The sequence below is a fragment of the Petromyzon marinus genome, chromosome 68 (genome assembly GCF_048934315.1).
Source record: "Petromyzon marinus isolate PM22_M1 ecotype Great Lakes invasive population chromosome 68, UKy_Petmar_22M1.pri1.0, whole genome shotgun sequence".
In the NCBI taxonomy this organism is placed as follows: Eukaryota; Metazoa; Chordata; class Hyperoartia; order Petromyzontiformes; family Petromyzontidae; genus Petromyzon; species Petromyzon marinus.
The window spans coordinates 650,730-722,818 of NC_133734.1; positions in this window are offsets into that span (position 1 = coordinate 650,730).

Consider the following 72,089-nt stretch of genomic DNA (forward strand, 5'->3'; position numbering starts at 1 on the left):
GAATGGTCTTAAGGTTGTGTGGAATCCCTCTCCGTAGAGGCGGTTAAATTTCGATTTAAAGCTTTCGTGACTGCAGGGATTCATGTTCTTTGGTTCTTTCGGTAAAGTCACGTAGAATGAGAATAAAATAATAAATTGATAAAATAAAATAACACAATAATATTCTCACGACGTTTCGGTCACAACACAAGCGGCCTTCATCAGGTGAAGGGACGACTGTCTGGCGGACAGCGCTGGAGTGAAAAAGCCACGTTCAGATCACGACCTTTATGCATAGAGTCGCGGTTTCACTTTGGAAAGGTGAGAGACACGATTAGTTGAGCCTTCTTATCCCGGAGTCTGTTGAATGATCTTAAGGTTGTGTGGAATCCCTCTCCGTAGAGGCGGTTAAATTTCGATTTAAAGCTTTCGTGACTGCAGGGATTCATGTTCTTTGGTTCTTTCGGTAAAGTCACGTAGAATGAGAATAAAATAATAAATTGATAAAATAAAATAACACAATAATATTCTCACGACGTTTCGGCCACAACACAAGCGGCCTTCATCAGGTGAAGGGACGAGACTATCTGGAGGACAGTGCTGGAGTGAAAAAGCCACGTTCAGATCACGACCTTTAAGCATAGAGTCGCGGCATCTCTTCAGAAAGGTGAGAGACTCGATTAGTTGAGCCTTCTTATCCCGGAGTCTGTTGAATGGTCTTAAGGTTGTGTGGAATCCCTCTCCATAGAGGCGGTTAAATTTCGATTTAAAGCTTTCGTGACTGCAGGGATTCATGTTCTTTGGTTCTTTCGGTAAAGTCACATAGAATGAGAATAAAATAATAAATTGATAAAATAAAATAACACAATAATATTCTCAAGACGTTTCGGCCACAACACAAGCGGCCTTCATCAGGTGAAGGGACGAGACTGTCTGTAGGACAGCGCTGGAGTGAAAAAGCCACGTTCAGATCACGACCTTCAAGCTTCGAGTCGCGGCATCTCTTCAGAAAGGTGAGAGACTCGATTAGTTGAGCCTTCTTATCCCGGAGTCTGTTGAATGGTCTTAAGGTTGTGTGGAATCCCTCTCCGTAGTGACGGTTAAATTTCGATTTAACGCTTTCGTGACTGCAGGGATTCATGTTCTTTGGTTCTTTCGGTAAAGTCACGTAGAATGAGAATAAAATAATAAATTGATAAAATAAAATAACACAATAATATTCTCACGACGTTTCGGCCACAACACAAGCGGCCTTCATCAGGTGAAGGGACGAGACTATCTGGAGGACAGCGCTGGAGTGAAAAAGCCACGTTCAGATGACGACCTTTAAACTTAGAGTCGCGGCATATCTTCAGAAAGGTGAGAGACTCGATTAGTTGAGCCTTCTTATCCTGGAGTCTGTTGAATGATCTTAAGGTTGTGTGGAATCCCTCTCCGTAGAGGCGGTTAAATTTCGATTTAAAGCTTTCGTGACTGCAAGGATTCATCTTCTTTGGTTCTTTCGGTAAAGTCACGTAGAATGAGAATAAAATAATAAATTGATAAAATAAAATAACACATTAATATTCTCACGACGTTTCGGCCACAACAAGAGGCCTTCATCAGGTGAAGGGACGAGACTGTCTGGAGGACAGCGCTGGAGTGAAAAAGCCACGTTCAGATCACGACCTTCAAGCTTCGAGTCGCGGCATCTCTTCAGAAAGGTGAGAGACTCGATTAGTTGAGCCTTCTTATCCCGGAGTCTGTTGAATGATCTTAAGGTTGCGTGGAATCCCTCTCCGTATAGGCGGTTAAATTTCGATTTAAAGCTTTCATGACTGCAAGGATTCATCTTCTTTGGTTCTTTCGGTAAAGTCACGTAGAATGAGAATAAAATAATAAATTGATAAAATAACACAATAATATTCTCACGAAGATTCGGCCACAACACAAGCGGCCTTCATCAGGTGAAGGGACGAGGCTGTCTGGAGGACAGCGCTGGAGTGAAAAAACCACGTTCAGATCACGACCTTCAAGCTTCGAGTCGCGGCATCTCTTCAGAAAGGTGAGAGACTCGATTAGTTGAGCCTTCTTATCCCGGAGTCTGTTGAATGGTCTTAAGGTTGTGTGGAATCCCTCTCCGTAGAGGCGGTTAAATTTCGATTTAAAGCTTTCGTGACTGCAGGGATTCATGTTCTTTGGTTCTTTCGGTAAAGTCACGTAGAATGAGAATAAAATAATAAATTGATAAAATAAAATAACACAATAATATTCTCACGACGTTTCGGTCACAACACAAGCGGCCTTCATCAGGTGAAGGGACGACTGTCTGGCGGACAGCGCTGGAGTGAAAAAGCCACGTTCAGATCACGACCTTTATGCATAGAGTCGCGGTTTCACTTCGGAAAGGTGAGAGACACGATTAGTTGAGCCTTCTTATCCCGGAGTCTGTTGAATGATCTTAAGGTTGTGTGGAATCCCTCTCCGTAGAGGCGGTTAAATTTCGATTTAAAGCTTTCGTGACTGCAGGGATTCATGTTCTTTGGTTCTTTCGGTAAAGTCACGTAGAATGAGAATAAAATAATAAATTGATAAAATAAAATAACACAATAATATTCTCACGACGTTTCGGCCACAACACAAGCGGCCTTCATCAGGTGAAGGGACGAGACTATCTGGAGGACAGTGCTGGAGTGAAAAAGCCACGTTCAGATCACGACCTTTAAGCATAGAGTCGCGGCATCTCTTCAGAAAGGTGAGAGACTCGATTAGTTGAGCCTTCTTATCCCGGAGTCTGTTGAATGGTCTTAAGGTTGTGTGGAATCCCTCTCCATAGAGGCGGTTAAATTTCGATTTAAAGCTTTCGTGACTGCAGGGATTCATGTTCTTTGGTTCTTTCGGTAAAGTCACGTAGAATGAGAATAAAATAATAAATTGATAAAATAAAATAACACAATAATATTCTCACGACGTTTCGGTCACAACACAAGCGGCCTTCATCAGGTGAAGGGACGACTGTGTTGAATATGAGCCTTTTCCAAAATTGATATTAACAATAATATTTGCCGTTATATATATCATATTTTTTTTTTACAAACGAAAACAATAATAATTAATAAAACCCGTAAGCCAGGCACACGCAAAACCAGGTGTCGGTCATAAACAGGCCATTAATAAATAAAGAAATAATAAAACTCTCGAGGCGAGGATGTTAGCAGCTATCTGCGAAGATCTCCAGATGAACAAGAGTTTGATGTGCCCTAAGGGAGGTCAAGCAGAGGGAAGCCCTCCCACAAGCCAGAAATGAGGACGCCCACGGGTTAAACTATTTTTTTTTTAAAACAACAGTTCAAATTTAAAATGCAATAACAAGAATAAGCTAAAGTTAGCGGTCCTCGCGCTCACTCCAATCAAGACCAGGCCACCAGATACATCAGTGAATTATTATCCAATAATTAATTCGCTATCCAATGATTTTCCCCTTTAATACTTTTACTGTTAAAACAAAGCTTGGAAACAAAATACCGAGTCACATCAAAGGTTATCGAGAAGGGCGAACGGGCAAACTTACGAAAGAGTTTAAACAATATCCCAAGCAACCCCGACCACCTTTGTCTCTCTCACAGCGCGGAGAAGCAGGAATTACACCTTATCACAAGGGGCCATCTGGAAAAGCCAGCCGGGTTTGATGAGGAGACACACCCCACCCCACACACGGCAACCAGACAAACAAGTTTAAAGAAATTGCAATATAACATTAATAATGTGTTAACCTTAAACGATATTCCATTATATAACCTTACAGAACCAAGGGATATGGATTCCAACCATCTGGAAACGGACCTCTTAAACTCAGGATGAAAATTATTTTTCTTTTAATAATTCCATCATAACATTTCGAACCTCGGTAAACCGAGAGGTGTCGGGAGGACGTAGTTACAAACACGAGTTGTGGCGAACATGGGACCAAATGGCATTTGAGAAATATAAGTCGAAAGTATAAAGAGATAGGTGCTCCCGACCACCTTTGTCTCTCCCGAAGAGCGTGAGAGAGGAATTTCACGCCAGGGCAAACAGATCGTTATCGCAGGAGCCATCTGTACACACACACACGAACTCACACACATAGACCCCGCCCCCCCCCTTTTCCACTGCGCAGAGAGAATTGTCTTTGAATATAACAGTCAGCCGCATTTTCAAAAAGTCAGTGAAGTTAAGTCAAGAGTCAAGACAGATCAGCGAGTCAAGACGTCCACAGGACGAGCAGTCGCATGGAGCGGCTGGCTCCGAGCCTCGCTGAGTAGCGAGGATCGCTGAGTCGCGATGTATCAACAAAAGTGAGTCATACAGCAGTGGAGAGAAACTGCTATCAGCGAACCAGCACGGGCGCGTTCGCGCACTTCAACAGAGAGAGCACGTGCGACTCAACTCAACTGAAGAAAAAGCTTGGCCAGCCGCCAACAAAGTATCAGCGAATCAGCGCTGAGAGCGCTCGAGCATCTCCACAAAGCAAGCACGTGCAACGTGGCTCAACCAGCAGCGTAAAAGCTTGGGCAGCCGCCAACAACTTCAGCAAACCAGTGACCAAGCGCGTGCGACTTGAGTCATACAGCAGTGGAGGAAACCTGCTGTCAGAGAGCCGCCAACAACCTCAACAAAGAGAGCGCGTGCGACTCGGCTCACTCAGCAGAAGAAAAACTTGACCTGTCGCTCGCGAGCGCAGCGTCAGATACTACAGCAGCGGAAAGAGCGCGCGCCGGCGTAGCTCATCCAGCAGTGGAGGAAACTGCCGTCAGCGAATCAGCACGGGCGCTTTCGCGCATCTTCAAGGAGAAAGAGCGCGGCCAGCAACGCCAAGCAAGAGCGTGCAGCAGCTCAGCCAGCAGTGGAGAGAAACTGCTATCAGCGAACCAGCACGGGCGCGTTCGCGCATCTTCAAGGAGAGGGAGCGCGCGCCACCAGCGTGCAATCAGCACCAGCATCAGCACCAGCGCGTGCCAACAGCGTGCCACCAGCGTGCCACCAGCACCAGCATCAGCGCGTGCCAAGAGCGCGCAACCAGGTGCCATCAGCACCAGCATCAGCACCAGCGCGTGCCAACAGCGTGCCACCAGCGTGCTACAGCGCACAACTTCGCGTCACCAGGGCTGAGAGGGAAGCGGCCCCGCACTCAACACCCATCGGCGCGACGACGGCGAGCGTCGTGCTGACTCATCCAGCCAGCGGTGGACAGAAACTGGCAGCCGGTCGTATGCAACCCCTCCTCCACACTCTCCCCCTCACTCCCCCACCGCGCCGCAACACACAGGAAACACATTTTGGACACAAGAGATGCTAACCTCGGCGTCTGCTTTACGCAAGAAATTGAACCAGTGATAAAGAAGACACGATACGCATATCGGGATAATCAAGAAGGGTGCCATTCCAAGGTGGTGCATTAAAAATAAATTCATAAAGGAAATACTGCTGTCATTGAGTTGCATAATAACCAATCGTCCTACTGTTAACAACGTGATAAGAATTGACTTGAAGGTCTATGCATGGATGTGGTACTGTGTGGGCAATGTTAAATACGAATTTACATTATAAGGTTAAGGTTTTGATAGAATACTATGCATGTTTAATCTCTCTCTCTCAACAACCGATTGATTGCATTACGCATCGGGAATTAACCACAGGTGCCGCTATCGAGGTGAAACAACGCAATCGTGATGGTATCATGTTCACGCTGTGTTGAAATTCCAAAATCCCGAGATTGAGTTTTCATATTATCCAAAAATTAAAGTTAGCTGGAAATAAAATTGATTAAAGCAGAAGGTTTGTGTGTGATTCTTCCTGAAATTCTGCATAATATTGTTCTGCGTATGAGATCTGAATCTTGGGGACCTATCATAAGCACACTATCACCACACATAATCCATAACACACATAATTCGTAATGTTCAATCGAGAGTAATCGTATCCTTATCGATAATACGGAATTAAGAGCAGAGTCGAATCGACTCTCTCTCATTCACGCTCACAACGCCTGCGTCACTGCATACGATTAATTGCGTCATTCAAATTCATAACACAATCCTAGTCACCGAGGCTCCACCTGATAATCCATAACGACCTGCATTATCCTAACCATGCCCACTCGCATAAATTAATACGATTATCTCTGGAATCAGCATAATTTATGCACATAATTACTCTAAATAACATAATTTCGGATAAATTATGCAAATCCCAAATTTCATTTAATTTTCATCAATTTTCATAACACCTATATATACAACAACTGTCTGGAGGACAGCGCTGGAGTGAAAAAGCCACGTTCAGATCACGACCTTTAAGCATAGAGTCGCGGTTTCACTTCGGAAAGGTGAGAGACATGATTAGTTGGGCCTTCTTATCCCGGAGTCTGTTGAATGATCTTAAGGTTGTGTGGAATCCCTCTCCGTAGAGGCAGTTAAATTTCGATTTAAAGCTTGCGTGAGTGCAAGGATTCATCTTCTTTGGTTCTTTCGGTAAAGTCACATAGAATGAGAATAAAATAATAAATTGATAAAATAAAATAACACAATAATATTCTCACGACGTTTCGGCCACAACACAAGCGGCCTTTATCAGGTGAAGGGACGAGACTGTCTGGAGGACAGCGCTGGAGTGAAAAAGCCACGTTCAGATCACGACCTTCAAGCTTCGAGTCGCGGCATCTCTTCAGAAAGGTGAGAGACTCGATTAGTTGAGCCTTCTTATCCCGGAGTCTGTTGAATAGCCTTAAGGTTGTGTGGAATCCATGTTGGTAGATGCAGTTAAATTTCGATTTAAAGCTTGCGTGAGTGCAAGGATTCATCTTCCTTGGTTCTTTCGGTAAAGTCACATAGAATGAGAATAAAATAATAAATTCATAAAATAAAATAACACAATAATATTCTCACGACGTTTCGGCCACAACACAAGCGGCCTTCAACAGGTGAAGGGACGAGACTGTCTGGAGGACAGCGCTGGAGTGAAAAAGCCACGTTCAGATCACGACCTTTAAGATTAGAGTCGCGGCATCTCTTCAGAAAGGTGAGAGACACGATTATTTGAGCCTTCTTATCCCGGAGTCTGTTGAATGATCTTAAGGTTGTGTGGAATCCCTCTCCGTAGAGGCGGTTAAAGTTCGATTTAAAGCTTTCGTGACTGCGGGGATTCATGTTCTTTGGTTCTTTCGGTAAAGTCACGTAGAAAGAGAATAAAATAATAAATTGATAAAATAAAATAACACAATAATATTCTTACGACTTTTCGGCCACAACACAAGCGGCCTTCATCAGGTGATGGGACGAGACTGTCTGGAGGACAGCGCTGGAGTGAAAAAGCCACGTTCAGATCACGACCTTCAAGCTTCGAGTCGCGGCATCTCTTCAGAAAGGTGAGAGACTCGATTAGTTGAGCCTTCTTATCCCGGAGTCTGTTGAATGGCCTTAAGGTTGTGTGGAATCCCTCTCCGTAGAAGCAGTTAAAATTCAATTTAAAGCTTTCGAAACTGCAAGGATTCATCTTCTTTGGTTCTTTCGGTAACGTCACATAGAATTCGAATAAAATAATAAATTGATAAAATAAAACAAGACAATAATATTCTCACGACGTTTCTTCCACAACACAAGCGGCCTTCATCAGGTGAAGGGACGAGACTGTCTGGAGGACAGCGCTGGAGTGAAAAATCCACGTTCAGATCACGACCTTTAAGCTTAGAGTCGCGGCATCTCTTCAGAAAGGTGAGAGACACGATTAGTTGAGCGTTCTTATCCCGGAGTCTGTTGAAGGATCTTAGGGTTGTTTGGAATCCCTCTCCGTAGAGGCAGTTATATTTCGATTTAAAGCTTGCGTGACTGCAGGGATTCATGTTCTTTGGTTCTTTCGGTAAAGTCACGTAGAATGAGAATAAAATAATAAATTGATAAAATAAAATAACACAATAATATTCTCACGACGTTTCAGCCACTACACAAGCAGCCTTCATCAGGTGAAGGGACGAGACTATCTGGAGGACAGCGCTGGAGTGAAAAAGCCACGTTCAGATCACGACCTTTAAGCATAGAGTCGCGGCATCTCTTCAGAAAGGTGAGAGACTCGATTAGTTGAGCCTTCTTATCCCGGAGTCTGTTGAATGATCTTAAGGTTGCGTGGAATCCCTCTCCGTATATGCGGTTAAATTTCGATTTAAAGCTTTCATGACTGCAAGGATTCATCTTCTTTGGTTCTTTCGGTAAAGTCACGTAGAATGAGAATAAAATAATAAATTGATAAAATAACACAATAATATTCTCACGAAGATTCGGCCACAACACAAGCGGCCTTCATCAGGTGAAGGGACGAGGCTGTCTGGAGGACAGCGCTGGAGTGAAAAAACCACGTTCAGATCACGACCTTCAAGCTTCGAGTCGCGGCATCTCTTCAGAAAGATGAGAGACTCGATTAGTTGAGCCTTCTTATCCCGGAGTCTGTTGAATGGTTTTAAGGTTGTGTGGGATCCCTCTCCGTTGAGGCGGTTAAATTTCGATTTAAAGCTTTCATGACTGCAGGGATTCATGTTCTTTGGTTCTTTCGGTAAAGTCACGTAGAATGGGAATAAAATAATAAATTGATAAAATAAAATAACACAATAATATTCTCACGACGTTTCGGTCACAACACAAGCGGCCTTCATCAGGTGAAGGGACGACTGTCTGGAGGACAGCGCTGGAGTGAAAAAGCCACGTTCAGATCACGACCTTTAAGCATAGAGTCGCGGTTTCACTTCGGAAAGGTGAGAGACACGATTAGTTGAGCCTTCTTATCCCGGAGTCTGTTGAATGATCTTAAGGTTGTGTGGAATCATACTCTCCATAGAGGCAGTTAAATTTCGATTTAAAGCTTGCGTGACTGCAAGGATTCATCTTCTTTGGTTCTTTAAGTAAAGTCACATAGAATGAGAATAAAATAATAAATTGATAAAATAATATAACACAATAATATTCTCACGACGTTTCGGCCACAACACAAGCGGCCTTCATCAGGTGAAGGGACGAGACTGTCTGGAGGACAGCGCTGGAGTGAAAATGCCACGTTCAGATCACGACCTTCAAGCTTCGAGTCGCGGCATCTCTTCAGAAAGGTGAGAGACTCGATTAGTTGAGCCTTCTTATCCCGGAGTCTGTTGAATGGCCTTAAGGTTGTGTGGAATCCCTCTCCGTAGAGGCGGTTAAATTTCGATTTAAAGCTTTCGTTACTGCAGGGATTCATGTTCTTTGGTTCTTTCGGTAAAGTCACGTAGAATGAGAATTAAATAATAAATTGATAAAATAAAATAACACAATAATATTCTCACGACGTTTCGGCCACAACACAAGCGGCCTTCATCAGGTGATGGGACGAGACTATCTGGAGGACAGTGCTGGAGTGAAAAAGCCACGTTCAGATCACGACCTTTAAGCATAGAGTCGCGGCATCTCTTCAGAAAGGTGAGAGACACGATTATTTGAGCCTTCTTATCCCGGAGTCTGTTGAATGATCTTAAGGTTGTGTGGAATCCCTCTCCGTAGAAGCAGTTAAAATTCAATTTAAAGCTTTCGTGACTGCAAGGATTCATCTTCTTTGGTTCTTTCGGTAACGTCACGTAGAATTCGAATAAAATATTAAATTGATAAAATAAAACAAGACAATAATATTCTAACGACGTTTCGGCAACAACACAAGCGGCCTTCATCAGGTGAAGGGACGAGACTGTCTGGAGGACAGCGATGGAGTGAAAAAGCCACGTTCAGATCAAGACCTTTAAGCTTAGAGTCGCGGCATCTCTTCAGAAAGGTGAGAGACACGATTAGTTGAGCGTTCTTATCCCGGAGTCTGTTGAAGGATCTTAGGGTTGTTTTGAATCCCTCTCCGTAGAGGCGGTTAAATTTCGATTTAAAGCTTGCGTGACTGCAGGGATTCATGTTCTTTGGTTCTTTCGGTAAAGTCACGTAGAATGAGAATAAAATAATAAATTGATAAAATAAAATAACACAATAATATTCTCACGACGTTTCGGCCACTACACAAGCGGCCTTCATCAGGTGAAGGGACGAGACTATCTGGAGGACAGCGCTGGAGTGAAAAAGCCACGTTCAGATCACGACCTTTAAGCAAAGAGTTGTGGCATCTCTTCAGAAAGGTGAGAGACACGATTAGTTGAGCCTTCTTATCCCGGAGTCTGTTGAATGATCTTAAGGTTGTGTGGAATCCCTCTCCGTAGAGGCAGTTAAAATTCGATTTTAAGCTTTCGTGACTGCAAGGATTCATCTTCTTTGGTTCTTTCGGTAAAGTAATGTAGAATTAGAATAAAATATTAAATTGATAAAATAAAACAAGACAATAATATTCTCACGACGCTTCGGCCACAACACAAGCGGCCTTCATCAGGTGAAGGGACGAGATTGTCTGGAGGACAGCGCTGGAGTGAAAAAGCCACGTTCAGATCACGACTTTTAAGCTTAGAGTCGCGGCATCTCTTCAGAAAGGTGAGAGACACGATTAGTTGAGCGTTCTTATCCCGGAGTCTGTTGAATGATCTTAAGGTTGTTTGGAATCCCTCTCCGTAGAGGCGGTTAAATTTCGATTTAAAGCTTGCGTGACTGCAAGGATTCATCTTGTTTGGTTCTTTCGGTAAAGTCACGTAGAATGAGAATAAAATAATAAATTGATAAAATGAAATAACACAATAATATTCTCACGACGTTTCGGCCACAACACAAGCGGCTTTCATCAGGTGAAGCGACGAGACTGTCTGGAGGACAGCGCTGGAGTCAAAAAGCGACGTTCAGATCACGTCCTTTAAGCTTAGAGTTGCGGCATCTCTTCAGAAAGGTGAGAGACTCAATTAGTTGAGCCTTCTTATCCCGGAGTCTGTTGAATGATCTTAAGGTTGTGTGGAATTCCTCTCCGTAGAGGCGGTTAAATTTCGATTTAAAGCTTTCGTGACTGCAGGGATTAATGTTTATTTGGTTCTTTCGGTAAAGTCACGTAGAATGAGAATAAAATAATAAATTGATAAAATAAAATAACACAATAATATTCTCACGACGTTTCGGCCACAACACAAGTGGCCTTCATCAGGTGAAGGGACGAGACTGTCTGGAGGACAGCGCTGGAGTGAAAAAGCCACGTTCAGATCACGACCTTTAAGCATAGAGTCGCGGTTACACATCAGAAAGGTGAGAGACACGATTAGTTGAGCCTTCTTATCCCGGAGTTTGTTGAATGATCTTAAGGTTGTGTGGAATCCCTCTCCGTAGAGGCAGTTTAATTTCGATTTAAAGCTTGCGTGAGTGCAAGGATTCATCTTTTTTGCTTCTTTCGGTAAAGTCACATAGAATGAAAATAAAATAATAAATTGATAAAATAAAATAACACAATAATATTCTCACGACGTTTCGGCCACAACACAAGCGGCCTTCATAAGGTGAAGGGACGAGACTGTCTGGAGGACAGCGCTGGAGTGAAAAAGCCACGTTCAGATCACGACCTTCAAGCTTCGAGTCGCGGCATCTCTTCAGAAAGGTGAGAGACTCGATTAGTTGAGCCTTCTTATCCCGGAGTCTGTTGAATGGTTTTAAGGTTCTGTGGAATCCCTCTCCGTATAGGCGGTTAAATTTCGATTTAAAGCTTACGTGACTGCAGGGATTCGTGTTCTTTGGTTCTTTCGGTAAAGTCACGTAGAATGAGAATAAAATAATAAATTGATAAAATAAAATAACACAATAATATTCTCACGACGTTTTGGTCACAACACAAGCGGCCTTCATCAGGTGAAGGGACGACTGTCTGGAGGACAGCGCTGGAGTGAAAAAGCCACGTTCAGATCACGACCTTTAAGCATAGAGTCGCGGTTTCACTTCGGAAAGGTGAGAGCACACGATTAGTTGAGCCTTCTTATCCCGGAGTCTGTTGAATGATCTTAAGGTTGTGTGGAATCCCTCTCTGTAGAGGCAGTGAAATTTCGATTTAAAGCTTGCGTGAGTGCAAGGATTCATCTTCTTTGGTTCTTTCGGTAAAGTCACATAGAATGAGAATAAAATAATAAATTGATAAAATAAAATAACACAATAATATTCTCATGACGTTTCGGCCACAACACAAGCGGCCTTCATCAAGTGAAGGGACGAGACTGTTTGGAGGACATCGCTGGAGTGAAAAAGCCACGTTCAGATCACGACCTTCAAGCTTCGAGTCGCGACATCTCTTCAGAAAGGTGAGAGACTCGATTAGTTGAGCCTTCTCATCCCGGAGTCTGTTGAATGATCTTAAGGTTGTGTGGAATCCCTGTCCGTAGAGGCGGTTAAATTTCGATTTAAAGCTTTCGTGACTGCAGGGATTCATGTTCTTTGGTTCTTTCGGTAAAGTCACGTAGAATGAGAATAAAATAATGATTTGATAAAATAAAACAACACAATAATATTCTCACGACGTTTCGGCCACAACACAAGCGGCCTTCATCAGGTGAAGGGACGAGACTGTCTGGAGGACAGCGCTGGAGTGAAAAGCCACGTTCAGATCACGACCTTCAAGCTTCGAGTCGCGGCATCTCTTCAGAAAGGTGAGAGACTCGATTAGTTGAGCTTTCTTATCCCGGAGTCTGTTGAATGATGATAAGGTTGCGTGGAATCCCTCTCCGTATATTCGGTTAAATTTCGATTTAAAGCTTTCGTGACTGCAGGTATTCATGTTCTATGGTTCTTTCGGTAAAGTCACGTAGAATGAGAATAAAATAATAAATTGATAAAATAAAATAACGCAATAATATTCTCACGACGTTTAGGCCACAACACAGCGGCCTTCATCAGGTGAAGGGACGAGACTGTCTGGAGGACAGCGCTGGAGTGAAAAAGCCACGTTCACATCACGACCTTTAAGCTTAGAGTCGCGGCATCTCATCAGAAAGGTGAGAGACACGATTAGTTGAGCCTTCTTATCCCGGAGTTTGTTGAATGGTCTTAAGGTTGTGTGGAATCCCTCTCCGTAGCGGCGGTTAAATTTAGATTTAAAGCTTTCGTGACTGCAGGGATTCATGTTCTTTGGTTCTTTCGGTAAAGTCACGTAGAATGAGAATAAAATAATAAATTGATGAAATAAAATAAGACAATAATATTCTCACGACGTTTAGGCCACAACACAAGCGGCCTTCATCAGGTGAAGGGACGAGGCTGTCTGGAGGACAGCGCTGGAGTGAAAAAGCCACGTTCAGATGACGACCTTTAAGCTTAGAGTCGCGTCATCTCTTCAGAAAGGTGAGAGACTCGATTAGTTGAGCCTTCTTATCCCGGAGTCTGTTGAATGATCTTAAGGTTGTGTGGAATCCCTCTCCGTAGAGGCGGTTAAATTTCGCTTTAAAGCTTTCGTGACTGCAAGGATTCATCTTCTTGGGTTCTTTCGGTAAAGTCACGTAGAATTTGAATAAAATAATACATTGATAAAATAAAATAACACAATAATATTCTCATGACGTTTCGGCCACAACACAAGCGGCCTTCACCAAGTGAAGGGACGAGACTGTTTGGAGGACATCGCTGGAGTGAAAAAGCCACGTTCAGATCACGACCTTCAAGCTTCGAGTCGCGGCATCTCTTCAGAAAGGTGAGAGACTCGATTAGTTGAGCCTTCTCATCCCGGAGTCTGTTGAATGGCCTTAAGGTTGTGTGGAATCCCTCTCCGTAGAGGCGGTTAAATTTCGATTTAAAGCTTTCGTGACTGCAGGGATTCATGTTCTTTGGTTCTTTCGGTAAAGTCACGTAGAATGAGAATAAAATAATAAATTGATAAAATAAAACAACACAATAATATTCTCACGACGTTTCGGCCACAACACAAGCGGCCTTCAACAGGTGAAGGGACGAGACTGTCTGGAGGACAGCGCTCGAGTGAAAAAGCCACGTTCAGATCACGACCTTTAAGATTAGAGTCGCGGCATCTCTTCAGAAAGGTGAGAAACACGATTAGTTGAGCCGTCTTATCCCGGAGTCTGTTGAATGATCTTAAGGTTGTGTGGAATCCCTCTCCGTATATGCAGTTAAATTTCGATTTAAAGCTTTCGTGAGTGCAAGGATTCATCTTCTTTGGTTCTTTCGGTAAAGTCACATAGAATGAGAATAAAATAATAAATTGATAAAATAAAATAACACAATAATATTCTCATGACGTTTCGGCCACAACACAAGCGGCCTTCATCAAGTGAAGGGACGAGACTGTTTGGAGGACATCGCTGGAGTGAAAAAGCCACGTTCAGATCACGACCTTCAAGCTTCGAGTCGCGGCATCTCTTCAGAAAGGTGAGAGACTCGATTAGTTGAGCCTTCTCATCCCGGAGTCTGTTGAATGGCCTTAAGGTTGTGTGGAATCCCTCTCCGTAGAGGCGGTTAAATTTCGATTTTAAGCTTTCGTGACTGCAGGGATTCATGTTCTTTGGTTCTTTCGGTAAAGTCACGTAGAATGAGAATAAAATAATAAATTGATAAAATAAAACAACACAATAATATTCTCACGACGTTTCGGCCACAACACAAGCGGCCTTCAACAGGTGAAGGGACGAGACTTTCTGGAGGACAGCGCTCGAGTGAAAAAGCCACGTTCAGATCACGACCTTTAAGATTAGAGTCGCGGCATCTCTTCAGAAAGGTGAGAGACACGATTAGTTGAGCCGTCTTATCCCGGAGTCTGTTGAATGATCTTAAGGTTGTGTGGAATCCCTCTCCGTATATGCAGTTAAATTTCGATTTAAAGCTTTCGTGAGTGCAAGGATTCATCTTCTTTGGTTCTTTCGGTAAAGTCACATAGAATGAGAATAAAATAATAAATTGATAAAATAAAATAACACAATAATATTCTCATGACGTTTCGGCCACAACACAAGCGGCCTTCATCAAGTGAAGGGACGAGACTGTTTGGAGGACATCGCTGGAGTGAAAAAGCCACGTTCAGATCACGACCTTCAAGCTTCGAGTCGCGGCATCTCTTCAGAAAGGTGAGAGACTCGATTAGTTGAGCCTTCTCATCCCGGAGTCTGTTGAATGGCCTTAAGGTTGTGTGGAATCCCTCTCCGTAGAGGCGGTTAAATTTCGATTTAAAGCTTTCGTGACTGCAGGGATTCATGTTCTTTGGTTCTTTCGGTAAAGTCACGTAGAATGAGAATAAAATAATAAATTGATAAAATAAAACAACACAATAATATTCTCACGACGTTTCGGCCACAACACAAGCGGCCTTCAACAGGTGAAGGGACGAGACTGTCTGGAGGACAGCGCTCGAGTGAAAAAGCCACGTTCAGATCACGACCTTTAAGATTAGAGTCGCGGCATCTCTTCAGAAAGGTGAGAAACACGATTAGTTGAGCCGTCTTATCCCGGAGTCTGTTGAATGATCTTAAGGTTGTGTGGAATCCCTCTCCGTATATGCAGTTAAATTTCGATTTAAAGCTTTCGTGAGTGCAAGGATTCATCTTCTTTGGTTCTTTCGGTAAAGTCACATAGAATGAGAATAAAATAATAAATTGATAAAATAAAATAACACAATAATATTCTCATGACGTTTCGGCCACAACACAAGCGGCCTTCATCAAGTGAAGGGACGAGACTGTTTGGAGGACATCGCTGGAGTGAAAAAGCCACGTTCAGATCACGACCTTCAAACTTCGAGTCGCGGCATCTCTTCAGAAAGGTGAGAGACTCGATTAGTTGAGCCTTCTCATCCCGGAGTCTGTTGAATGGCCTTAAGGTTGTGTGGAATCCCTCTCCGTAGAGGCGGTTAAATTTCGATTTTAAGCTTTCGTGACTGCAGGGATTCATGTTCTTTGGTTCTTTCGGTAAAGTCACGTAGAATGAGAATAAAATAATAAATTGATAAAATAAAACAACACAATAATATTCTCACGACGTTTCGGCCACAACACAAGCGGCCTTCAACAGGTGAAGGGACGAGACTTTCTGGAGGACAGCGCTCGAGTGAAAAAGCCACGTTCAGATCACGACCTTTAAGATTAGAGTCGCGGCATCTCTTCAGAAAGGTGAGAGACACGATTAGTTGAGCCGTCTTATCCCGGAGTCTGTTGAATGATCTTAAGGTTGTGTGGAATCCCTCTCCGTATATGCAGTTAAATTTCGATTTAAAGCTTTCGTGAGTGCAAGGATTCATCTTCTTTGGTTCTTTCGGTAAAGTCACATAGAATGAGAATAAAATAATAAATTGATAAAATAAAATAACACAATAATATTCTCATGACGTTTCGGCCACAACACAAGCGGCCTTCATCAAGTGAAGGGACGAGACTGTTTGGAGGACATCGCTGGAGTGAAAAAGCCACGTTCAGATCACGACCTTCAAGCTTCGAGTCGCGGCATCTCTTCAGAAAGGTGAGAGACTCGATTAGTTGAGCCTTCTCATCCCGGAGTCTGTTGAATGGCCTTAAGGTTGTGTGGAATCCCTCTCCGTAGAGGCGGTTAAATTTCGATTAAAAGCTTTCGTGACTGCAGGGATTCATGTTCTTTGGTTCTTTCGGTAAAGTCACATAGAATGAGAATAAAATAATAAATTTATAAAATAAAATAACACAATAATATTCTCACGACGTTTCGGCCACAACACAAGCGGCCTTCATCAGGTGAAGGGACGAGACTGTCTGGAGGACAGCGCTGGAGTGAAAAAGCCACGTTCAGATCACGACCTTCAAGCTTCGAGTCGTGGCATCTCTTCAGAAAGGTGAGAGACTCGATTAGTTGAGCTTTCTTATCCCGGATTCTGTTGAATGATGATAAGGTTGCGTGGAATCCCTCTCCGTATATGCGGTTAAATTTCGATTTAAAGCTTTCGTGACTGCAGGTATTCATGTTCTTTGGTTCTTTCGGTAAAGTCACGTAGAATGAGAATAAAATAATAAATTGATAAAATAAAATAACGCAATAATCTTCTCACGACGTTTAGGCCACAATACAGCGGCCTTCATCAGGTGAAGGGACGAGACTGTCTGGAGGACAGCGCTGGAGTCAAAAAGCCACGTTCACATCACGACCTTTAAGCTTAGAGTCGCGGCATCTCATCAGAAAGGTGAGATACACGATTAGTTGAGCCTTCTTATCCCGGAGTTTGTTGAATGGTCTTAAGGTTGTGTGGAATCCCTCTCCGTAGCGGCGGTTAAATTTCGATTTAAAGCTTTCGTGACTGCAGGGATTCATGTTCTTTGGTTCTTTCGGTAAAGTCACGTAGAATGAGAATAAAATAATAAATTGATGAAATAAAATAACACAATAATATTCTCACGACGTTTCGGCCACAACACAAGCGGCCTTCATCAGGTGAAGGGACGAGACTGTCTGGAGGACAGCGCTGGAGTGAAAAAGCCACGTTCAGATCACGACCTTCAAGCTTCGAGTCGTGGCATCTCTTCAGAAAGGTGAGAGACTCGATTAGTTGAGCTTTCTTATCCCGGAGTCTGTTGAATGATGATAAGGTTGCGTGGAATCCCTCTCCGTATATGCGGTTAAATTTCGATTTAAAGCTTTCGTGACTGCAGGTATTCATGTTCTTTGGTTCTTTCGGTAAAGTCACGTAGAATGAGAATAAAATAATAAATTGATAAAATAAAATAACGCAATAATCTTCTCACGACGTTTAGGCCACAATACAGCGGCCTTCATCAGGTGAAGGGACGAGACTGTCTGGAGGACAGCGCTGGAGTCAAAAAGCCACGTTCACATCACGACCTTTAAGCTTAGAGTCGCGGCATCTCATCAGAAAGGTGAGATACACGATTAGTTGAGCCTTCTTATCCCGGAGTTTGTTGAATGGTCTTAAGGTTGTGTGGAATCCCTCTCCGTAGCGGCGGTTAAATTTCGATTTAAAGCTTTCGTGACTGCAGGGATTCATGTTCTTTGGTTCTTTCGGTAAAGTCACGTAGAATGAGAATAAAATAATAAATTGATGAAATAAAATAAGACAATAATATTCTCACGACGTTTAGGCCACAACACAAGCGGCCTTCATCAGGTGAAGGGACGAGGCTATCTGGAGGACAGCGCTGGAGTGAAAAAGCCACGTTCAGATGACGACCTTTAAGCTTAGAGTCGCGACATCTCTTCAGAAAGGTGAGAGACTCGATTAGTTGAGCCTTCTTATCCCGGAGTCTGTTGAATGATCTTAAGGTTGTGTGGAATCCCTCTCCGTTTAGGCGGTTAAATTTCGCTTTAAAGCTTTCGTGACTGCAAGGATTCATCTTCTTTGGTTCTTTCGGTAAAGTCACGTAGAATTAGAATAAAATAATACATTGATAAAATAAAACAACACAATAATATTCTCACGACGTTTTGGCCACAACACAAGCGGCCTTCAACAGGTGAAGGGACGAGACTGTCTGGAGGACAGCGCTCGAGTGAAAAAGCCACGTTCACATCACGACCTTTAAGATTAGAGTCGCGGCATCTCTTCAGAAAGGTGAGAGACACGATTAGTTGAGCCTTCTTATCCCGGAGTCTGTTGAATGATCTTAAGGTTGTGTGGAATCCCTCTCCGTATATGCAGTTAAATTTCGATTTAAAGCTTTCGTGACTGCAAGGATTCATCTTCTTTGGTTATTTTGGTAAAGTCACGTAGAATGAGAATAAAAAAATAAATTGATAATATAAAATAACACAATAATATTCTCACGAAGATTCGGCCACAACACAAGCGGCCTTCATCAGGTGAAGGGACGAGGCTGTCTGGAGGACAGCGCTGGAGTGAAAAAGCCACGTTCAGATCACGACCTTTAAGCTTAGAGTCGCGGCATCTCTTCAGAAAGGTGAGAGACTCGATTAGTTGTGCCTTCTTATCCCAGAGTCTGTTGAATGATCTTAAGGTTGTGTGGAATCCCTCTCTGTAGAGGCGGTTAAATTTCGATTTAAAGCTTTCGTGACTGCAAGGATTCATCTTCTTTGGTTCTTTCGGTAAAGTCATGCAGAATTAGAATAAAATAATAAATTGATCAAATTAAATAACACATTAATATTCTCACGACGTTTCGGCCACAACACAAGCAGCCTTCATCAGAAGAAGGGACGAGACTGTCTGGAGGACAGCGCTGGAGTGAAAAAGCCACGTTCAGATCACGACCTTTAAGCATAGAGTCGCGGTTTCACTTCAGAAAGGTGAGAGACACGATTAGTTGAGCCTTCTTATCCCGGAGTCTGTTGAATGATCTTAAGGTTGTGTGGAATCTCTCTCCATAGAGGCAGTTAAATTTCGATTTAAAGCTTGTGTGAGTGCAAAGATTCATCTTCTTTGGTTCTTTCGGTAAAGTCACATAGAATGAGAATAAAATAATAAATTGATAAAATAAAATAACACAATAATATTCTCACGACGTTTCGGCCACAACACAAGCGGCCTTCATCAGGTGAAGGGACGAGACTGTCTGGAGGACAGCGCTGGAGTGAAAAAGCCACGTTCAGATCACGACCTTCAAGCTTCGAGTCGCGGCATCTCTTCAGAAAGGTGAGAGACTCGATTAGTTGAGCCTTCTTATCCCGGAGTCTGTTGAATGATCTTAAGGTGGTGTGGAATCCCTCTCCGTAGAGGCGGTTAAATTTCGATTTAAAGCTTTCGTGACTGCAAGGATTCATCTTCTTTGGTTCTTTCGGTAAAGTCATGTAGAATTAGAATAAAATAATAAATTGATAAAATTAAATAACACATTAATATTCTCACGACGTTTCGGCCACAACACAAGCGGCCTTCATCAGGTGAAGGGACGAGACTGTCTGGAGGACAGCGCTGGAGTGAAAAAGCCACGTTCAGATCACGACCTTTAAGCATAGAGTCGCGGTTTCACTTCATAAAGGTGAGAGACACGATTAGTTGAGCCTTCTTATCCCGGAGTCTGTTGAATGATCTTAAGGTTGTGTGGAATCCCTCTCCGTAGCGGCAGTTAAATTTCGATTTAAAGCTTGCGTGAGTGCAAAGATTCATCTTCTTTGGTTCTTTCGGTAAAGTCACATAGAATGAGAATAAAATAATAAATTTATAAAATAAAATAAGACAATAATATCCTCACGACGTTTCGGCCACAACACAAGCGGCCTTCATCAGGTGAAGGGACGAGACTGTCTGGAGGACAGCGCTGGAGTGAAAAAGCCACGTTCAGATCACGACCTTCAAGCTTCGAGTCGCGTCATCTCTTCAGAATGGTGAGAGACTCGATTAGTTGAGCCTTCTTATCCCGGAGTCTGTTGAATGGTCTTAAGGTTGTGTGGAATTCCTCTCCGTAGAGACGGTTAAATTTCGATTTAAAGCTTTCGTGACTGCAGGGATTCATGTTCTTTGGTTCTTTCGGTAAAGTCACGTAGAATGAAAATAAAATAATGAATTGATAAAATAAAATAACACAATAATATTCGCACGACGTTTCGGCCACAACACAAGCGGCCTTCATCAGGTGAAGGGGCGACTGTCTGGTGGACAGCGCTGGAGTGAAAAAGCGACGTTCACATCACGACCTTTAAGCATAGAGTCGCGGTTTCACTTCAGAAAGGTGAGAGACACGATTCATTGAGCCTTCTTATCCCGGAGTCTGTTGAATGATCTTAAGGTTGTGTGGAATCCCTCTCCGTAGAGGCAGTTAAATTTCGATTTAAAGCTTTCATGACTGCAGGGATTCATGTTCTTTGGTTCTTTCGGTAAAGTCACGTAGAATGAGAATAAAATAATAAATTGATAAAATAAAATAACACAATAATATTCTCACGACGTTTCGGCCACAACACAAGTGGCCTTCATCAGGTGAAGGGACGAGACTGTCTGGAGGACAGCGCTGGAGTGAAAAAGCCACGTTCAGATCACGACCTTCAAGCTTCGAGTCGCGGCATCTCTTCAGAAAGGTGAGAGACTCGATTAGTTGAGCTTTCTTATCCCGGAGTCTGTTGAATGATGATAAGGTTGCGTGGAATCCCTCTCCGTATATGCGGTTAAATTTCGATTTAAAGCTTTCGTGACTGCAGGTATTCATGTTCTTTGGTTCTTTCGGTAAAGTCACGTAGAATGAGAATAAAATAATAAATTGATAAAATAAAATAACGCAATAATATTCTCACGACGTTTAGGCCACAACACAGCGGCCTTCATCAGGTGAAGGGACGAGGCTGTCTGGAGGACAGCGCTGGAGTCAAAAAGCCACGTTCACATCACGACCTTTAAGCTTAGAGTCGTGGCATCTCATCAGAAAGGTGAGATACACGATTAGTTGAGCCTTCTTATCCCGGAGTTTGTTGAATGGTCTTAAGGTTGTGTGGAATCCCTCTCCGTAGCGGCGGTTAAATTTCGATTTAAAGCTTTCGTGACTGCAGGGATTCATGTTCTTTGGTTCTTTCGGTAAAGTCACGTAGAATGAGAATAAAATAATGAATTGATAAAATAAAATAACACAATAATATTCGCACGACGTTTCGGCCACAACACAAGCGGCCTTCATCAGGTGAAGGGGCGACTGTCTGGTGGACAGCGCTGGAGTGAAAAAGCGACGTTCACATCACGACCTTTAAGCATAGAGTCGCGGTTTCACTTCAGAAAGGTGAGAGACACGATTCATTGAGCCTTCTTATCCCGGAGTCTGTTGAATGATCTTAAGGTTGTGTGGAATCCCTCTCCGTAGAGGCAGTTAAATTTCGATTTAAAGCTTTCATGACTGCAGGGATTCATGTTCTTTGGTTCTTTCGGTAAAGTCACGTAGAATGAGAATAAAATAATAAATTGATAAAATAAAATAACACAATAATATTCTCACGACGTTTCGGCCACAACACAAGTGGCCTTCATCAGGTGAAGGGACGAGACTGTCTGGAGGACAGCGCTGGAGTGAAAAAGCCACGTTCAGATCACGACCTTCAAGCTTCGAGTCGCGGCATCTCTTCAGAAAGGTGAGAGACTCGATTAGTTGAGCTTTCTTATCCCTGAGTCTGTTGAATGATGATAAGGTTGCGTGGAATCCCTCTCCGTATATGCGGTTAAATTTCGATTTAAAGCTTTCGTGACTGCAGGTATTCATGTTCTTTGGTTCTTTCGGTAAAGTCACGTAGAATGAGAATAAAATAATAAATTGATAAAATAAAATAACGCAATAATATTCTCACGACGTTTAGGCCACAACACAGCGGCCTTCATCAGGTGAAGGGACGAGGCTGTCTGGAGGACAGCGCTGGAGTCAAAAAGCCACGTTCACATCACGACCTTTAAGCTTAGAGTCGCGGCATCTCATCAGAAAGGTGAGATACACGATTAGTTGAGCCTTCTTATCCCAGAGTTTGTTGAATGGTCTTAAGGTTGTGTGGAATCCCTCTCCGTAGCGGCGGTTAAATTTCGATTTAAAGCTTTTGTGACTGCAGGGATTCATGTTCTTTGGTTCTTTCGGTAAAGTCACGTAGAATGAGAATAAAATAATAAATTGATGAAATAAAATAAGACAATAATATTCTCACGACGTTTAGGCCACAACACAAGCGGCCTTCATCAGGTGAAGGGACGAGGCTATCTGGAGGACAGCGCTGGTTTGAAAAAGCCACGTTCAGATGACGACCTTTAAGCTTAGAGTCGCGGCATCTCTTCAGAAAGGTGAGAGACACGATTAGTTGAGCGTTCTTATCCCGGAGTCTGTTGAATGATCTTAAGGTTGTTTGGAATCCCTCTCCGTAGAGGCAGTTAAATTTTGATTTAAAGCTTGCGTGACTGCAAGGATTCATCTTATTTGGTTCTTTCGGTAAAGTCACGTAGAATGAGAATAAAATAATAAATTGATAAAATAAAATAACACAATAATATTCTCACGACGTTTCGGCCACAACACAAGTGGCCTTCATCAGGTGAAGGGACGAGACTGTCTGGAGGACAGCGCTGGAGTGAAAAAGCCACGTTCAGATCACGACCTTCAAGCTTCGAGTCGCGGCATCTCTTCAGAAAGGTGAGAGACTCGATTAGTTGAGCTTTCTTATCCCGGAGTCTGTTGAATGATGATAAGGTTGCGTGGAATCCCTCTCCGTATATGCGGTTAAATTTCGATTTAAAGCTTTCGTGACTGCAGGTATTCATGTTCTTTGGTTCTTTCGGTAAAGTCACGTAGAATGAGAATAAAATAATAAATTGATAAAATAAAATAACGCAATAATATTCTCACGACGTTTAGGCCACAACACAGCGGCCTTCATCAGGTGAAGGGACGAGGCTGTCTGGAGGACAGCGCTGGAGTCAAAAAGCCACGTTCACATCACGACCTTTAAGCTTAGAGTCGTGGCATCTCATCAGAAAGGTGAGATACACGATTAGTTGAGCCTTCTTATCCCGGAGTTTGTTGAATGGTCTTAAGGTTGTGTGGAATCCCTCTCCGTAGCGGCGGTTAAATTTCGATTTAAAGCTTTCGTGACTGCAGGGATTCATGTTCTTTGGTTCTTTCGGTAAAGTCACGTAGAATGAGAATAAAATAATGAATTGATAAAATAAAATAACACAATAATATTCGCACGACGTTTCGGCCACAACACAAGCGGCCTTCATCAGGTGAAGGGGCGACTGTCTGGTGGACAGCGCTGGAGTGAAAAAGCGACGTTCACATCACGACCTTTAAGCATAGAGTCGCGGTTTCAATTCAGAAAGGTGAGAGACACGATTCATTGAGCCTTCTTATCCCGGAGTCTGTTGAATGATCTTAAGGTTGTGTGGAATCCCTCTCCGTAGAGGCAGTTAAATTTCGATTTAAAGCTTTCATGACTGCAGGGATTCATGTTCTTTGGTTCTTTCGGTAAAGTCACGTAGAATGAGAATAAAATAATAAATTGATAAAATAAAATAACACAATAATATTCTCACGACGTTTCGGCCACAACACAAGTGGCCTTCATCAGGTGAAGGGACGAGACTGTCTGGAGGACAGCGCTGGAGTGAAAAAGCCACGTTCAGATCACGACCTTCAAGCTTCGAGTCGCGGCATCTCTTCAGAAAGGTGAGAGACTCGATTAGTTGAGCTTTCTTATCCCTGAGTCTGTTGAATGATGATAAGGTTGCGTGGAATCCCTCTCCGTATATGCGGTTAAATTTCGATTTAAAGCTTTCGTGACTGCAGGTATTCATGTTCTTTGGTTCTTTCGGTAAAGTCACGTAGAATGAGAATAAAATAATAAATTGATAAAATAAAATAACGCAATAATATTCTCACGACGTTTAGGCCACAACACAGCGGCCTTCATCAGGTGAAGGGACGAGGCTGTCTGGAGGACAGCGCTGGAGTCAAAAAGCCACGTTCACATCACGACCTTTAAGCTTAGAGTCGCGGCATCTCATCAGAAAGGTGAGATACACGATTAGTTGAGCCTTCTTATCCCAGAGTTTGTTGAATGGTCTTAAGGTTGTGTGGAATCCCTCTCCGTAGCGGCGGTTAAATTTCGATTTAAAGCTTTCGTGACTGCAGGGATTCATGTTCTTTGGTTCTTTCGGTAAAGTCACGTAGAATGAGAATAAAATAATAAATTGATGAAATAAAATAAGACAATAATATTCTCACGACGTTTAGGCCACAACACAAGCGGCCTTCATCAGGTGAAGGGACGAGGCTATCTGGAGGACAGCGCTGGTTTGAAAAAGCCACGTTCAGATGACGACCTTTAAGCTTAGAGTCGCGGCATCTCTTCAGAAAGGTGAGAGACTCGATTAGTTGAGCCTTCTTATCCCGGAGTCTGTTGAATGATCTTAAGGTTGTGTGGAATCCCTCTCCGTTTAGGCGGTTAAATTTCGCTTTAAAGCTTTCGTGACTGCAAGGATTCATCTTCTTTGGTTCTTTCGGTAAAGTCACGTAGAATTAGAATAAAATAATACATTGATAAAATAAAACAACACAATAATATTCTCACGACGTTTTGGCCACAACACAAGCGGCCTTCAACAGGTGAAGGGACGAGACTGTCTGGAGGACAGCGCTCGAGTGAAAAAGCCACGTTCAGATCACGACCTTTAAGATTAGAGTCGCGGCATCTCTTCAGAAAGGTGAGAGACACGATTAGTTGAGCCTTCTTATCCCGGAGTCTGTTGAATGATCTTAAGGTTGTGTGGAATCCCTCTCCGTATATGCAGTTAAATTTCCATTTAAAGCTTTCGTGACTGCAAGGATTCATCTTCTTTGGTTATTTTGGTAAAGTCACGTAGAATGAGAATAAAAAAATAAATTGATAATATAAAATAACACAATAATATTCTCACGAAGATTCGGCCACAACACAAGCGGCCTTCATCAGGTGAAGGGACGAGGCTGTCTGGAGGACAGCGCTGGAGTGAAAAAGCCACGTTCAGATCACGACCTTTAAGCTTAGAGTCGCGGCATCTCTTCAGAAAGGTGAGAGACTCGATTAGTTGTGCCTTCTTATCCCAGAGTCTGTTGAATGATCTTAAGGTTGTGTGGAATACCTCTCTGTAGAGGCGGTTAAATTTCGATTTAAAGCTTTCGTGACTGCAAGGATTCATCTTCTTTGGTTCTTTCGGTAAAGTCATGCAGAATTAGAATAAAATAATAAATTGATAAAATTAAATAACACATTAATATTCTCACGACGTTTCGGCCACAACACAAGCAGCCTTCATCAGAAGAAGGGACGAGACTGTCTGGAGGACAGCGCTGGAGTGAAAAAGCCACGTTCAGATCACGACCTTTAAGCATAGAGTCGCGGTTTCACTTCAGAAAGGTGAGAGACACGATTAGTTGAGCCTTCTTATCCCGGAGTCTGTTGAATGATCTTAAGGTTGTGTGTAATCCCTCTCCATAGAGGCAGTTAAATTTCGATTTAAAGCTTGCGTGAGTGCAAAGATTCATCTTCTTTGGTTCTTTCGGTAAAGTCACATAGAATGAGAATAAAATAATAAATTGATAAAATAAAATAACACAATAATATTCTCACGACGTTTCGGCCACAACACAAGCGGCCTTCATCAGGTGAAGGGACGAGACTGTCTGGAGGACAGCGCTGGAGTGAAAAAGCCACGTTCAGATCACGACCTTCAAGCTTCGAGTCGCGGCATCTCTTCAGAAAGGTGAGAGACTCGATTAGTTGAGCCTTCTTATCCCGGAGTCTGTTGAATGATCTTAAGGTGGTGTGGAATCCCTCTCCGTAGAGGCGGTTAAATTTCGATTTAAAGCTTTCGTGACTGCAAGGATTCATCTTCTTTGGTTCTTTCGGTAATGTCATGTAGAATTAGAATAAAATAATAAATTGATAAAATTAAATAACACATTAATATTCTCACGACGTTTCGGCCACAACACAAGCGGCCTTCATCAGGTGAAGGGACGAGACTGTCTGGAGGACAGCGCTGGAGTGAAAAAGCCACGTTCAGATCACGACCTTTAAGCATAGAGTCGCGGTTTCACTTCAGAAAGGTGAGAGACACGATTAGTTGAGCCTTCTTATCCCGGAGTCTGTTGAATGATCTTAAGGTTGTGTGGAATCCCTCTCCGTAGCGGCAGTTAAATTTCGATTTAAAGCTTGCGTGAGTGCAAAGATTCATCTTCTTTGGTTCTTTCGGTAAAGTCACATAGAATGAGAATAAAATAATAAATTTATAAAATAAAATAAGACAATAATATCCTCACGACGTTTCGGCCACAACACAAGCGGCCTTCATCAGGTGAAGGGACGAGACTGTCTGGAGGACAGCGCTGGAGTGAAAAAGCCACGTTCAGATCACGACCTTCAAGCTTTGAGTCGCGTCATCTCTTCAGAATGGTGAGAGACTCGATTAGTTGAGCCTTCTTATCCCGGAGTCTGTTGAATGGTCTTAAGGTTGTGTGGAATTCCTCTCCGTAGAGACGGTTAAATTTCGATTTAAAGCTTTCGTGACTGCAGGGATTCATGTTCTTTGGTTCTTTCGGTAAAGTCACGTAGAATGAGAATAAAATAATGAATTGATAAAATAAAATAACACAATAATATTCGCACGACGTTTCGGCCACAACACAAGCGGCCTTCATCAGGTGAAGGGGCGACTGTCTGGTGGACAGCGCTGGAGTGAAAAAGCGACGTTCACATCACGACCTTTAAGCATAGAGTCGCGGTTTCACTTCAGAAAGGTGAGAGACACGATTCATTGAGCCTTCTTATCCCGGAGTCTGTTGAATGATCTTAAGGTTGTGTGGAATCCCTCTCCGTAGAGGCAGTTAAATTTCGATTTAAAGCTTTCATGACTGCAGGGATTCATGTTCTTTGGTTCTTTCGGTAAAGTCACGTAGAATGAGAATAAAATAATAAATTGATAAAATAAAATAACACAATAATATTCTCACGACGTTTCGGCCACAACACAAGTGGCCTTCATCAGGTGAAGGGACGAGACTGTCTGGAGGACAGCGCTGGAGTGAAAAAGCCACGTTCAGATCACGACCTTCAAGCTTCGAGTCGCGGCATCTCTTCAGAAAGGTGAGAGACTCGATTAGTTGAGCTTTCTTATCCCGGAGTCTGTTGAATGATGATAAGGTTGTGTGGAATCCCTCTCCGTGGCGGCGGTTAAATTTCGATTTAAAGCTTTCGTGACTGCAGGGATTCATGTTCTTTGGTTCTTTCGGTAAAGTCACGTAGAATGAGAATAAAATAATAAATTGATGAAATAAAATAAGACAATAATATTCTCACGACGTTTAGGCCACAACACAAGCGGCCTTCATCAGGTGAAGGGACGAGGCTGTCTGGAGGACAGCGCTGGAGTGAAAAAGCCACGTTCAGATGACGACCTTTAAGCTTAGAGTCGCGGGATCTCTTCAGAAAGGTGAGAGACTCGATTAGTTGAGCCTTCTTATCCCGGAGTCTGTTGAATGATCTTAAGGTTGTGTGGAATCCCTCTCTGTAGAGGCGGTTAAATTTTGCTTTAAAGCTTTCGTGACTGCAAGGATTCATCTTCTTTGGTTCTTTCGGTAAAGTCACGTAGAATTAGAATAAAATAATACATTGATAAAATAAAACAACACAATAATATTCTCACGACGTTTCGGCTACAACACAAGCGGCCTTCAACAGGTGAAGGGACGAGACTGTCTGGAGGACAGCGCTCGAGTGAAAAAGCCACGTTCAGATCACGACCTTTAAGATTAGAGTCGCGGCATCTCTTCAGAAAGGTGAGAGACACGATTAGTTGAGCCTTCTTATCCCGGAGTCTGTTGAATGATCTTAAGGTTGTGTGGAATCCCTCTCCGTATATGCGGTTAAATTTCGATTTAAAGCTTTCGTGACTGCAAGGATTCATCTTCTTTGGTTATTTTGGTAAAGTCACGTAGAATGAGAATAAAAAAATAAATTGATAATATAAAATAACACAATAATATTCTCACGAAGATTCGGCCACAACACAAGCGGCCTTCATCAGGTGAAGGGACGAGGCTGTCTGGAGGACAGCGCTGGAGTGAAAAAGCCACGTTCAGATCATGACTTTTAAGCTTAGAGTCGCGGCATCTCTTCAGAAAGGTGAGAGACTCGATTAGTTGTGCCTTCTTATCCCGGAGTCTGTTGAATGATCTTAAGGTTGTGTGGAATCCCTCTCTGTAGAGGCGGTTAAATTTCGATTTAAAGCTTTCGTGACTGCAAGGATTCATCTTCTTTGGTTCTTTCAGTAAAGTCATGCAGAATTAGAATAAAATAACAAATTGATAAAATAAAATAACACATTAATATTCTCACGACGTTTCGGCCACAACACAAGCGGCCTTCATCAGGTGAAGGGACGAGACTGTCCGGAGGACAGCGCTGGAGTGAAAAAGCCACGTTCAGATCACGACCTTTAAGCATAGAGTCGCGGTTTCACTTCAGAAAGGTGAGAGACACGATTAGTTGAGCCTTCTTATCCCGGAGTCTGTTGAATGAGCTTAAGGTTGTGTGGAATCCCTCTCCGTAGAGGCAGTTAAATTTCGATTTAAAGCTTGCGTGAGTGCAAAGATTCATCTTCTTTGGTTATTTCGGTAAAGTCACATAGAATGAGAATAAAATAATAAATTGATAAAATAAAATAACACAATAATATTCTCACGACGTTACGGCCACAACACAAGCGGCCTTCATCAGGTGAAGGGACGAGAATGTCTGGAGGACAGCGCTGAAGTGAAAAAGCCACGTTCAGATCACGACCTTTAAGCTTAGAGTCGCGGCATCTCTTCAGAAAGGTGAGAGACACGATTAGTTGAGCGTTCTTATCCCGGAGTCTGTTGAATGATCTTAAGGTTGTTTGCAATCCCTCTCCGTAGAGGCGGTTAAATTTCGATTTAAAGCTTGCGTGACCGCAAGGATTCATCTTGTTTGGTTCTTTCGGTAAAGTCACATAGAATGAGAATAAAATAATAAATTGATAAAATAAAATAACACAATAATATTCTCACGACGTTTCGGCCACAACACAAGCGGCCTTCATCAGGTGAAGGGACGAGACTGTCTGGAGGACAGCGCTGGAGTGAAAAAGCCACGTTCAGATCACGACCTTCAAGCTTTGAGTCGCGGCATCTCTTCAGAAAGGTGAGAGACTCGATTAGTTGAGCCTTCTTATCCCGGAGTCTGTTGAATGATCTTAAGGTGGTGTGGAATCCCTCTCCGTAGAGGCGGTTAAATTTCGATTTAAAGCTTTCGTGACTGCAAGGATTCATGTTCTTTCGTTCTTTCGGTAAAGTCATGTAGAATTAGAATAAAATAATAAATTGATAAAATTAAATAACACATTAATATTCTCACAACGTTTCGGCCACAACACAAGCGGCCTTCATCAGGTGAAGGGACGAGACTGTCTGGAGGACAGCGCTGGAGTGAAAAAGCCACGTTCAGATCACGACCTTTAAGCATAGAGTCGCGGTTTCACTTCAGAAAGGTGAGAGACACGATTAGTTGAGCCTTCTTATCCCGGAGTCTGTTGAATGATCTTAAGGTTGTATGGAATCCCTCTCCGTAGAGGCAGTTAAATTTCGATTTAAAGCTTGCGTGAGTGCAAAGATTCATCTTCTTTGGTTCTTTCGGTAAAGTCACATAGAATGAGAATAAAATAATAAATTGATAAAATAAAATAACACAATAATATCCTCACGACGTTTTGGCCACAACACAAGCGGCCTTCATCAGGTGAAGGGACAAGACTGTCTGGAGGACAGCGCTGGAGTGAAAAAGCCACGTTCAGATCACGACCTTCAAGCTTCGAGTCGCGGCATCTCTTCAGAAAGGTGAGAGACTCGATTAGTTGAGCCTTCTTATCCCGGAGTCTGTTGAATGGTCTTAAGGTTGTGTGGAATCCCTCTCCGTAGAGACGGTTAAATTTCGATTTAAAGCTTTCGTGACTGCAGGGATTCATGTTCTTTGGTTCTTTCGGTAAAGTCACGTAGAATGAGAATAAAATAATAAATTGATAAAATAAAATAACACAATAATATTCGCACGACGTTTCGGCCACAACACAAGCGGCCTTCATCAGGTGAAGGGACGACTGTCTGGAGGACAGCGCTGGAGTGAAAAAGCGACGTTCACATCACGACCTTTAAGCATAGAGTCGCGGTTTCACTTCAGAAACGTGAGAGACACGATTCGTTGAGCCTTCTTATCCCGGAGTCTGTTGAATGATCTTTAGGTTGTGTGGAATCCCTCTCCGTAGAGGCAGTTAAATTTCGATTTAAAGCTTGCGTGAGTGCAAGGATTCATCTTCTTTGGTTCTTTCGGTAAAGTCACATAGAATGAGAATAAAATAATAAATTGATAAAATAAGATAACACAATAATATTCTCACGACGTTTCGGCCACAACACAAGCGGCCTTCATCAGGGGAAGGGACGAGACTGTGTGGAGGACAGCGCTGGAGTGAAAAAGCCACGTTCAGATCACGACCTTCAAGCTTCGATTCGCGGCATCTCTTCAGAAAGGTGAGAGACTCGATTAGTTGAGCCTTCTTATCCCGGAGTCTGTTGAATGATCATAAGGTTGCGTGGAATCCCTCTCCGTATATGCGGTTAAATTTCGATTTAAAGCTTTCGTGACTGCAGGGATTCATGTTCTTTGGTTCTTTCGGTAAAGTCACGTAGAATGAGAATAAAATAATAAATTGATAAAATAAAATAACACAATAATATTCTCACGACGTTTAGGCCACAACACAAGCGGCCTTCATCAGGTGAAGGGACGAGGCTGTCTGGAGGACAGCGCTGGAGTGAAAAAGCCACGTTCAGATGACGAACTTTAAGCTTAGAGTCGCGGCATCTCTTCAGAAAGGTGAGAGACTCGATTAGTTGAGCCTTCTTATCCCGGAGTCTGTTGAATGATCTTAAGGTTGTGTGGAATCCCTCTCCGTAGAGGCGGTGAAATTTCGATTAAAAGCTTTCGTGACTGCAAGGATTCATCTTATTTGGTTCTTTCGGTAAAGTCACGTAGAATTAGAATCAAATAATACATTGATAAAATAAAACAACACAATAATATTCTCACGACGTTTCGGCCACAACACAAGCGGCCTTCATCAGGTGAAGGGACTAGACTGTCTGGAGGACAGCGCTGGAGTGAAAAAGCAACGTTCAGATCACGACCTTTAAGCATAGAGTCGCGGCATCTCTTCAGAAAGGTGAAAGACGCGATTAGTTGAGCCTTCTTATCCCGGAGTCTGTTGAATGATCTTAAGGTTGTGTGGAATCCCTCTCCGTAGAGGCAGTTAAATTTCGATTTAAAGCTTGCGTGAGTGCAAGGATTCATCTTCCTTGGTTCTTTCGGTAAAGTCACATAGAATGAGAATAAAATAATAAATTCATAAAATAAAATAACACAATAATATTCTCACGACGTTTCGGCCACAACACAAGCGGCCTTCAACAGGTGAAGGGACGAGACTGTCTGGAGGACAGCGCTGGAGTGAAAAAGCCACGTTCAGATCACGACCTTTAAGATTAGAGTCGCGGCATCTCTTCAGAAAGGTGAGAGACACGATTAGTTGAGCCTTCTTATCCCGGAGTCTGTTGAATGATCTTAAGGTTGTGTGGAATCCCTCTCCGTATATGCGGATAAATTTCGATTTAAAGCTTTCGTGACTGCAAGGATTCATCTTCTTTGGTTATTTCGGTAAAGTCACGTAGAATGAGAATAAAAACATAAATTGATAATATAAAATAACACAATCATATTCTCACGAATATTCGGCCACAACACAAGCGGCCTTCATCAGGTGAAGGGACGAGGCTGTCTGAAGGACAGTGCTGGAGTGAAAAAGCCACGTTCAGATCACGACCTTTAAGCTTAGAGTCGCGGCATCTCATCAGAAAGGTGAGAGACACGATTAGTTGAGCCTTCTTATCCCGGAGTTTGTTGAATGGTCTTAAGGTTGTGTGGAATCCCTCTCCGTAGAGGCGGTTAAATTTCGATTTAAAGCTTTCGTGACTGCAGGGATTCATGTTCTTCGGTTCTTTCGGTAAAGTCACGTAGAATGAGAATAAAATAATAAATTGATAAAATAAAATAACACAATAATATTCTCACGACGTTTAGGCCACAACACAAGCGGCCTTCATCAGGTGAAGGGACGAGGCTGTCTGGAGGACAGCGCTGGAGTGAAAAAGCCACGTTCAGATGACGACCTTTAAGCTTAGAGTCGCGGCATCTCTTCAGAAAGGTGAGAGACTCGATTAGTTGAGCCTTCTTATCCCGGAGTCTGTTGAATGATCTTAAGGTTGTGTGGAATCCCTCTCCGTAGAGGCGGTTAAATTTCGATTTAAAGCTTTCGTGACTGCAAGGATTCATCTTCTTTGGTTCTTTCGGTAAAGTCACGTAGAATTAGAATAAAATAATATATTGATAAAATAAACAACACAATAATATTCTCACGACGTTTCGGCCACAACACAAGCGGCCTTCATCAGGTGAAGGGACTAGACTGTCTGGAGGACAGCGCTGGAGTGAAAAAGCAACGTTCAGATCACGACCTTTAAGCATAGAGTCGCGGCATCTCTTCAGAAAGGTGAGAGACACGATTAGTTGAGCCTTCTTATCCCGGAGTCTGTTGAATGATCTTAAGGTTGTGTGGAATCCCTCTCCGTAGAGGCAGTTAAATATCGATTTAAAGCTTGCGTGAGTGAAAGGATTCATCTTCCTTGGTTCTTTCGGTAAAGTCACATAGAATGAGAATAAAATAATAAATTCATAAAATAAAATAACACAATAATATTCTCACGACGTTTTGGCCACAACACAAGCGGCCTTCAACAGGTGAAGGGACGAGGCTGTCTGGAGGACAGCGCTGGAGTGAAAAAGCCACGTTCAGATGACGACCTTTAAGCTTAGAGTCGCGGCATCTCTTCAGAAAGGTGAGAGACTCGATTAGTTGAGCCTTCTTATCCCGGAGTCTGTTGAATGATCTTAAGGTTGTGTGGAATCCCTCTAGGTAGAGGCGGTTAAATTTCGATTTAAAGCTTTCGTGACTGCAAGGATTCATCTTCTTTGGTTCTTTCGGTAAAGTCACGTAGAATTAGAATAAAATAATACATTGATAAAATAAACAACACAATAATATTCTCACGATGTTTTGGCCACAACACAAGCGGCCTTCATCAGGTGAAGGGACTAGACTGTCTGGAGGACAGCGCTGGAGTGAAAAAGCAACGTTCAGATCACGACCTTTAAGCATAGAGTCGCGGCATCTCTTCAGAAAGGTGAGAGACACGATAAGTTGATCCTTCTTATCCCGGAGTCTGTTGAATGATCTTAAGGTTGTGTGGAATCCCTCTCCGTAGAGGCAGTTAAATTTCGATTTAAAGCTTGCGTGAGTGCAAGGATTCATCTTCCTTGGTTCTTTCGGTAAAGTCACATAGAATGAGAATAAAATAATAAATTCATAAAATAAAATAACACAATAATATTCTCACGACGTTTTGGCCACAACACAAGCGGCCTTCAACAGGTGAAGGGACGAGACTGTCTGGAGTACAGCGCTGGAGTGAAAAAGCCACGTTCAGATCACGACCTTTAAGATTAGAGTCGCGGCATCTCTTCAGAAAGGTGAGAGACACGATTAGTTGAGCCTTCTTATCCCGGAGTCTGTTGAATGATCTTAAGGTTGTGTGGAATCCCTCTCCGTATATGCGGTTAAATTTCGATTTAAAGCTTTCGTGACTGCAAGGATTCATCTCCTTTGGTTATTTCGGTAAAGTCACGTAGAATGAGAATAAAAAAATAAATTGATAATATAAAATAACACAATAATATTCTCACGAAGATTCGGCCACAACACAAGCGGCCTTCATCAGGTGAAGGGACGAGGCTGTCTGGAGGACAGCGCTGGAGTGAAAAAGCCACGTTCAGATCACGACCTTTAAGCTTAGAGTCGCGGCATCTCTTCAGAAAGGTGAGAGACTCGATTAGTTGTGCCTTCTTATCCCAGAGTCTGTTGAATGATCTTAAGGTTGTGTGGAATCCCTCTCTGTAGAGGCGGTTTAATTTCGATTTAAAGCTTTCGTGACTGAAGGATTCATCTTCTTTGGTTCTTTCGGTAAAGTCACGTAGAATTAGAATAAAAAAATAAATTGATAAAATAAAACAAGACAATAATATTCTCACGACGTTTCGGCCACAACACAAGCGGCCTTCATCAGGTGAAGGGACGAGAATGTCTGGAGGACAGCGCTGGAGTGAAAAAGCCACGTTCAGATCACGACCTTTAAGCATAGAGTCGCGGCATCTCTTCAGAAAGGTGAGAGACACGATTAGTTGAGCCTTCTTATCCCGGAGTCTGTTGAATGATCTTAAGGTTGTGTGGAATCCCTCTCCGTAGAGGCAGTTAAATTTCGATTTAAAGCTTGCGTGAGTGCAAGGATTCATCTTCCTTGGTTCTCTCGGTAAAGTCACATAGAATGAGAATAAAATAATAAATTCATAAAATAAAATAACACAATAATATTCTCACGACGTTTTGGCCACAACACAAGCGGCCTTCAACAGGTGAAGGGACGAGGCTGTCTGGAGGACAGCGCTGGAGTGAAAAAGCCACGTTCAGATGACGACCTTTAAGCTTAGAGTCGCGGCATCTCTTCAGAAAGGTGAGAGACTCGATTAGTTGAGCCTTCTTATCCCGGAGTCTGTTGAATGATCTTAAGGTTGTGTGGAATCCCTCTCCGTAGAGGCGGTTAAATTTCGATTTAAAGCTTTCGTGACTGCAAGGATTCATCTTCTTTGGTTCTTTCGGTAAAGTCACGTAGAATTAGAATAACATAATACATTGATAAAATAAACAACACAATAATATTCTCACGACGTTTCGGCCACAACACAAGCGGCCTTCATCAGGTGAAGGGACTAGACTGTCTGGAGGACAGCGCTGGAGTGAAAAAGCAACGTTCAGATCACGACCTTTAAGCATAGAGTCGCGGCATCTCTTCAGAAAGGTGAGAGACACGATTAGTTGAGCCTTCTTATCCCAGAGTCTGTTGAATGATCTTAAGGTTGTGTGGAATCCCTCTCCGTAGAGGCAGTTAAATTTCGATTTAAAGCTTGCGTGAGTGCAAGGATTCATCTTCCTTGGTTCTTTCGGTAAAGTCACATAGAATGAGAATAAAATAATAAATTCATAAAATAAAATAACACAATAATATTCTCACGACGTTTTGGCCACAACACAAGCGGCCTTCAACAGGTGAAGGGACGAGACTGTCTGGAGTACAGCGCTGGAGTGAAAAAGCCACGTTCATATCACGACATTTAAGATTAGAGTCGCGGCATCTCTTCAGAAAGGTGAGAGACACGATTAGTTGAGCCTTCTTATCCCGGAGTCTGTTGAATGATCTTAAGGTTGTGTGGAATCCCTCTCCGTATATGCGGTTAAATTTCGATTTAAAGCTTTCGTGACTGCAAGGATTCATCTTCTTTGGTTATTTCGGTAAAGTCACGTAGAATGAGAATAAAAAAATAAATTGATAATATAAAATAACACAATAATATTCTCACGAAGATTCGGCCACAACACAAGCGGCCTTCATCAGGTGAAGGGACGAGGCTGTCTGGAGGACAGCGCTGGAGTGAAAAAGCCACGTTCAGATCACGACCTTTAAGCTTAGAGTCGCGGCATCTCTTCAGAAAGGTGAGAGACTCGATTAGTTGTGCCTTCTTATCCCAGAGTCTGTTGAATGATCTTAAGGTTGTGTGGAATCCCTCTCTGTAGAGGCGGTTTAATTTCGATTTAAAGCTTTCGTGACTGAAGGATTCATCTTCTTTGGTTCTTTCGGTAAAGTCACGTAGAATTAGAATAAAATAATAAATTGATAAAATAGAACAAGACAATAATATTCTCACGACGTTTCGGCCACAACACAAGCGGCCTTCATCAGGTGAAGGGACGAGAATTTCTGGAGGACAGCGCTGGAGTGAAAAAGCCACGTTCAGATCACGACCTTTAAGCATAGAGTCGTGGCATCTCTTCAGAAAGGTGAGAGACACGATTAGTTGAGCCTTCTTATCCCGGAGTCTGTTGAATGATCTTAAGGTTGTGTGGAATCCCTCTCCGTAGAGGCAGTTAAATTTCGATTTAAAGCTTGCGTGAGTGCAAGGATTCATCTTCCTTGGTTCTTTCGGTAAAGTCACATAGAATGAGAATAAAATAATAAATTCATAAAATAAAATAACACAATAATATTCTCACGACGTTTTGGCCACAACACAAGCGGCCTTCAACAGGTGAAGGGACGAGACTGTCTGGAGTACAGCGCTGGAGTGAAAAAGCCACGTTCAGATCACGACCTTTAAGATTAGAGTCGCGGCATCTCTTCAGAAAGGTGAGAGACACGATTAGTTGAGCCTTCTTATCCCGGAGTCTGTTGAATGATCTTAAGGTTGTGTGGAATCCCTCTCCGTATATGCGGTTAAATTTCGATTTAAAGCTTTCGTGACTGCAAGGATTCATCTTCTTTGGTTATTTCGGTAAAGTCACGTAGAATGAGAATAAAAAAATAAATTGATAATATAAAATAACACAATAATATTCTCACGAAGATTCGGCCACAACACAAGCGGCCTTCATCAGGTGAAGGGACGAGGCTGTCTGGAGGACAGCGCTGGAGTGAAAAAGCCACGTTCAGATCACGACCTTTAAGCTTAGAGTCGCGGCATCTCTTCAGAAAGGTGAGAGACTCGATTAGTTGTGCCTTCTTATCCCATAGTCTGTTGAATGATCTTAAGGTTGTGTGGAATCCCTCTCCATAGAGGCAGTTAAATTTCGATTTAAAGCTTGCGTGAGTGCAAGGATTCATCTTCTTTGGTTCTTTCGGTAAAGTCACGTAGAATTAGAATAACATAATACATTGATAAAATAAACAACACAATAATATTCTCACGACGTTTCGGCCACAACACAAGCGGCCTTCATCAGGTGAAGGAACTAGACTGTCTGGAGGACAGCGCTGGAGTGAAAAAGCAACGTTCAGATCACGACCTTTAAGCATAGAGTCGCGGCATCTCTTCAGAAAGGTGAGAGACACGATTAGTTGAGCCTTCTTATCCCGGAGTCTGTTGAATGATCTTAAGGTTGTGTGGAATCCCTCTCCGTAGAGGCAGTTAAATTTCGATTTAAAGCTTGCGTGAGTGCAAGGATTCATCTTCCTTGGTTATTTCGGTAAAGTCACATAGAAAGAGAATAAAATAATAAATTCATAAAATAAAATAACACAATAATATTCTCATGACGTTTTGGCCACAACACAAGCGGCCTTCAACAGGTGAAGGGACGAGACTGTCTGGAGTACAGCGCTGGAGTGAAAAAGCCACGTTCAGATCACGACCTTTAAGATTAGAGTCGCGGCATCTCTTCAGAAAGGTGAGAGACACGATTAGTTGAGCCTTCTTATCCCGGAGTCTGTTGAATGATCTTAAGGTTGTGTGGAATCCCTCTCCGTATATGCGGTTAAATTTCGATTTAAAGCTTTCGTGACTGCAAGGATTCATCTTCTTTGGTTATTTCGGTAAAGTCACGTAGAATGAGAATAAAAAAATAAATTGATAATATAAAATAACACAATAATATTCTCACGAAGATTCGGCCACAACACAAGCGGCCTTCATCAGGTGAAGGGACGAGGCTGTCTGGAGGACAGCGCTGGAGTGAAAAAGCCACGTTCAGATCACGACCTTTAAGCTTAGAGTCGCGGCATCTCTTCAGAAAGGTGAGAGACTCGATTAGTTGTGCCTTCTTATCCCAGAGTCTGTTGAATGATCTTAAGGTTGTGTGGAATCCCTCTCTGTAGAGGAGGTTTAATTTCGATTTAAAGCTTTCGTGACTGAAGGATTCATCTTCTTTGGTTCTTTCGGTAAAGTCACGTAGAATTAGAATAAAATAATAAATTGATAAAATAAAACAAGACAATAATATTCTCACGACGTTTCGGCCACAACACAAGCGGCCTTCATCAGGTGAAGGGACGAGAATGTCTGGAGGACAGCGCTGGAGTGAAAAAGCCACGTTCAGATCACGACCTTTAAGCTTAGAGTCGCGGCATCTCTTCAGAAGGTGAGAGACACGATTAGTTGAGCGTTCTTATCCCGGAGTCTGTTGAATGATCTTAAGGTTGTTTGCAATCCCTCTCCGTAGAGGCGGTTAAATTTCGATTAAAAGCTTGCGTGACTGCAAGGATTCATCTTCTTTGGTTCTTTCGGTAAAGTCATGTAGAATTAGAATAAAATAATAAATTGATAAAATAAAATAACACAATAATATTCTCACGACGTTTCGGCCACAACACAAGTGGCCTTCATCAGGTGAAGGGACGAGACTGTCTGGAGGACAGCGCTGGAGTGAAAAAGCCACGTTCAGATCACGACTTTCAAGCTTCGAGTCGCGGCATCTCTTCAGAAAGGTGAGAGACTCGATTAGTTGAGCCTTCTTATCCCGGAGTCTGTTGAATGATCTTAAGGTTGTGTGGAATCCCTCTCCGTAGAGGCAGTTAAATTTCGATTTAAAGCTTGCGTGAGTGCAAGGATTCATCTTCCTTGGTTCTTTCGGTAAAGTCACATAGAATGAGAATAAAATAATAAATTCATAAAATAAAATAACACAATAATATTCTCACGACGTTTTGGCCACAACACAAGCGGCCTTCAACAGGTGAAGGGACGAGACTGTCTGGAGTACAGCGCTGGAGTGAAAAAGCCACGTTCAGATCACGACCTTTAAGATTAGAGTCGCGGCATCTCTTCAGAAAGGTGAGAGACACGATTAGTTGAGCCTTCTTATCCCGGAGTCTGTTGAATGATCTTAAGGTTGTGTGGAATCCTTCTCCGTATATGCGGTTAAATTTCGATTTAAAGCTTTCGTGACTGCAAGGATTCATCTTTTTTGGTTATTTCGGTAAAGTCACGTAGAATGAGAATAAAAAAATAAATTGATAATATAAAATAACACAATAATATTCTCACGAAGATTCGGCCACAACACAAGCGGCCTTCATCAGGTGAAGGGACGAGGCTGTCTGGAGGACAGCGCTGGAGTGAAAAAGCCACGTTCAGATCACGACCTTTAAGCTTAGAGTCGCGGCATCTCTTCAGAAAGGTGAGAGACTCGATTAGTTGTGCCTTCTTATCCCATAGTCTGTTGAATGATCTTAAGGTTGTGTGGAATCCCTCTCCGTAGAGGCAGTTAAATTTCGATATAAAGCTTGCGTGAGTGCAAGGATTCATCTTCTTTGGTTCTTTCGGTAAAGTCACGTAGAATTAGAATAACATAATACATTGATAAAATAAACAACACAATAATATTCTCACGACGTTTCGGCCACACCACAAGCGGCCTTCATCAGGTGAAGGGACTAGACTGTCTGGAGGACAGCGCTGGAGTGAAAAAGCAACGTTCAGATCACGACCTTTAAGCATAGATTCGCGGCATCTCTTCAGAAAGGTGAGAGACACGATTAGTTGAGCCTTCTTATCCCGGAGTCTGTTGAATGATCTTAAGGTTGTGTGGAATCCCTCTCCGTAGAGGCAGTTAAATTTCGATTTAAAGCTTGCGTGAGTGCAAGGATTCATCTTCCTTGGTTATTTCGGTAAAGTCACATAGAAAGAGAATAAAATAATAAATTCATAAAATAAAATAACACAATAATATTCTCACGACGTTTTGGCCACAACACAAGCGGCCTTCAACAGGTGAAGGGACGAGACTGTCTGGAGTACAGCGCTGGAGTGAAAAAGCCACGTTCAGATCACGACCTTTAAGATTAGAGTCGCGGCATCTCTTCAGAAAGGTGAGAGACACGATTAGTTGAGCCTTCTTATCCCGGAGTCTGTTGAATGATCTTAAGGTTGTGTGGAATCCCTCTCCGTATATGCGGTTAAATTTCGATTTAAAGCTTTCGTGACTGCAAGGATTCATCTTCTTTGGTTATTTCGGTAAAGTCACGTAGAATGAGAATAAAAAAATAAATTGATAATATAAAATAACACAATAATATTCTCACGAAGATTCGGCCACAACACAAGCGGCCTTCATCAGGTGAAGGGATGAGGCTGTCTGGAGGACAGCGCTGGAGTGAAAAAGCCACGTTCAGATCACGACCTTTAAGCTTAGAGTCGCGGCATCTCTTCAGAAAGGTGAGAGACTCGATTAGTTGTGCCTTCTTATCCCAGAGTCTGTTGAATGATCTTAAGGTTGTGTGGAATCCCTCTCTGTAGAGGAGGTTTAATTTCGATTTAAAGCTTTCGTGACTGAAGGATTCATCTTCTTTGGTTCTTTCGGTAAAGTCACGTAGAATTAGAATAAAATAATAAATTGATAAAATAAAACAAGACAATAATATTCTCACGACGTTTCGGCCACAACACAAGCGGCCTTCATCAGGTGAAGGGACGAGAATGTCTGGAGGACAGCGCTGGAGTGAAAAAGCCACGTTCAGATCACGACCTTTAAGCTTCGAGTCGCGGCATCTCTTCAGAAAGGTGAGAGACTCGATTAGTTGAGCCTTCTTATCCCGGAGTCTGTTGAATGATCTTACGGTGGTGTGGAATCCATCTCCGTAGAGGCGGTTAAATTTCGATTTAAAGCTTTCGTGACTGCAAGATTCATCTTCTTTGGTTCTTTCGGTAAAGTCATGTAGAATTAGAATAAAATAATAAATTGATAAAATAAAATAACACAATAATATTCTCACGACGTTTCGGCCACAACACAAGCGGCCTTCATCAGGTGAAGGGACGAGACTGTCTGGAGGACAGCGCTGGAGTGAAAAAGCCACGTTCAGATCACGACCTTCAAGCTTCGAGTCGCGGCATCTCTTCAGAAAGGTGAGAGACTCGATTAGTTGTGCCTTCTTATCCCAGAGTCTGTTGAATGATCTTAAGGTTGTGTGGAATCCCTCTCTGTAGAGGAGGTTTAATTTCGATTTGAAGCTTTCGTTACTGAAGGAATCATCTTCTTTGGTTCTTTCGGTAAAGTCACGTAGAATTAGAATAAAATAATAAATTGATAAAATAAAACAAAACAATAATATTCTCACGACGTTTCGGCCACAACACAAGCGGCCTTCATCAGGTGAAGGGACGAGAATGTCTGGAGGACAGCGCTGGAGTGAAAAAGCCACGTTCAGATCACGACCTTTAAGCTTAGAGTCGCGGCATCTCTTCAGAAGGTGAGAGACACGATTAGTTGAGCGTTCTTATCCCGGAGTCTGTTGAATGATCTTAAGGTTGTTTGCAATCCCTCTCCGTAGAGGCGGTTAAATTTCGATTAAAAGCTTGCGTGACTGCAAGGATTCATCTTGTTTGGTTCTTTCGGTAAAGTCACATAGAATGAGAATAAAATAATAAATTGATAAAATAAAATAACACAATAATATTCTCACGACGTTTCGGCCACAACACAAGCGGCCTTCATCAGGTGAAGGGACGAGACTGTCTGGAGGACAGCGCTGTAGTGAAAAAGCCACGTTCAGATCACGACCTTCAAGCTTCGAGTCGCGGCATCTCTTCAGAAAGGTGAGAGACTCGATTAGTTGAGCCTTCTTATCCCGGAGTCTGTTGAATGATCTTAAGGTGGTGTGGAATCCCTCTCCGTAGAGGCGGTTAAATTTCGATTTAAAGCTTTCGTGACTGCAAGGATTCATCTTCTTTGGTTCTTTCGGTAAAGTCATGTAGAATTAGAATAAAATAATAAATTGATAAAATAAAATAACACAATAATATTCTCACGACGTTTCGGCCACAACACAAGTGGCCTTCATCAGGTGAAGGGACGAGACTGTCTGGAGGACAGCGCTGGAGTGAAAAAGCCACGTTCAGATCACGACCTTCAAGCTTCGAGTCGCGGCATCTCTTCAGAAAGGTGAGAGACTCGATTAGTTGAGCCTTCTTATCCCGGAGTCTGTTGAATTGTCTTAAGGTGGTGTGGAATCCATCTCCGTATAGGCGGTTAAATTTCGATTTAAAGCTTTCGTGACTGCAAGGATTCATCTTCTTTGGTTCTTTCGGTAAAGTCATGTAGAATTAGAATAAAATAATAAATTGATAAAATAAAATAACACAATAATATTCTCACGACGTTTCGGCCACAACACAAGCGGCCTTCATCAGGTGAAGGGACGAGACTGTCTGGAGGACAGCGCTGGAGTGAAAAAGCCACGTTCAGATCACGACCTTCAAGCTTCGAGTCGCGGCATCTCTTCAGAAAGGTGAGAGACTCGATTAGTTGAGCCTTCTTATCCCGGAGTCTGTTGAATGGTCTTAAGGTTGTGTGGAATCCCTCTCCGTAGAGACGGTTAAATTTCGATTTAAAGCTTTCGTGACTGCAGGGATTCATGTTCTTTGGTTCTTTCGGTAAAGTCACGTAGAATGAGAATAAAATAATAAATTGATAAAATAAAATAACACAATAATATTCGCACGACGTTTCGGCCACAACACAAGCGGCCTTCAACAGGTGAAGGGACGAGACTGTCTGGAGGACAGCGCTGGAGTGAAAAAGCCACGTTCAGATCACGACCTTTAAGATTAGAGTCGCGGTTTCACTTCAGAAAGGTGAGAGACACGAATCGTTGAGCCTTCTTATCCCGGAGTCTGTTGAATGATCTTAAGGTTGTGTGGAATCCCTTTCCGTAGAGGCAGTTAAATTTCGATTTAAAGCTTGCGTGAGTGCAAGGATTCATCTTCTTTGGTTCTTTCGGTAAAGTCACATAGAATGAGAATAAAATAATAAATTGCTAAAATAAAATAACACATTAATATTCTCACGACATTTCGGCCACAACACAAGAGGCCTTCATCAGGTGAAGGGACGAGACTGTCTGGAGGACAGCGCTGGAGTGAAAAAGCCACGTTCAGTTCACGACCTTCAAGCTTCGAGTCGCAGCATCTCTTCAGAAAGGTGAGAGACTCGATTAGTTGAGCCTTCTTATCCCGGATTCTGTTGAATGGCCTTAAGGTTGTGTGGAATCCCTCTCCGTATAGGCGGTTAAATTTCGATTTAAAGCTTTCGCGACTGCAGGGATTCATGTTATTTGGTTCTTTCGGTAAAGTCACGTAGAATGAGAATAAAATAATAAATTGATAAAATAAAATAACACAATAATATTCTCATGACGTTTCGGCCACAACACAAGCGGCCTTCATCAGGTGAAGGGACGAGACTATCTGGAGGACAGCGCTGGAGTGAAAAAGCCACGTTCAGATGACGACCTTTAAGCTTAGAGTCGCGGCATCTCTTCAGAAAGGTGAGAGACTCGATTAGTTGAGCCTTCTTATCCCGGAGTCTGTTGAATGATCATAAGGTTGTGTGGAATCCCTCTCCGTAGAGGCGGTTAGATTTCGATTTAAAGCTTTCGTGACTGCAAGGATTCATCTTCTTTGGTTCTTTCGGTAAAGTCACGTAGAATTAGAATAAAATAATACATTGATAAAATAAAACAACACAATAATATTCTCACGACGTTTCGGCCACAACACAAGCGGCCTTCATCAGGTGAAGGGACGAGACTGTCTGGAGGACAGCGCTGGAGTGAAAAAGCAACGTTCAGATCACGACCTTTAAGCATAGATTCGCGGCATCTCTTCAGAAAGGTGAGAGACACGATTAGTTGAGCCTTCTTATCCCGGAGTCTGTTGAATGATCTTAAGGTTGTGTGGAATCCCTCTCCGTAGAGGCAGTTAAATTTCGATTTAAAGCTTGCGTGAGTGCAAGGATTCATCTTCCTTGGTTATTTCGGTAAAGTCACATAGAAAGAGAATAAAATAATAAATTCATAAAATAAAATAACACAATAATATTCTCACGACGTTTTGGCCACAACACAAGCGGCCTTCAACAGGTGAAGGGACGAGACTGTCTGGAGTACAGCGCTGGAGTGAAAAAGCCACGTTCAGATCACGACCTTTAAGATTAGAGTCGCGGCATCTCTTCAGAAAGGTGAGAGACACGATTAGTTGAGCCTTCTTATCCCGGAGTCTGTTGAATGATCTTAAGGTTGTGTGGAATCCCTCTCCGTATATGCGGTTAAATTTCGATTTAAAGCTTTCGTGACTGCAAGGATTCATCTTCTTTGGTTATTTCGGTAAAGTCACGTAGAATGAGAATAAAAAAATAAATTGATAATATAAAATAACACAATAATATTCTCACGAAGATTCGGCCACAACACAAGCGGCCTTCATCAGGTGAAGGGATGAGGCTGTCTGGAGGACAGCGCTGGAGTGAAAAAGCCACGTTCAGATCACGACCTTTAAGCTTAGAGTCGCGGCATCTCTTCAGAAAGGTGAGAGACTCGATTAGTTGTGCCTTCTTATCCCAGAGTCTGTTGAATGATCTTAAGGTTGTGTGGAATCCCTCTCTGTAGAGGAGGTTTAATTTCGATTTAAAGCTTTCGTGACTGAAGGATTCATCTTCTTTGGTTCTTTCGGTAAAGTCACGTAGAATTAGAATAAAATAATAAATTGATAAAATAAAACAAGACAATAATATTCTCACGACGTTTCGGCCACAACACAAGCGGCCTTCATCAGGTGAAGGGACGAGAATGTCTGGAGGACAGCGCTGGAGTGAAAAAGCCACGTTCAGATCACGACCTTTAAGCTTCGAGTCGCGGCATCTCTTCAGAAAGGTGAGAGACTCGATTAGTTGAGCCTTCTTATCCCGGAGTCTGTTGAATGATCTTAAGGTGGTGTGGAATCCATCTCCGTAGAGGCGGTTAAATTTCGATTTAAAGCTTTCGTGACTGCAAGATTCATCTTCTTTGGTTCTTTCGGTAAAGTCATGTAGAATTAGAATAAAATAATAAATTGATAAAATAAAATAACACAATAATATTCTCACGACGTTTCGGCCACAACACAAGCGGCCTTCATCAGGTGAAGGGACGAGACTGTCTGGAGGACAGCGCTGGAGTGAAAAAGCCACGTTCAGATCACGACCTTCAAGCTTCGAGTCGCGGCATCTCTTCAGAAAGGTGAGAGACTCGATTAGTTGTGCCTTCTTATCCCAGAGTCTGTTGAATGATCTTAAGGTTGTGTGGAATCCCTCTCTGTAGAGGAGGTTTAATTTCGATTTGAAGCTTTCGTGACTGAAGGAATCATCTTCTTTGGTTCTTTCGGTAAAGTCACGTAGAATTAGAAAAAAATAATAAATTGATAAAATAAAACAAAACAATAATATTCTCACGACGTTTCGGCCACAACACAAGCGGCCTTCATCAGGTGAAGGGACGAGAATGTCTGGAGGACAGCGCTGGAGTGAAAAAGCCACGTTCAGATCACGACCTTTAAGCTTAGAGTCGCGGCATCTCTTCAGAAGGTGAGAGACACGATTAGTTGAGCGTTCTTATCCCGGAGTCTGTTGAATGATCTTAAGGTTGTTTGCAATCCCTCTCCGTAGAGGCGGTTAAATTTCGATTAAAAGCTTGCGTGACTGCAAGGATTCATCTTGTTTGGTTCTTTCGGTAAAGTCACATAGAATGAGAATAAAATAATAAATTGATAAAATAAAATAACACAATAATATTCTCACGACGTTTCGGCCACAACACAAGCGGCCTTCATCAGGTGAAGGGACGAGACTGTCTGGAGGACAGCGCTGTAGTGAAAAAGCCACGTTCAGATCACGACCTTCAAGCTTCGAGTCGCGGCATCTCTTCAGAAAGGTGAGAGACTCGATTAGTTGAGCCTTCTTATCCCGGAGTCTGTTGAATGATCTTAAGGTGGTGTGGAATCCCTCTCCGTAGAGGCGGTTAAATTTCGATTTAAAGCTTTCGTGACTGCAAGGATTCATCTTCTTTGGTTCTTTCGGTAAAGTCATGTAGAATTAGAATAAAATAATAAATTGATAAAATAAAATAACACAATAATATTCTCACGACGTTTCGGCCACAACACAAGTGGCCTTCATCAGGTGAAGGGACGAGACTGTCTGGAGGACAGCGCTGGAGTGAAAAAGCCACGTTCAGATCACGACCTTCAAGCTTCGAGTCGCGGCATCTCTTCAGAAAGGTGAGAGACTCGATTAGTTGAGCCTTCTTATCCCGGAGTCTGTTGAATTGTCTTAAGGTGGTGTGGAATCCATCTCCGTATAGGCGGTTAAATTTCGATTTAAAGCTTTCGTGACTGCAAGGATTCATCTTCTTTGGTTCTTTCGGTAAAGTCATGTAGAATTAGAATAAAATAATAAATTGATAAAATAAAATAACACAATAATATTCTCACGACGTTTCGGCCACAACACAAGCGACCTTCATCAGGTGAAGGGACGAGACTGTCTGGAGGACAGCGCTGGAGTGAAAAAGCCACGTTCAGATCACGACCTTCAAGCTTCGAGTCGCGGCATCTCTTCAGAAAGGTGAGAGACTCGATTAGTTGAGCCTTCTTATCCCGGAGTCTGTTGAATGGTCTTAAGGTTGTGTGGAATCCCTCTCCGTAGAGACGGTTAAATTTCGATTTAAAGCTTTCGTGACTGCAGGGATTCATGTTCTTTGGTTCTTTCGGTAAAGTCACGTAGAATGAGAATAAAATAATAAATTGATAAAATAAAATAACACAATAATATTCGCACGACGTTTCGGCCACAACACAAGCGGCCTTCAACAGGTGAAGGGACGAGACTGTCTGGAGGACAGTGCTGGAGTGAAAAAGCCACGTTCAGATCACGACCTTTAAGATTAGAGTCGCGGTTTCACTTCAGAAAGGTGAGAGACACGAATCGTTGAGCCTTCTTATCCCGGAGTCTGTCGAATGATCTTAAGGTTGTGTGGAATCCCTTTCCGTAGAGGCAGTTAAATTTCGATTTAAAGCTTGCGTGAGTGCAAGGATTCATCTTCTTTGGTTCTTTCGGTAAAGTCACATAGAATGAGAATAAAATAATAAATTGCTAAAATAAAATAACACATTAATATTCTCACGACATTTCGGCCACAACACAAGAGGCCTTCATCAGGTGAAGGGACGAGACTGTCTGGAGGACAGCGCTGGAGTGAAAAAGCCACGTTCAGTTCACGACCTTCAAGCTTCGAGTCGCAGCATCTCTTCAGAAAGGTGAGAGACTCGATTAGTTGAGCCTTCTTATCCCGGAGTCTGTTGAATGGCCTTAAGGTTGTGTGGAATCCCTCTCCGTATAGGCGGTTAAATTTCGATTTAAAGCTTTCGCGACTGCAGGGATTCATGTTATTTGGTTCTTTCGGTAAAGTCACGTAGAATGAGAATAAAATAATAAATTGATAAAATAAAATAACACAATAATATTCTCATGACGTTTCGGCCACAACACAAGCGGCCTTCATCAGGTGAAGGGACGAGACTATCTGGAGGACAGCGCTGGAGTGAAAAAGCCACGTTCAGATGACGACCTTTAAGCTTAGAGTCGCGGCATCTCTTCAGAAAGGTGAGAGACTCGATTAGTTGAGCCTTCTTATCCCGGAGTCTGTTGAATGATCATAAGGTTGTGTGGAATCTCTCTCCGTAGAGGCGGTTAGATTTCGATTTAAAGCTTTCGTGACTGCAAGGATTCATCTTCTTTGGTTCTTTCGGTAAAGTCACGTAGAATTAGAATAAAATAATACATTGATAAAATAAAACAACACAATAATATTCTCACGACGTTTCGGCCACAACACAAGCGGCCTTCATCAGGTGAAGGGACGAGACTGTCTGGAGGACAGCGCTGGAGTGAAAAAGCCACGTTCAGATCACGACCTTCAAGCTTCGAGTCGCGGCATCTCTTCAGAAAGGTGAGAGACTCGATTAGTTGAGCCTTCTTATCCCGGAGTCTGTTGAATGGTCTTAAGGTTGTGTGGAATCCCTCTCCGTAGAGACGGTTAAATTTCGATTTAAAGCTTTCGTGACTGCAGGGATTCATGTTCTTTGGTTCTTTCGGTAAAGTCACGTAGAATGAGAATAAAATAATAAATTGATAAAATAAAATAACACAATAATATTCGCACGACGTTTCGGCCACAACACAAGCGGCCTTCAACAGGTGAAGGGAAGAGACTGTCTGGAGGACAGCGCTGGAGTGAAAAAGCCACGTTCAGATCACGACCTTTAAGATTAGAGTCGCGGTTTCACTTCAGAAAGGTGAGAGACACGAATCGTTGAGCCTTCTTATCCCGGAGTCTGTTGAATGATCTTAAGGTTGTGTGGAATCCCTTTCCGTAGAGGCAGTTAAATTTCGATTTAAAGCTTGCGTGAGTGCAAGGATTCATCTTTTTTGGTTCTTTCGGTAAAGTCACATAGAATGAGAATAAAATAATAAATTGATAAAATAAAATAACACATTAATATTCTCACGACATTTCGGCCACAACACAAGAGGCCTTCATCAGGTGAAGGGACGAGACTGTCTGGAGGACAGCGCTGGAGTGAAAAAGCCACGTTCAGTTCACGACCTTCAAGCTTCGAGTCGCAGCATCTCTTCAGAAAGGTGAGAGACTCGATTAGTTGAGCCTTCTTATCCCGGAGTCTGTTGAATGGCCTTAAGGTTGTGTGGAATCCCTCTCCGTATAGGCGGTTAAATTTCGATTTAAAGCTTTCGCGACTGCAGGGATTCATGTTCTTTGGTTCTTTCGGTAAAGTCACGTAGAATGAGAATAAAATAATAAATTGATAAAATAAAATAACACAATAATATTCTCATGACGTTTCGGCCACAACACAAGCGGCCTTCATCAGGTGAAGGGACGAGACTATCTGGAGGACAGCGCTGGAGTGAAAAAGCCACGTTCAGATGACGACCTTTAAGCTTAGAGTCGCGGCATCTCTTCAGAAAGGTGAGAGACTCGATTAGTTGAGCCTTCTTATCCCGGAGTCTGTTGAATGATCATAAGGTTGTGTGGAATCCCTCTCCGTAGAGGCGGTTAGATTTCGATTTAAAGCTTTCGTGACTGCAAGGATTCATCTTCTTTGGTTCTTTCGGTAAAGTCACGTAGAATTAGAATAAAATAATACATTGATAAAATAAAACAACACAATAATATTCTCACGACGTTTCGGCCACAACACAAGCGGCCTTCATCAGGTGAAGGGACGAGACTGTCTGGAGGACAGCGCTGGAGTGAAAAAGCCACGTGCAGATCACGACCTTTAAGATTAGAGTCGCGGCATCTCTTCAGAAAGGTGAGAGACACGATTAGTTGAGCCTTCTTATCCCGGAGTCTGTTGAATGATCTTAAGGTTGTGTGGAATCCCTCTCCGTATATGCGGTTTAAATTTCGATTTAAAGCTTTCGTGACTGCAAGGATTCATCTTCTTTGGTTATTTCGGTAAAGTCACGTAGAATGAGAATAAATGAATAAATTGATAATATAAAATAACACAATAATATTCTCACGAAGATTCGGCCACAACACAAGCGGCCTTCATCAGGTGAAGGGACGAGGCTGTCTGGAGGACAGCGCTGGAGTGAAAAAGCCACGTTCAGATCACGACCTTTAAGCTTAGAGTCGCGGCATCTCTTCAGAAAGGTGAGAGACTCGATTAGTTGTGCCTTCTTATCCCAGAGTCTGTTGAATGATCTTAAGGTTGTGTGGAATCCCTCTCTGTAGAGGCGGTTAAATTTCGATTTAAAGCTTTCGTGACTGCAAGGATTCATCTTCTTTGGTTCTTTCGGTAAAGTCACGTAGAATTAGAATAAAATAATAAATTGATAAAATAAAACAAAACAATAATATTCTCACGACGTTTCGGCCACAACACAAGCGGCCTTCATCAGGTGAAGGGACGAGACTATCTGGAGGACAGCGCTGGAGTGAAAAAGCCACGTTCAGATGACGACCTTTAAGCTTAGAGTCGCGGCATCTCTTCAGAAAGGTGAGAGACTCGATTAGTTGAGCCTTCTTATCCCGGAGTCTGTTGAATGATCATAAGGTTGTGTGGAATCCCTCTCCGTAGAGGCGGTTAGATTTCGATTTAAAGCTTTCGTGACTGCAAGGATTCATCTTCTTTGGTTCTTTCGGTAAAGTCACGTAGAATTAGAATAAAATAATACATTGATAAAATAAAACAACACAATAATATTCTCACGACGTTTCGGCCACAACACAAGCGGCCTTCATCAGGTGAAGGGACGAGACTGTCTGGAGGACAGCGCTGGAGTGAAAAAGCCACGTGCAGATCACGACCTTTAAGATTAGAGTCGCGGCATCTCTTCAGAAAGGTGAGAGACACGATTAGTTGAGCCTTCTTATCCCGGAGTCTGTTGAATGATCTTAAGGTTGTGTGGAATCCCTCTCCGTATATGCGGTTAAATTTCGATTTAAAGCTTTCGTGACTGCAAGGATTCATCTTCTTTGGTTATTTCGGTAAAGTCACGTAGAATGAGAATAAATCAATAAATTGATAATATAAAATAACACAATAATATTCTCACGAAGATTCGGCCACAACACAAGCGGCCTTCATCAGGTGAAGGGACGAGGCTGTCTGGAGGACAGCGCTGGAGTGAAAAAGCCACGTTCAGATCACGACCTTTAAGCTTCGAGTCGCGGCATCTCTTCAGAAAGGTGAGAGACTCGATTAGTTGAGCCTTCTTATCCCGGAGTCTGTTGAATGGTCTTAAGGTTGTGTGGAATCCCTCTCCGTAGAGACGGTTAAATTTCGATTTAAAGCTTTCGTGACTGCAGGGATTCATGTTCTTTGGTTCTTTCGGTAAAGTCACGTAGAATGAGAATAAAATAATAAATTGATAAAATAAAATAACACAATAATATTCGCACGACGTTTCGGCCACAACACAAGCGGCCTTCAACAGGTGAAGGGAAGAGACTGTCTGGAGGACAGCGCTGGAGTGAAAAAGCCACGTTCAGATCACGACCTTTAAGATTAGAGTCGCGGTTTCACTTCAGAAAGGTGAGAGACACGAATCGTTGAGCCTTCTTATCCCGGAGTCTGTTGAATGATCTTAAGGTTGTGTGGAATCCCTTTCCGTAGAGGCAGTTAAATTTCGATTTAAAGCTTGCGTGAGTGCAAGGATTCATCTTCTTTGGTTCTTTCGGTAAAGTCACATAGAATGAGAATAAAATAATAAATTGATAAAATAAAATAACACATTAATATTCTCACGACATTTCGGCCACAACACAAGAGGCCTTCATCAGGTGAAGGGACGAGACTGTCTGGAGGACAGCGCTGGAGTGAAAAAGCCACGTTCAGTTCACGACCTTCAAGCTTCGAGTCGCAGCATCTCTTCAGAAAGGTGAGAGACTCGATTAGTTGAGCCTTCTTATCCCGGAGTCTGTTGAATGGCCTTAAGGTTGTGTGGAATCCCTGTCCGTAGAGGCGGTTAGATTTCGATTTAAAGCTTTCGTGACTGCAAGGATTCATCTTCTTTGGTTCTTTCGGTAAAGTCACGTAGAATTAGAATAAAATAATACATTGATAAAATAAAACAACACAATAATATTCTCACGACGTTTCGGCCACAACACAAGCGGCCTTCATCAGGTGAAGGGACGAGACTGTCTGGAGGACAGCGCTGGAGTGAAAAAGCCACGTTCAGATCACGACCTTCAAGCTTCGAGTCGCGGCATCTCTTCAGAAAGGTGAGAGACTCGATTAGTTGAGCCTTCTTATCCCGGAGTCTGTTGAATGGTCTTAAGGTTGTGTGGAATCCCTCTCCGTAGAGACGGTTAAATTTCGATTTAAAGCTTTCGTGACTGCAGGGATTCATGTTCTTTGGTTCTTTCGGTAAAGTCACGTAGAATGAGAATAAAATAATAAATTGATAAAATAAAATAACACAATAATATTCGCACGACGTTTCGGCCACAACACAAGCGGCCTTCAACAGGTGAAGGGAAGAGACTGTCTGGAGGACAGCGCTGGAGTGAAAAAGCCACGTTCAGATCACGACCTTTAAGCTTAGAGTCGCGGCATCTCTTCAGAAAGGTGAGAGACTCGATTAGTTGTGCCTTCTTATCCCAGAGTCTGTTGAATGATCTTAAGGTTGTGTGGAATCCCTCTCTGTAGAGGCGGTTAAATTTCGATTTAAAGCTTTCGTGACTGCAAGGATTCATCTTCTTTGGTTCTTTCGGTAAAGTCACGTAGAATTAGAATAAAATAATAAATTGATAAAATAAAACAAAACAATAATATTCTCACGACGTTTCGGCCACAACACAAGCGGCCTTCATCAGGTGAAGGGACGAGACTATCTGGAGGACAGCGCTGGAGTGAAAAAGCCACGTTCAGATGACGACCTTTAAGCTTAGAGTCGCGGCATCTCTTCAGAAAGGTGAGAGACTCGATTAGTTGAGCCTTCTTATCCCGGAGTCTGTTGAATGATCATAAGGTTGTGTGGAATCCCTCTCCGTAGAGGCGGTTAGATTTCGATTTAAAGCTTTCGTGACTGCAAGGATTCATCTTCTTTGGTTCTTTCGGTAAAGTCACGTAGAATTAGAATAAAATAATACATTGATAAAATAAAACAACACAATAATATTCTCACGACGTTTCGGCCACAACACAAGCGGCCTTCATCAGGTGAAGGGACGAGACTGTCTGGAGGACAGCGCTGGAGTGAAAAAGCCACGTGCAGATCACGACCTTTAAGATTAGAGTCGCGGCATCTCTTCAGAAAGGTGAGAGACACGATTAGTTGAGCCTTCTTATCCCGGAGTCTGTTGAATGATCTTAACTTTGTGTGGAATCCCTCTCCGTATATGCGGTTAAATTTCGATTTAAAGCTTTCGTGACTGCAAGGATTCATCTTCTTTGGTTATTTCGGTAAAGTCACGTAGAATGAGAATAAATAAATAAATTGATAATATAAAATAACACAATAATATTCTCACGAAGATTCGGCCACAACACAAGCGGCCTTCATCAGGTGAAGGGACGAGGCTGTCTGGAGGACAGCGCTGGAGTGAAAAAGCCACGTTCAGATCACGACCTTTAAGCTTAGAGTCGCGGCATCTCTTCAGAAAGGTGAGAGACTCGATTAGTTGTGCCTTCTTATCCCAGAGTCTGTTGAATGATCTTAAGGTTGTGTGGAATCCCTCTCTGTAGAGGCGGTTAAATTTCGATTTAAAGCTTTCGTGACTGCAAGGATTCATCTTCTTTGGTTCTTTCGGTAAAGTCACGTAGAATTAGAATAAAATAATAAATTGATAAAATAAAACAAAACAATAATATTCTCACGACGTTTCGGCCACAACACAAGCGGCCTTCATCAGGTGAAGGGACGAGAATGTCTGGAGGACAGCGCTGGAGTGAAAAAGCCACGTTCAGATCACGACCTTTAAGCTTAGAGTCGCGGCATTTCTTCAGAAAGGTGAGAGACTCGATTAGTTGAGCCTTCTTATCCCGGAGTCTGTTGAATGGTCTTAAGGTTGTGTGGAATCCCTCTCCGTAGAGACGGTTAAATTTCGATTTAAAGCTTTCGTGACTGCAGGGATTCATGTTCTTTGGTTCTTTCGGTAAAGTCACGTAGAATGAGAATAAAATAATAAATTGATAAAATAAAATAACACAATAATATTCGCACGACGTTTCGGCCACAACACAAGCGGCCTTCAACAGGTGAAGGGACGAGACTGTCTGGAGGACAGCGCTGGAGTGAAAAAGCCACGTTCAGATCACGACCTTTAAGATTAGAGTCGCGGTTTCACTTCAGAAAGGTGAGAGACACGAATCGTTGAGCCTTCTTATCCCGGAGTCTGTTGAATGATCTTAAGGTTGTGTGGAATCCCTTTCCGTAGAGGCAGTTAAATTTCGATTTAAAGCTTGCGTGAGTGCAAGGATTCATCTTCTTTGGTTCTTTCGGTAAAGTCACATAGAATGAGAATAAAATAATAAATTGATAAAATAAAATAACACATTAATATTCTCACGACATTTCGGCCACAACACAAGAGGCCTTCATCAGGTGAAGGGACGAGACTGTCTGGAGGACAGCGCTGGAGTGAAAAAGCCACGTTCAGTTCACGACCTTCAAGCTTCGAGTCGCAGCATCTCTTCAGAAAGGTGAGAGACTCGATTAGTTGAGCCTTCTTATCCCGGAGTCTGTTGAATGGCCTTAAGGTTGTGTGGAATCCCTCTCCGTATAGGCGGTTAAATTTCGATTTAAAGCTTTCGAGACTGCAGGGATTCATGTTCTTTGGTTCTTTCGGTAAAGTCACGTAGAATGAGAATAAAATAATAAATTGATAAAATAAAATAACACAATAATATTCTCATGACGTTTCGGCCACAACACAAGCGGCCTTCATCAGGTGAAGGGACGAGACTATCTGGAGGACAGCGCTGGAGTGAAAAAGCCACGTTCAGATGACGACCTTTAAGCTTAGAGTCGCGGCATCTCTTCAGAAAGGTGAGAGACTCGATTAGTTGAGCCTTCTTATCCCGGAGTCTGTTGAATGATCATAAGGTTGTGTGGAATCCCTCTCCGTAGAGGCGGTTAGATTTCGATTTAAAGCTTTCGTGACTGCAAGGATTCATCTTCTTTAGTTCTTTCGGTAAAGTCACGTAGAATTAGAATAAAATAATACATTGATAAAATAAAACAACACAATAATATTCTCATGACGTTTCGGCCACAACACAAGCGGCCTTCATCAGGTGAAGGGACGAGACTGTCTGGAGGACAGCGCTGGAGTGAAAAACCCACGTGCAGATCACGACCTTTAAGATTAGAGTCGCGGCATCTCTTCAGAAAGGTGAGAGACACGATTAGTTGAGCCTTCTTATCCCGGAGTCTGTTGAATGATCTTAAGGTTGTGTGGAATCCCTCTCCGTATATGCGGTTAAATTTCGATTTAAAGCTTTCGTGACTGCAAGGATTCATCTTCTTTGGTTATTTCGGTAAAGTCACGTAGAATTAGAATAAAAAAATAAATTGATAATATAAAATAACACAATAATATTCTCATGACGTTTCGGCCACAACACAAGCGGCCTTCATCAGGTGAAGGGACGAGACTATCTGGAGGACAGCGCTGGAGTGAAAAAGCCACGTTCAGATGACGACCTTTAAGCTTAGAGTCGCGGCATCTCTTCAGAAAGGTGAGAGAATCGATTAGTTGAGCCTTCTTATCCCGGAGTCTGTTGAATGATCATAAGGTTGTGTGGAATCCCTCTCCGTAGAGGCGGTTAGATTTCGATTTAAAGCTTTCGTGACTGCAAGGATTCATCTTCTTTGGTTCTTTCGGTAAAGTCACGTAGAATTAGAATAAAATAATACATTGATAAAATAAAACAACACAATAATATTCTCACGACGTTTCGGCCACAACACAAGCGGCCTTCATCAGGTGAAGGGACGAGACTGTCTGGAGGACAGCGCTGGAGTGAAAAAGCCACGTGCAGATCACGACCTTTAAGATTAGAGTCGCGGAATCTCTTCAGAAAGGTGAGAGACACGATTAGTTGAGCCTTCTTATCCCGGAGTCTGTTGAATGATCTTAAGGTTGTGTGGAATCCCTCTCCGTATATGCGGTTAAATTTCGATTTAAAGCTTTCGTGACTGCAAGGATTCATCTTCTTTGGTTATTTCGGTAAAGTCACGTAGAATGAGAATAAATAAATAAATTGATAATATAAAATAACACAATAATATTCTCACGAAGATTCGGCCACAACACAAGCGGCCTTCATCAGGTGAAGGGACGAGGCTGTCTGGAGGACAGCGCTGGAGTGAAAAAGCCACGTTCAGATCACGACCTTTAAGCTTAGAGTCGCGGCATCTCTTCAGAAAGGTGAGAGACTCGATTAGTTGTGCCTTCTTATCCCAGAGTCTGTTGAATGATCTTAAGGTTGTGTGGAATCCCTCTCTGTAGAGGCGGTTAAATTTCGATTTAAAGCTTTCGTGACTGCAAGGATTCATCTTCTTTGGTTCTTTCGGTAAAGTCACGTAGAATTAGAATAAAATAATAAATTGATAAAATAAAACAAAACAATAATATTCTCACGACGTTTCGGCCACAACACAAGCGGCCTTCATCAGGTGAAGGGACGAGAATGTCTGGAGGACAGCGCTGGAGTGAAAAAGCCACGTTCAGATCACGACCTTTAAGCTTAGAGTCGCGGCATCTCTTCAGAAAGGTGAGAGACTCGATTAGTTGAGCCTTCTTATCCCGGAGTCTGTTGAATGGTCTTAAGGTTGTGTGGAATCCCTCTTCTTTAGAGACGGTTAAATTTTGATTTAAAGCTTTCGTGACTGCAGAGATTCATGTTCTTTGGTTCTTTCGGTAAAGTCACGTAGAATGAGAATAAAATAATAAATTGATAAAATAAAATAACACAATAATATTCGCACGACGTTTCGGCCACAACACAAGCGGCCTTCAACAGGTGAAGGGACGAGACTGTCTGGAGGACAGCGCTGGAGTGAAAAAGCCACGTTCAGTTCACGACCTTCAAGCTTCGAGTCGCAGCATCTCTTCAGAAAGGTGAGAGACTCGATTAGTTGAGCCTTCTTATCCCGGAGTCTGTTGAATGGCCTTAAGGTTGTGTGGAATCCCTCTCCGTATAGGCGGTTAAATTTCGATTTAAAGCTTTCGCGACTGCAGGGATTCATGTTCTTTGGTTCTTTCGGTAAAGTCACGTAGAATGAGAATAAAATAATAAATTGATAAAATAAAATAACACAATAATATTCTCATGACGTTTCGGCCACAACACAAGCGGCCTTCATCAGGTGAAGGGACGAGACTATCTGGAGGACAGCGCTGGAGTGAAAAAGCCACGTTCAGATGACGACCTTTAAGCTTAGAGTCGCGGCATCTCTTCAGAAAGGTGAGAGAATCGATTAGTTGAGCCTTCTTATCCCGGAGTCTGTTGAATGATCATAAGGTTGTGTGGAATCCCTCTCCGTAGAGGCGGTTAGATTTCGATTTAAAGCTTTCGTGACTGCAAGGATTCATCTTCTTTGGTTCTTTCGGTAAAGTCACGTAGAATTAGAATAAAATAATACATTGATAAAATAAAACAACACAATAATATTCTCACGACGTTTCGGCCACAACACAAGCGGCCTTCATCAGGTGAAGGGACGAGACTGTCTGGAGGACAGCGCTGGAGTGAAAAAGCCACGTGCAGATCACGACCTTTAAGATTAGAGTCGCGGAATCTCTTCAGAAAGGTGAGAGACACGATAAGTTGAGCCTTCTTATCCCGGAGTCTGTTGAATGATCTTAAGGTTGTGTGGAATCCCTCTCCGTATATGCGGTTAAATTTCGATTTAAAGCTTTCGTGACTGCATGGATTCATCTTCTTTGGTTATTTCGGTAAAGTCACGTAGAATGAGAATAAATAAATAAATTGATAATATAAAATAACACAATAATATTCTCACGAAGATTCGGCCACAACACAAGCGGCCTTCATCAGGTGAAGGGACGAGGCTGTCTGGAGGACAGCGCTGGAGTGAAAAAGCCACGTTCAGATCACGACCTTTAAGCTTAGAGTCGCGGCATCTCTTCAGAAAGGTGAGAGACTCGATTAGTTGTGCCTTCTTATCCCAGAGTCTGTTGAATGATCTTAAGGTTGTGTGGAATCCCTCTCTGTAGAGGCGGTTAAATTTCGATTTAAAGCTTTCGTGACTGCAAGGATTCATCTTCTTTGGTTCTTTCGGTAAAGTCACGTAGAATTAGAATAAAATAATAAATTGATAAAATAAAACAAAACAATAATATTCTCACGACGTTTCGGCCACAACACAAGCGGCCTTCATCAGGTGAAGGGACGAGAATGTCTGGAGGACAGCGCTGGAGTGAAAAAGCCACGTTCAGATCACGACCTTTAAGCTTAGAGTCGCGGCATCTCTTCAGAAAGGTGAGAGACTCGATTAGTTGAGCCTTCTTATCCCGGAGTCTGTTGAATGGTCTTAAGGTTGTGTGGAATCCCTCTCCGTAGAGACGGTTAAATTTCGATTTAAAGCTTTCGTGACTGCAGAGATTCATGTTCTTTGGTTCTTTCGGTAAAGTCACGTAGAATGAGAATAAAATAATAAATTGATAAAATAAAATAACACAATAATATTCGCACGACGTTTCGGCCACAACACAAGCGGCCTTCAACAGGTGAAGGGACGAGACTGTCTGGAGGACAGCGCTGGAGTGAAAAAGCCACGTTCAGATCACGACCTTTAAGATTAGAGTCGCGGTTTCACTTCAGAAAGGTGAGAGACACGAATCGTTGAGCCTTCTTATCCCGGAGTCTGTTGAATGATCTTAAGGTTGTGTGGAATCCCTTTCCGTAGAGGCAGTTAAATTTCGATTTAAAGCTTGCGTGAGTGCAAGGATTCATCTTCTTTGGTTCTTTCGGTAAAGTCACATAGAATGAGAATAAAATAATAAATTGATAAAATAAAATAACACATTAATATTCTCACGACATTTCGGCCACAACACAAGAGGTCTTCATCAGGTGAAGGGACGAGACTGTCTGGAGGACAGCGCTGGAGTGAAAAAGCCACGTTCAGTTCACGACCTTCAAGCTTCGAGTCGCAGCATCTCTTCAGAAAGGTGAGAGACTCGATTAGTTGAGCCTTCTTATCCCGGAGTCTGTTGAATGGCCTTAAGGTTGTGTGGAATCCCTCTCCGTATAGGCGGTTAAATTTCGATTTAAAGCTTTCGCGACTGCAGGGATTCATGTTCTTTGGTTCTTTCGGTAAAGTCACGTAGAATGAGAATAAAATAATAAAGTGATAAAATAAAATAACACAATAATATTCTCATGACGTTTCGGCCACAACACAAGCGGCCTTCATCAGGTGAAGGGACGAGACTATCTGGAGGACAGCGCTGGAGTGAAAAAGCCACGTTCAGATGACGACCTTTAAGCTTAGAGTCGCGGCATCTCTTCAGAAAGGTGAGAGACTCGATTAGTTGAGCCTTCTTATCCTGGAGTCTGTTTAATGATCATAAGGTTGTGTGGAATCCCTCTCCGTAGAGGCGGTTAGATTTCGATTTAAAGCTTTCGTGACTGCAAGGATTCATCTTCTTTAGTTCTTTCGGTAAAGTCACGTAGAATTAGAATAAAATAATACATTGATAAAATAAAACAACACAATAATATTCTCACGACGTTTCGGCCACAACACAAGCGGCCTTCATCAGGTGAAGGGACGAGACTGTCTGGAGGACAGCGCTGGAGTGAAAAAGCCACGTGCAGATCACGACCTTTAAGATTAGAGTCGCGGCATCTCTTCAGAAAGGTGAGAGACACGATTAGTTGAGCCTTATTATCCCGGAGTCTGTTGAATGATCTTAAGGTTGTGTGGAATCCCTCTCCGTATATGCGGTTAAATTTCGATTTAAAGCTTTCGTGACTGCAAGGATTCATCTTCTTTGGTTATTTCGGTAAAGTCACGTAGAATGAGAATAAAAAAATAAATTGATAATATAAAATAACACAATAATATTCTCACGAAGATTCGGCCACAACACAAGCGGCCTTCATCAGGTGAAGGGACGAGGCTGTCTGGAGGACAGCGCTGGAGTGAAAAAGCCACGTTCAGATCACGACCTTTAAGCTTAGAGTCGCGGCATCTCTTCAGAAAGGTGAGAGACTCGATTAGTTGTGCCTTCTTATCCCAGAGTCTGTTGAATGATCTTAAGGTTGTGTGGAATCCCTCTCTGTAGAGGCGGTTAAATTTCGATTTAAAGCTTTCGTGACTGCAAGGATTCATCTTCTTTGGTTCTTTCGGTAAAGTCACGTATAATTAGAATAATATAATAAATTGATAAAATAAAACAAGACAATAATATTCTCACGACGTTTCGGCCACAACACAAGCGGCCTTCATCAGGTGAAGGGACGAGAATGTCTGGAGGACAGCGCTGGAGTGAAAAAGCCACGTTCAGATCACGACCTTTAAGCTTAGAGTCGCGGCATCTCTTCAGAAAGGTGAGAGACACGATTAGTTGAGCATTCTTATCCCGGAGTCTGTTGAATTATCTTAAGGTTGTGTGGAATCCCTTTCCGTAGAGGCAGTTAAATTTCGATTTAAAGCTTGCGTGAGTGGAAGGATTCCTCTTCTTTGGTTCTTTCGGTAAAGTCACATAGAATGAGAATAAAATAATAAATTGATAAAATAAAATAACACATTAATATTCTCACGACATTTCGGCCACAACACAAGAGGCCTTCATCAGGTGAAGGGACGAGACTGTCTGGAGGACAGCGCTGGAGTGAAAAAGCCACGTTCAGTTCACGACCTTCAAGCTTCGAGTCGCAGCATCTCTTCAGAAAGGTGAGAGACTCGATTAGTTGAGCCTTCTTATCCCGGAGTCTGTTGAATGGCCTTAAGGTTGTGTGGAATCCCTCTCCGTATAGGCGGTTAAATTTCGATTTAAAGCTTTCGCGACGGCAGGGATTCATGTTCTTTGGTTCTTTCGGTAAAGTCACGTAGAATGAGAATAAAATAATAAATTGATAAAATAAAATAACACAATAATATTCTCATGACGTTTCGGCCACAACACAAGCGGCCTTCATCAGGTGAAGGGACGAGACTATCTGGAGGACAGCGCTGGAGTGAAAAAGCCACGTTCAGATGACGACCTTTAAGCTTAGAGTCGCGGCATCTCTTCAGAAAGGTGAGAGACTCGATTAGTTGAGCCTTCTTATCCCGGAGTCTGTTGAATGATCATAAGGTTGTGTGGAATCCCTCTCCGTAGAGGCGGTTAGATTTCGATTTAAAGCTTTCGTGACTGCAAGGATTCATCTTCTTTGGTTCTTTCGGTAAAGTCACGTAGAATTAGAATAAAATAATACATTGATAAAATAAAACAACACCATAATATTCTCACTACGTTTCGGCCACAACACAAGCGGCCTTCATCAGGTGAAGTGACTAGACTGTCTGGAGGACAGCGCTGGAGTGAAAAAGCAACGTTCAGATCACGACCTTTAAGCATAGAGTCGCGGCATCTCTTCAGAAAGGTGAGAGACACGATTAGTTGAGCCTTCTTATCCCGGAGTCTGTTGAATGATCTTAAGGTTGTGTAGAAACCCTCTCCGTAGAGGCAGTTAAATTTCGATTTAAAGCTTGCGTGAGTGCAAAGATTCATCTTCCTTGGTTCTTTCGGTAAAGTCACATAGAATGAGAATAAAATAATAAATTCATAAAATAAAATAACACAATAATATTCTCACGACGTTTCGGCCACAACACAAGCGGCCTTCAACAGGTGAAGGGACGAGACTGTCTGGAGGACAGCGCTGGAGTGAAAAAGCCACGTTCAGATCACGACCTTTAAGATTAGAGTCGCGGCATCTCTTCAGAAAGGTGAGAGACACGATTAGTTGAGCCTTCTTATCCCGGAGTCTGTTGAATGATCTTAAGGTTGTGTGGAATCCCTCTCCGTATATGCGGTTAAATTTCGATTTAAAGCTTTCGTGACTGCAAGGATTCATCTTCTTTGGTTATTTCGGTAAAGTCACGTAGAATGAGAATAAAAAAATAAATTGATAATATAAAATAACACAATAATATTCTCACGAAGATTCGGCCACAACACAAGCGGCCTTCATCAGGTGAAGGGACGAGGCTGTCTGGAGGACAGCGCTGGAGTGAAAAAGCCACGTTCAGATCACGACCTTTAAGCTTAGAGTCGCGGCATCTCTTCAGAAAGGTGAGAGACTCGATTAGTTGTGCCTTCTTATCCCAGAGTCTGTTGAATGGCCTTAAGGTTGTGTGGAATCCCTCTCCGTATAGGCGGTTAAATTTCGATTTAAAGCTTTCGCGACTGCAGGGATTCATGTTCTTTGGTTCTTTCGGTAAAGTCACGTAGAATGAGAATAAAATAATAAATTGATAAAATAAAATAACACAATAATATTCTCATGACGTTTCGGCCACAACACAAGCGGCCTTCATCAGGTGAAGGGACGAGACTATCTGGAGGACAGCGCTGGAGTGAAAAAGCCACGTTCAGATGACGACCATTAAGCTTAGAGTCGCGGCATCTCTTCAGAAAGGTGAGAGACTCGATTAGTTGAGCCTTCTTATCCCGGAGTCTGTTGAATGATCATAAGGTTGTGTGGAATCCCTCTCCGTAGAGGCGGTTAGATTTCGATTTAAAGCTTTCCTGACTGCAAGGATTCATCTTCTTTGGTTCTTTCGGTAAAGTCACGTAGAATTAGAATAAAATAATACATTGATAAAATAAAACAACACAATAATATTCTCACGACGTTTCGGCCACAACACAAGCGGCCTTCATCAGGTGAAGGGACGAGACTGTCTGGAGGACAGCGCTGGAGTGAAAAAGCCACGTGCAGATCACGACCTTTAAGATTAGAGTCGCGGCATCTCTTCAGAAAGGTGAGAGACACGATTAGTTGAGCCTTCTTATCCCGGAGTCTGTTGAATGATCTTAAGGTTGTGTGGAATCCCTCTCCGTATATGCGGTTAAATTTCGATTTAAAGCTTTCGTGACTGCAAGGATTCACCTTCTTTGGTTATTTCGGTAAAGTCACGTAGAATGAGAATAAAAAAATAAATTGATAATATAAAATAACACAATAATATTCTCACGAAGATTCGGCCACAACACAAGCGGCCTTCATCAGGTGAAGGGACGAGGCTGTCTGGAGGACAGCGCTGGAGTGAAAAAGCCACGTTCAGATCACGACCTTTAAGCTTAGAGTCGCGGCATCTCTTCAGAAAGGTGAGAGACTCGATTAGTTGTGCCTTCTTATCCCAGAGTCTGTTGAATGATCTTAAGGTTGTGTGGAATCCCTCTCTGTAGAGGCGGTTAAATTTCGATTTAAAGCTTTCGTGACTGCAAGGATTCATCTTCTTTGGTTCTTTCGGTAAAGTCACGTATAATTAGAATAATATAATAAATTGATAAAATAAAACAAGACAATAATATTCTCACGACGTTTCGGCCACAACACAAGCGGCCTTCATCAGGTGAAGGGACGAGAATGTCTGGAGGACAGCGCTGGAGTGAAAAAGCCACGTTCAGATCACGACCTTTAAGCTTAGAGTCGCGGCATCTCTTCAGAAAGGTGAGAGACACGATTAGTTGAGCATTCTTATCCCGGAGTCTGTTGAATTATCTTAAGGTTGTGTGGAATCCCTTTCCGTAGAGGCAGTTAAATTTCGATTTAAAGCTTGCGTGAGTGGAAGGATTCCTCTTCTTTGGTTCTTTCGGTAAAGTCACATAGAATGAGAATAAAATAATAAATTGATAAAATAAAATAACACATTAATATTCTCACGACATTTCGGCCACAACACAAGAGGCCTTCATCAGGTGAAGGGACGAGACTGTCTGGAGGACAGCGCTGGAGTGAAAAAGCCACGTTCAGTTCACGACCTTCAAGCTTCGAGTCGCAGCATCTCTTCAGAAAGGTGAGAGACTCGATTAGTTGAGCCTTCTTATCCCGGAGTCTGTTGAATGGCCTTAAGGTTGTGTGGAATCCCTCTCCGTATAGGCGGTTAAATTTCGATTTAAAGCTTTCGCGACGGCAGGGATTCATGTTCTTTGGTTCTTTCGGTAAAGTCACGTAGAATGAGAATAAAATAATAAATTGATAAAATAAAATAACACAATAATATTCTCATGACGTTTCGGCCACAACACAAGCGGCCTTCATCAGGTGAAGGGACGAGACTATCTGGAGGACAGCGCTGGAGTGAAAAAGCCACGTTCAGATGACGACCTTTAAGCTTAGAGTCGCGGCATCTCTTCAGAAAGGTGAGAGACTCGATTAGTTGAGCCTTCTTATCCCGGAGTCTGTTGAATGATCATAAGGTTGTGTGGAATCCCTCTCCGTAGAGGCGGTTAGATTTCGATTTAAAGCTTTCGTGACTGCAAGGATTCATCTTCTTTGGTTCTTTCGGTAAAGTCACGTAGAATTAGAATAAAATAATACATTGATAAAATAAAACAACACCATAATATTCTCACTACGTTTCGGCCACAACACAAGCGGCCTTCATCAGGTGAAGTGACTAGACTGTCTGGAGGACAGCGCTGGAGTGAAAAAGCAACGTTCAGATCACGACCTTTAAGCATAGAGTCGCGGCATCTCTTCAGAAAGGTGAGAGACACGATTAGTTGAGCCTTCTTATCCCGGAGTCTGTTGAATGATCTTAAGGTTGTGTAGAAACCCTCTCCGTAGAGGCAGTTAAATTTCGATTTAAAGCTTGCGTGAGTGCAAAGATTCATCTTCCTTGGTTCTTTCGGTAAAGTCACATAGAATGAGAATAAAATAATAAATTCATAAAATAAAATAACACAATAATATTCTCACGACGTTTCGGCCACAACACAAGCGGCCTTCAACAGGTGAAGGGACGAGACTGTCTGGAGGACAGCGCTGGAGTGAAAAAGCCACGTTCAGATCACGACCTTTAAGATTAGAGTCGCGGCATCTCTTCAGAAAGGTGAGAGACACGATTAGTTGAGCCTTCTTATCCCGGAGTCTGTTGAATGATCTTAAGGTTGTGTGGAATCCCTCTCCGTATATGCGGTTAAATTTCGATTTAAAGCTTTCGTGACTGCAAGGATTCATCTTCTTTGGTTATTTCGGTAAAGTCACGTAGAATGAGAATAAAAAAATAAATTGATAATATAAAATAACACAATAATATTCTCACGAAGATTCGGCCACAACACAAGCGGCCTTCATCAGGTGAAGGGACGAGGCTGTCTGGAGGACAGCGCTGGAGTGAAAAAGCCACGTTCAGATGACGACCATTAAGCTTAGAGTCGCGGCATCTCTTCAGAAAGGTGAGAGACTCGATTAGTTGAGCCTTCTTATCCCGGAGTCTGTTGAATGATCATAAGGTTGTGTGGAATCCCTCTCCGTAGAGGCGGTTAGATTTCGATTTAAAGCTTTCCTGACTGCAAGGATTCATCTTCTTTGGTTCTTTCGGTAAAGTCACGTAGAATTAGAATAAAATAATACATTGATAAAATAAAACAACACAATAATATTCTCACGACGTTTCGGCCACAACACAAGCGGCCTTCATCAGGTGAAGGGACGAGACTGTCTGGAGGACAGCGCTGGAGTGAAAAAGCCACGTGCAGATCACGACCTTTAAGATTAGAGTCGCGGCATCTCTTCAGAAAGGTGAGAGACACGATTAGTTGAGCCTTCTTATCCCGGAGTCTGTTGAATGATCTTAAGGTTGTGTGGAATCCCTCTCCGTATATGCGGTTAAATTTCGATTTAAAGCTTTCGTGACTGCAAGGATTCACCTTCTTTGGTTATTTCGGTAAAGTCACGTAGAATGAGAATAAAAAAATAAATTGATAATATAAAATAACACAATAATATTCTCACGAAGATTCGGCCACAACACAAGCGGCCTTCATCAGGTGAAGGGACGAGGCTGTCTGGAGGACAGCGCTGGAGTGAAAAAGCCACGTTCAGATCACGACCTTTAAGCTTAGAGTCGCGGCATCTCTTCAGAAAGGTGAGAGACTCGATTAGTTGTGCCTTCTTATCCCAGAGTCTGTTGAATGATCTTAAGGTTGTGTGGAATGCCTCTCTGTAGAGGCGGTTAAATTTCGATTTAAAGCTTTCGTGACTGCAAGGATTCATCTTCTTTGGTTCTTTCGGTAAAGTCACGTAGAATTAGAATAAAATAATAAATTGATAAAATAAAACAAGACAATAATATTCTCACGACGTTTCGGCCACAACACAAGCGGCCTTCATCAGGTGAAGGGACGAGAATGTCTGGAGGACAGCGCTGGAGTGAAAAAGCCACGTTCAGATCACGACCTTTAAGCTTAGAGTCGCGGCATCTCTTCAGAAAGGTGAAAGACACGATTAGTTGAGCGTTCTTATCCCGGAGTCTGTTGAATGATCTTAAGGTTGTGTGGAATCCCTTTCCGTAGAGGCAGTTAAATTTCGATTTAAAGCTTGCGTGAGTGCAAGGATTCCTCTTCTTTGGTTCTTTCGGTAAAGTCACATAGAATGAGAATAAAATAATAAATTGATAAAATAAAATAACACATTAATATTCTCACGACATTTCGGCCACAACACAAGAGGCCTTCATCAGGTGAAGGGACGAGACTGTCTGGAGGACAGCGCTGGAGTGAAAAAGCCACGTTCAGTTCACGACCTTCAAGCTTCGAGTCGCAGCATCTCTTCAGAAAGGTGAGAGACTCGATTAGTTGAGCCTTCTTATCCCGGAGTCTGTTGAATGGCCTTAAGGTTGTGTGGAATCCCTCTCCGTATAGGCGGTTAAATTTCGATTTAAAGCTTTCGCGACTGCAGGGATTCATGTTCTTTGGTTCTTTCGGTAAAGTCACGTAGAATGAGAATAAAATAATAAATTGATAAAATAAAATAACACAATAATATTCTCATGACGTTTCGGCCACAACACAAGCGGCCTTCATCAGGTGAAGGGACGAGACTATCTGGAGGACAGCGCTGGAGTGAAAAAGCCACGTTCAGATGACGACCTTTAAGCTTAGAGTCGCGCCATCTCTTCAGAAAGGTGAGAGACTCGATTAGTTGAGCCTTCTTATCCCGGAGTCTGTTGCATGATCATAAGGTTGTGTGGAATCCCTCTCCGTAGAGGCGGTTAGATTTCGATTTAAAGCTTTCGTGACTGCAAGGATTCATCTTCTTTGGTTCTTTCGGTAAAGTCACGTAGAATTAGAATAAAATAATACATTGATAAAATAAAACAACACCATAATATTCTCACTACGTTTCGGCCACAACACAAGCGGCCTTCATCAGGTGAAGTGACTAGACTGTCTGGAGGACAGCGCTGGAGTGAAAAAGCAACGTTCAGATCACGACCTTTAAGCATAGAGTCGCGGCATCTCTTCAGAAAGGTGAGAGACACGATTAGTTGAGCCTTCTTATCCCGGAGTCTGTTGAATGATCTTAAGGTTGTGTAGAAACCCTCTCCGTAGAGGCAGTTAAATTTCGATTTAAAGCTTGCGTGAGTGCAAGGATTCATCTTCCTTGGTTCTTTCGGTAAAGTCACATAGAATGAGAATAAAATAATAAATTCATAAAATAAAATAACACAATAATATTCTCACGACGTTTCGGCCACAACACAAGCGGCCTTCAACAGGTGAAGGGACGAGACTGTCTGGAGGACAGCGCTGGAGTGAAAAAGCCACGTTCAGATCACGACCTTTAAGATTAGAGTCGCGGCATCTCTTCAGAAAGGTGAGAGACACGATTAGTTGAGCCTTCTTATCCCGGAGTCTGTTGAATGATCTTAAGGTTGTGTGGAATCCCTCTCCGTATATGCGGTTAAATTTCGATTTAAAGCTTTCGTGACTGCAAGGATTCATCTTCTTTGGTTATTTCGGTAAAGTCACGTAGAATGAGAATAAAAAAATAAATTGATAATATAAAATAACACAATAATATTCTTAGGAAAATTCGGCCACAACACAAGCGGCCTTCATCAGGTGAAGGGACGAGGCTGTCTGGAGGACAGCGCTGGAGTGAAAAAGCCACGTTCAGATCACGACCTTTAAGCTTAGAGTCGCGGCATCTCTTCAGAAAGGTGAGAGACTCGATTAGTTGTGCCTTCTTATCCCAGAGTCTGTTGAATGGCCTTAAGGTTGTGTGGAATCCCTCTCCGCATAGGCGGTTAGATTTCGATTTAAAGCTTTCCTGACTGCAAGGATTCATCTTCTTTGGTTCTTTCGGTAAAGTCACGTAGAATTAGAATAAAATAATACATTGATAAAATAAAACAACACAATAATATTCTCACGACGTTTCGGCCACAACACAAGCGGCCTTCATCAGGTGAAGGGACGAGACTGTCTGGAGGACAGCGCTGGAGTGAAAAAGCCACGTGCAGATCACGACCTTTAAGATTAGAGTCGCGGCATCTCTTCAGAAAGGTGAGAGACACGATTAGTTGAGCCTTCTTATCCCGGAGTCTGTTGAATGATCTTAAGGTTGTGTGGAATCCCTCTCCGTATATGCGGTTAAATTTCGATTTAAAGCTTTCGTGACTGCAAGGATTCACCTTCTTTGGTTATTTCGGTAAAGTCACGTAGAATGAGAATAAAAAAATAAATTGATAATATAAAATAACACAATAATATTCTCACGAAGATTCGGCCACAACACAAGCGGCCTTCATCAGGTGAAGGGACGAGGCTGTCTGGAGGACAGCGCTGGAGTGAAAAAGCCACGTTCAGATCACGACCTTTAAGCTTAGAGTCGCGGCATCTCTTCAGAAAGGTGAGAGACTCGATTAGTTGTGCCTTCTTATCCCAGAGTCTGTTGAATGATCTTAAGGTTGTGTGGAATCCCTCTCTGTAGAGGCGGTTAAATTTCGATTTAAAGCTTTCGTGACTGCAAGGATTCATCTTCTTTGGTTCTTTCGGTAAAGTCACGTAGAATAAGAATAAAATAATAAATTGATAAAATAAAACAAGACAATAATATTCTCACGACGTTTCGGCCACAACACAAGCGGCCTTCATCAGGTGAAGGGACGAGAATGTCTGGAGGACAGCGCTGGAGTGAAAAAGCCACGTTCAGATCACGACCTTTAAGCTTAGAGTCGCGGCATCTCTTCAGAAAGGTGAGAGACACGATTAGTTGAGCGTTCTTATCCCGGAGTCTGTTGAATGATCTTAAGGTTGTGTGGAATCCCTTTCCGTAGAGGCAGTTAAATTTCGATTTAAAGCTTGCGTGAGTGCAAGGATTCCTCTTCTTTGGTTCTTTCGGTAAAGTCACATAGAATGAGAATAAAATAATAAATTGATAAAATAAAATAACACATTAATATTCTCACGACATTTCGGCCACAACACAAGAGGCCTTCATCAGGTGAAGGGACGAGACTGTCTGGAGGACAGCGCTGGAGTGAAAAAGCCACGTTCAGTTCACGACCTTCAAGCTTCGAGTCGCAGCATCTCTTCAGAAAGGTGAGAGACTCGATTAGTTGAGCCTTCTTATCCCGGAGTCTGTTGAATGGCCTTAAGGTTGTGTGGAATCCCTCTCCGTATAGGCGGTTAAATTTCGATTTAAAGCTTTCGCGACTGCAGGGATTCATGTTCTTTTGTTCTTTCGGTAAAGTCACGTAGAATGAGAATAAAATAATAAATTGATAAAATAAAATAACACAATAATATTCTCATGACGTTTCGGCCACAACACAAGCGGCCTTCATCAGGTGAAGGGACGAGACTATCTGGAGGACAGCGCTGGAGTGAAAAAGCCACGTTCAGATGACGACCTTTAAGCTTAGAGTCGCGGCATCTCTTCAGAAAGGTGAGAGACTCGATTAGTTGAGCCTTCTTATCCCGGAGTCTGTTGAATGATCATAAGGTTGTGTGGAATCCCTCTCCGTAGAGGCGGTTAGATTTCGATTTAAAGCTTTCCTGACTGCAAGGATTCATCTTCTTTGGTTCTTTCGGTAAAGTCACGTAGAATTAGAATAAAATAATACATTGATAAAATAAAACAACACAATAATATTCTCACGACGTTTCGGCCACAACACAAGCGGCCTTCATCAGGTGAAGGGACGAGACTGTCTGGAGGACAGCGCTGGAGTGAAAAAGCCACGTTCAGATCACGACCTTTAAGCTTAGAGTCGCGGCATCTCTTCAGAAAGGTGAGAGACTCGATTAGTTGTGCCTTCTTATCCCAGAGTCTGTTGAATGATCTTAAGGTTGTGTGGAATCCCTCTCTGTAGAGGCGGTTAAATTTCGATTTAAAGCTTTCGTGACTGCAAGGATTCATCTTCTTTGGTTCTTTCGGTAAAGTCACGTAGAATTAGAATAAAATAATAAATTGATAAAATAAAACAAGACAATAATATTCTCACGACGTTTCGGCCACAACACAAGCGGCCTTCATCAGGTGAAGGGACGAGAATGTCTGGAGGACAGCGCTGGAGTGAAAAAGCCACGTTCAGATCACGACCTTTAAGCTTAGAGTCGCGGCATCTCTTCAGAAAGGTGAGAGACACGATTAGTTGAGCGTTCTTATCCCGGAGTCTGTTGAATGATCTTAAGGTTGTGTGGAATCCCTTTCCGTAGAGGCAGTTAAATTTCGATTTAAAGCTTGCGTGAGTGCAAGGATTCCTCTTCTTTGGTTCTTTCGGTAAAGTCACATAGAATGAGAATAAAATAATAAATTGATAAAATAAAATAACACATTAATATTCTCACGACATTTCGGCCACAACACAAGAGGCATTCATCAGGTGAAGGGACGAGACTGTCTGGAGGACAGCGCTGGAGTGAAAAAGCCACGTTCAGTTCACGACCTTCAAGCTTCGAGTCGCAGCATCTCTTCAGAAAGGTGAGAGACTCGATTAGTTGAGCCTTCTTATCCCGGAGTCTGTTGAATGGCCTTAAGGTTGTGTGGAATCCCTCTCCGTATAGGCGGTTAAATTTCGATTTAAAGCTTTCGCGACTGCAGGGATTCATGTTCTTTGGTTCTTTCGGTAAAGTCACGTAGAATGAGAATAAAATAATAAATTGATAAAATAAAATAACACAATAATATTCTCATGACGTTTCGGCCACAACACAAGCGGCCTTCATCAGGTGAAGGGACGAGACTATCTGGAGGACAGCGCTGGAGTGAAAAAGCCACGTTCAGATGACGACCTTTAAGCTTAGAGTCGCGGCATCTCTTCAGAAAGGTGAGAGACTCGATTAGTTGAGCCTTCTTATCCCGGAGTCTGTTGAATGATCTTAAGGTTGTGTAGAAACCCTCTCCGTAGAGGCAGTTAAATTTCGATTTAAAGCTTGCGTGAGTGCAAGGATTCATCTTCCTTGGTTCTTTCGGTAAAGTCACATAGAATGAGAATAAAATAATAAATTCATAAAATAAAATAACACAATAATATTCTCACGACGTTTCGGCCACAACACAAGCGGCCTTCAACAGGTGAAGGGACGAGACTGTCTGGAGGACAGCGCTGGAGTGAAAAAGCCACGTTCAGATCACGACCTTTTTGATTAGAGTCGCGGCATCTCTTCAGAAAGGTGAGAGACACGATTAGTTGAGCCTTCTTATCCCGGAGTCTGTTGAATGATCTTAAGGTTGTGTGGAATCCCTCTCCGTATATGCGGTTAAATTTCGATTTAAAGCTTTCGTGACTGCAAGGATTCATCTTCTTTGGTTATTTCGGTAAAGTCACGTAGAATGAGAATAAAAAAATAAATTGATAATATAAAATAACACAATAATATTCTCACGAAGATTCGGCCACAACACAAGCGGCCTTCATCAGGTGAAGGGACGAGGCTGTCTGGAGGACAGCGCTGGAGTGAAAAAGCCACGTTCAGATCACGACCTTTAAGCTTAGAGTCGCGGCATCTCTTCAGAAAGGTGAGAGACTCGATTAGTTGTGCCTTCTTATCCCAGAGTCTGTTGAATGGCCTTAAGGTTGTGTGGAATCCCTCTCCGTATAGGCGGTTAAATTTCGATTTAAAGCTTTCGCGACTGCAGGGATTCATGTTCTTTGGTTCTTTCGGTAAAGTCACGTAGAATGAGAATAAAATAATAAATTGATAAAATAAAATAACACAATAATATTCTCATGACGTTTCGGCCACAACACAAGCGGCCTTCATCAGGTGAAGGGACGAGACTATCTGGAGGACAGCGCTGGAGTGAAAAAGCCACGTTCAGATGACGACCTTTAAGCTTAGAGTCGCGGCATCTCTTCAGAAAGGTGAGAGACTCGATTAGTTGAGCCTTCTTATCCCGGAGTCTGTTGAATGATCATAAGGTTGT